Source organism: Trichoplusia ni, chromosome 3 (genome assembly GCF_003590095.1).
Source record: "Trichoplusia ni isolate ovarian cell line Hi5 chromosome 3, tn1, whole genome shotgun sequence".
NCBI lineage: Eukaryota > Metazoa > Arthropoda > Insecta > Lepidoptera > Noctuidae > Trichoplusia > Trichoplusia ni.
In genome coordinates, this window is record NC_039480.1 from 15,332,982 (window position 1) to 15,395,967 (window position 62,986).

A 62,986-nucleotide genomic window follows, 5' to 3' on the forward strand; every position below is an offset into this window, starting at 1 on the left:
GTAATCACAAGAATACTTTACATTTATGCGTTTTGGAAATACACGAACCAACTTTACGATTTCTAGGTAGGAACGTTAAATGCGTAATGGATGTTTAATACATGCAAAATCCATTAAAAGAGAATTCGAGTGACGAAATATGTTTTATCGCGGGTACATTGGCCAGGGTTCCGGTCGCCATTATCTGATGTTGGGCAAAATGGCCGCGCTTCCGTCCGCCAGCACCTTGAGGCGCTTCCAGTGAAATTGTATGGAAGGTGCAACGTTATCATGTTCATTTACACACCTTATACGAGTATGTGTGAGTATCGTTTTAAGAAATCGGTTTACAGCTAACGTTTAATTTTATGTTTGCGGCGAATCTAAAAGGATTATGGAGGTAAGAATAAAAAAGCTTAAGCTGTTATTAGGATACAGTATCTATCAGGTAACCCTATTGATGAAGCTTCGCTGTCTGTCCGTCACCAGACTATATCCCTTGGTTGGGCCGTGATAGCAAGACATTTGATATTTTTCTGATGATCTAGCTTGTTGCCGTTAAAATAACAAATACTAAAAGTGGTTTCTTAGGTTTACGCGAATGTTAGACATTGAAATGTTCATTTCAAATACTAAAAGTTTAAGCAATGTTATTTCGGTCATACTCGTACCTAGATTTGTTGTTCGCAAGTGGATCTCGCATAAGTACCTGCTATGTCTTGGGCGCGCGTTGCTAAACTTCAACCGGAAAATATCATCATCTAATCAAGTATTATTTATTTTGTTCGTCGCATCGCTCATAACTACACCATATTAAAAACTAGCTTTTGCCCGCGAGTTCGTTCCCGTGGGTAGAAGATATATGTGATGGTTTATAGCCTAAAGCCTTCCTCGATGAATGGTCTATTCAACACAAAAATATTTTTTCAATTTGGATCAGTAGTTCCTGAGATTAGCGCGTTCAAACAAACAAACAAACTCTTCAGCTTTATATATTAGTATAGATGTTTTTTCACATTTTCCATTGTACTTATCTTCGCTCCTATTAGTCGCAGCGTGATAGTTTATAGCCTAAAGCCTTCCTCGATGAATGGTCTATTCAACACAAAAATATTTTTTCAATTTGGATCAGTAGTTCCTGAGATTAGCGCGTTCAAACAAACAAACAAACTCTTCAGCTTTATATATTAGTATAGATATGAGTGCTTGGAAAAAGGGTAGTACTGATACATTCAATCATAATTACTAAGAAATACACAAAGTTCCCTAATTCTGCAATGCTTGGCGGTTTCCGAGAGTTTCTATCAGTGTCGTTTGAAAGCAGGCCAAGGAGACTGTGATACTGGGAACCCTGGCAGCACTTACAAACTGAGAGTAATTGGATTTCCTGATAGAGCCCCGAACACTTGCTTTCCTGGTAACGAGAAAACACAAATCTAGCCTTGTTAGTGTTGAGATGGTGCTGTAGTATGACTGCACTAATCTGGGGTTGGAAGAAATACACTAAGTATTAGTTAGTACGAGTATTAGTGGTACTAGGTACCTATGGAAATATGGAATATTTTCCCAATGACGACGTTCACAGTAATTTTATTGTTTCACACTATTCTAGTAAATTGCGTGTCCGTACGGTCTTTGACCTGTTTCGGCGAATCCTCAATTTTTCCCTATTATCTACGGCAATAACCAATGTAAGTAGAGCTTCGTTTTATTTGATTAATAATATTGTCATAGGTCAAGATAGAGCGGGGTTTTTTGTAGATGCGGGTAACGTTTTCATGGAATGCCGAGCCGTGGGGTCGCTTGCCTTCCACGAATGTCGCCCTCATACAATGTCACTGTTTATTTTTAGTATATTTCTAAAAATGTGTCATGTTACTCTCATGTGGTAATCAATCTTACCTTGTGGTTACATTTGGTCTATTCTTATGTAAACGAACATTTTGTTTCGTGTTACTTCAAAAACAACGACATTACCTCTAACGAATTTTGAACATGCAATACTTACAAGTGGTTATAGTAACTCATAGTTGCGTACTGGAGACCTGAGGCCCAATCCGCTATTTACAATGGCCGATGAATTAATGGAAATCGTATGAAATTTGATACTAATTTAATCGACTGAAATTCTCCTAAGCATTTTACCAGCACAATCATTCGAAACTCATTGTGTTGTTGACCATGAGTGTTCCCGCATATTGAATTGTTCTTATTTTTACATGGCCATTAAACATGTCATTGAACAGGAGGCCAAGAAAAAACAATAGAGACTTTCAGACGGTTTTATTACAAAAACAGCACAATATCACGGCAGTAGTTCAGTGGCAGTTGAAGCAAGGTCCGGTGGGGCAACAGCAACATCCCTGCACGCAGGGCTGGCAGCAGCAGCGACACATTGGCGGGTCACAGCCCCCCGGACACCGCGCAAACGTTCCCAAGTTGAAATCCCTATAGCACCCGTATTGGTAAGGCATTGTAGATTATTCAATTAAATATTAAGCTGTCTTCAAATATTTTTTTACGTTTTAATTCTATTTTGTAGATTTTTTTGTAGGTTTTTTCGCCGCAGCAGATTCAGGACTGTGAATTTTTGACAGGTGCTATTCATATTAGGTTTTTTTGCGCGAGTTTTTTGAACTTCATTTTGCAGCCGGTACGATGGATTTGGCTGTTGTCGAATAGGTTATTTGTAGATAAAATATCGTAAAAAAATTGTATAAAGTTATTTTTATAATGATACATCCACTACTAATTTAATTCTTGTTTTTTTTTGTCTAAAAATTGGTGGTATAGTATTTTTCCTTTAAGTAATAAAACCTTATTGTAATTAAACAATAAAAGAAAAAAACAATCTAAAATTTGAAATTCGAACACTACACACGTCAACGGCCTCAAACAACAGCATTCATTGGAAATAGTCCGAATGAGGCGCAACGTGGACAAAAATTTCTAATTTTTTAAAAATATTTCGTCTAAATCCAAAAATTGATTATTTCGGCGGATTTGTGCCATGCCCGTATACTACGGTGGGTTCGTCGGCGGCCCTCAGGGCGGCGGCTACTGCTTATACTCGAACTGCTGCCACCCGTCGATTGGAGGATGTGGACCTGCATGTCCGCTTCCCGGACCCTGTTGCGGCCTCTCATGCTGATCAGGTAAATTTTAATATTTTCGCTAGGCAGGTAGGTAAGTAAATACTCAGTTCAGAAAAATGTCATCGTGCTATTTTTAAGAGAAAAGTGGTTCCACAAGATATCTCGTGTAAAAATACATGATCAAGGACCAAAGCTTGAGTCAAGGACCATTCAGCGATGTAATTTACATGAAGAACCTTTTTTACTTTTCTTATTGATTTTTCCATTGTTTTGTGATGTTGCAGGTGTTTTCTCCACCCTGGCCATGCGAGAGTTGCATCCTGAGTGAGAACCTGTACATGGCCGTGTCGCTGCTGGTGTTCATACTGCTGTCGACCGTTGGCCTGATCGGCTTCCTCACACCGTGACGTCAAATCTTTAGTTACTGTTGTTAAATAAAATGTGGAAACTGAGCATTTTGTTTTAATTGTTGGGGACATCTAATCGGGACTATGCAAGGGGTATTGAGGCAGTAAGGCGATTCTCACACTGCCCCCCGCATGATGCAGCATAGCGCGTGGATGCGTGTTCTTCCGTTGCTTTGTATCTCCGTTTGTAAGGAAAACACGCATAGTCTCACACAGAAAATGCATCCACGCGCGTTAATGCGGATGATGCAGATGATGCACATCTACAGCGCGTTCATGCGGATGATGCAGATGATGCACATCTACACTTCCACAGGAACGCGCGTAGATGCGTCGACACGCAATATGCAGCATGACAGCATACGGGACAGTGTGAAAATTGCCTCAGCGCCGACCGTCTGCGTAACAGGAAAACCAGCCTAACCAAGAAGGTGCATATCTCCGAATGCGTCTTCAGTGGTGACAAACCATGTGGTATGGTCGCATCTAACCCTTGAGCTACTATTGCGAGAGATTCTGCTAAAGGTCTTCACACACAGCAGCTATAATGTATATTAATGTACATTACAGCCCGGGATGTATAGCTTTATATTATCTTAATGTATCACACACACAACAGGTAATTTAATGTATCTTTCATTTCATTGGCATACGCCCCGATTGACACATTGATTTTCGAAGAGAGATATACGGTAATGAATTGAGATGTATTAAGATGTATCGAAATATAAATGTATATTTTCGTATCGCTCTGTACTTTAAGATTCGAAGATGTAAAAATATATATTATAGCTGTCATGTGTGGTCTCCTGACGATTTCTCTGAAAAGATGTAATGAGATGTATCGTGCTATAATGTACATTTATAGCTGCGGTGTGTGAAGCGCTCAACGCATTGTCACGGGCGTTTGCAACGAGTCTGTATCGCTACACCCCACGCGTAAACCGCCATGTTTTTTGCTGAAGTGGAATCTAGTATTGGCGACAAGAAAATTAATTTTACGATTGGGAAATAAATTACAAAACGAATATTTTAATTGAAGCAATCACTGGCTTATGGGCCTGCTTCTGAATGATTTAAAGCTAATCATATTTTGCGTTCCGAATATATTGAACATTGATGGTAGTGTTATTTTGCTTTGGTCATTATGCTCTTAAGTAACAAATAACACGCTACGCATCCACGCACCATCTCTGGGTGGAAAAGGAAGCCTCAAACTGATACTTAAATTTACAGTGTAGCTGTGCAAATGTTTACAGGCTAGGTCCCCACTTCTGTATCGGTCTGCTGTTAACCGCGGGCCTCTCGTAAAGCCCCGGATACACTAGGGTACCCGGATACACTAGTACACAACATTTTGTCCCACAACATGACCCGCAACACTGAACATGTGCTCCATTTGTCCCCTAGTGTATCAGTGGCTTTATGGTAGAAACAGCAAGTACGCATACATTGCGTAGTAAGCATTAGCCTGCGCACCCGAGGAATACAAAAAGAAAAGCAAAAGCAAGAGTAATTTGTGACCTGAACGTATATTTATACAAAAATCCATACATAAAACACTGTTCTTGACTGCGGACGGCATAACCGCGACATAGAGGTATTCAGGAGCCGAGACCCACGCGAGTTGCTACTTGCTAGCAGAGGGAGGAACCTCAAGGGTTCTGGATCCCAGCAGCCAACACGCCAGCCGAGCAACAGACGTTGGAATCTCCTTTAGCTCGAGCAGGCTCAAGCATGGCGCCTGACGGAGACGAGGCTCGACGTCCGCTCGACATTCGACTCGCGGCCTCTCGGCAGCACGAGGAGCAGGGCTCTGAACGGAGCGACGGCACCGGAGGCTCTTCACGCTGTTTCAGCTCTAGCTCACGGCAACTCGGGCGGGCCGCGGCGACTACCGCGCGCCTAGCAGCATCCGCGGTAGCAGCAGCCGTAGCACGGGGAGCAGCACGGAGAACAGCACGAGTAGCAAGGCCCGCAGCAGGGGCTGCAGCAAGAGGGACCACAGCACGGGTAGCAAGGCATCTTTATGCTTTCTGCTCACCGAAGGAAAAAACCGTCGCAAACGAAATACTGAGGAGTAGGCGAGATTGATCTAGTAAATTCACTTTTTTTGGTATTTTTTAAAATAGTTTATTTTATGTTACTGTATGTTGAAGGTTTGAAGTATGATTACTGAGTGACCTTACAATGAATTTGATCAATAAGGTAAATTCGTACCGATTCAAATGGATACCAATTTGTTCTTTTTACAAATATTCTGGGAGTCATTTTCTTCTTTAAACGGCCTGCATTTGACACTTAGGTAGTGAAAAGAGGTTATTTCATAGATTTCGTTAAAAAAAGGTTGCAGTACCGTGTCGTACGGCATGTCAATAGAATCAGAAAGCATTCGTGATTGTAATTATATTATTTAAAAATCTTAAACAATCTAGCTTCAATCACCAGTAAGTTATCAATATCCACGTAATACTGTTTTGGCAATACATGAAGTGTATCTCAAACTTTTAAACTGAAATAAAATACCATAAAAACATCATAATAATTACCTAACGCTATTATTCCCTATCAAGAAGCGAAATAGACTTCAAATAATCAATACGTTTCTATTATAATTCATTACTGAAATCATTCCTTTGATACTTTTACTGACCGACGGGATTTCATATTACTGTAGCTAGAACTAAACTAAAAATATCCAAATAGTATTAATTCAATCTAATAGAAAGCTTTTCTAAATAAACAATAGTCAAATAGATTTTTGCAGTGAAAACAAATTCACGGAACGCACTCGACATCAAGTTGTAAACTGGTAACACACACAACCGATTCTTAGTAAAGGAATAATTGTTTTCGTTTCATATTAACTGATATTATTCGTGGTATGGAAAATATCGTGCACAAATGACTATCGCGAATTTTATTAAAGCATTTAAAAATTGTGTACTGAATTACAGAAGTCAACCAAGTATGACTGTGATAAAGATGATTACAAGGTTATTTTTGAATGTAGCCGCAGTGCGCTACTTCAAAGAGGCGCAATATCCCAGTATCCTGGAACTTTTTTCAAATGGAAATGATTTTCTTAATAAGTATATCCTATATATATATCCTAAATATATAAACTCAAAAAAGGTAAACAATTTTGCTCAAGTCAAAATCGGTCGAATTTCGGCATCGGTCAACTCAAAAAACTCTAAAAAAACAGTAGCTACTCTTCCTTCTCCATTTTAATTTAAGCCTGACGTAAAACAATGAGCATACATAATCAATTTCTAGCCAAAATCTGCGCTTATAATTGTTATAACGTAAATCTGAAAAAAACTGTTCAGCAAAGTTTCTGTGTAGATCCAAATCTATTGCCCGAATAGAAGTCTTAATAATATCCTAAACTATGGATAAGCAAGACTATATTAAAGCAAATACATATATACAATACAGGTATTAGATATTAACATTTACGTACATACACGACTACAAATAATTAGCACAGACACGAACATGCAATTATATTTGGCTAAGTAGGCAACAATGACATATTCATAGAAATATTATTATATCACGTTACAATGCGCTCGATTCCCCTAACTACATTACCAGAAATTACCGGGAAATGTGTTGCACGATATGGAAATAAACAGCACTATTATTATTACGGTCACTTGTATTAATATTTACTCAAAAATATTTATGCTGTCATACGCAGTTGTATTATATCTATGCAAGAACGTCGTACAGTGCAGCAAAATGTAGCTGTTCTAGATGACTATTCGCCGCAAGTATTAGCTGTGTATGACAGGCTTTTCGCTGTGAATAGATTGTCTCGCCGCGAGTACAATTCGCTGCGATTTGAATAGGATATTCGACTGAATCTAATAATGTAAATCTGTTTAGGCCGTCAATCAGTCAGATTTCAAAAAAATATTTAATTCGTATTTTTCTCTTAATCACCTCATTAAAAGTAAGATTGAAAGCACTTAAGATGATGAAATGTATACTATGGTAGTGACGCCAGAAACATCACTTCCTAATGAAAAGCGTACTGGTAAGTGACGTCCCACGACGTTTATTTCACTGTATCATCGTCATTTTTTTATTGCAAGATAAAAGAAAAAAAAATGTGTCCATTATTTTTTGGAAATCTGTCTAAACAGTTTTTTTTTGTCAAATACCCAATTGATCACGTTTAAAATTACTCTCGGGTGTCTCGGTGAATGGGTATTCATTGTGGGTGACAGGTATATTCCGTAACTCATTCTACGCTGGACGCGCCTTTGCTGCAACTGTCGAAATTTCTCGAGTAGAACACGCCGTTTATGACAGGCAGGCAGCAAATTATTGCTGCGAGTATTATTCTCGGTGAATACACTCGCAGCCTCGAGGTCTCTTTGTGTGTGACCAAAGCTTCAAGAATCATGCTGTTTCCATCATTGTCGAGTGAAATACATATAGATAATACGATATTCTGAAATAGCATTTTGCGATCGGACACAGCCCGTACTCTCTATGTCGAATGTCGAATTCACGCCGAATTCGGCGCAAAATACACACGAAGCATATTCGCAGCTAGTGTTCGATTGTGTGCCTGAGGCTTAAGTGCCGTTCTTGTACACGTCTGCCTATTCCAAAAATCGATAGAAGACTATATTCTTAGGAACAGTGACAAACGCAGCATGACATTTACTTATGTTAAAGCTTCAAACGTATTGGCATGATACAAATTTAATACAGTATTTTTTCCCGAATATTAGTACATACAGGCCCATAATAATCGGCACCTTAAAACGTTGTAAATATACTGTGCTACTACTAACTGTACTTGGACTAACCATTCAACTTCGTGATTTCCGAAGCTTGGCTACAATACATTCGGTTCTAAGGATTTTACTTAGCAACGTTCAATAAAGTACCTCTTAATTTCAATATTCCAACTTTTCTGATACCAACAAGGAGCTCTCGAGGTTTCAAGAAACCTCTTTCCTTATACCTGCAATCGAGTCTGGAGTTAGTAACAATCAAAATTAATTAATTATTTCTCGTAAGCTCGAACGTTGAATCGAAAATTCCTGGAAGAAATTTCTAATGCTAATATTTACGTAAAAGTTAGTTTTTGATGTCGACTTTTTATATTTTTAAAACACGTTACGTTCAATATTTGTATCCAGGTTTGAAATATTGAAACTAAAGACTTTAGTTGGTTGATAGCCTAATAGGTAATAACGTCATCCTCATCGTTATCATCATCCTCAGCCTTTGTCCCCCACTGCGGCCCCCCTCCCCCCCCCCCGTTTTCTCGTGCCTATTTTTACGGTTATGTGCCAGCCTCATCCAGACTCGACCCGAGACCTTAACTATGTCGTCGACCCATCTTGCTCCCGGACAACCGACGCTTCTTTTGCCTTGCCTTTTTTAAACGTCTTTTTCTTGTTTCCTATTTACTCCCGTTTTTATGCCCCCATTTCAACAAAACTATGTTATTATGGGAGTCATGCCAACTAACTCCACCCTCAGTTTTAATAACGTAGGAAGATAAACAGTCTACGGGATCCGAGAGTCAATCCCTATAGTATACCTATTTACAAAGAGCTGTCTCGTGTACCTGCTTGATTAGAACACAAACAGTGCCTATACACAGGCTCTGTGCATTGTCTAAACACTGCCTGCCTCACACAAGCTTAGTATTAATCTAACCATAAGTACGTACAGCAGTGTTATCGTGAGCAGGGGCTATCCATGACGTGAATAATACCTCTGTTTCAGTATCGCACCATAAACATTATAATAAATTATATGTAGGCACAAAATAGTTTACACAAGCGTTGTTACTTCCTCTTAATTAAAAATACACACTAGGTAACGAATGCCTAAATAATAATAAACTACAATAGTCTTATCGTTGAATTTCAACAAAACTTAAGTTATATTTTCCTCCAAAACATTTATCGTAATATTTAGATTACCATAATTAATACAGGTTACTTTGTAATGCATAATGATTATGTTAATCTGAATTGTTACAGCACTTTGATTAACGATGATAATTTCTCTTTATAAGTGGAAGAGAGATCTTTTACTTACCAACTGGCAATTTTAAGAAGAAAAAGCCTTCATTATGAATAACCTGTCAATAGCCTAAAAGATCGACGAAACAGAGTCCAATAAAATTCTGTTGCATCCCTTTTATGTTATGCAAACGTGAGTATAAAAAAATCACATACAAGTAAGTGAATATAATCTGTAGGCACATCTCATCGGATCGACCCCTCATCCGGCAAACAGCTGCTCAAAACCCCAGCCCGCGTCACACGACTCAATGGCTACCAAAAAGAGACTTTGGAATCAATTTAATTCCATATACTCTCTGAATAGCCTACATTCCATAATCCCGAGGAGGGGTCGGAAACGTGCTCGGACTTCGTGATGCGACGGCCAGTGAACAATACACAAAATGAAGGGTCAAATTAGTATCATTGTATTTATTGAGGCCGATAACGTCGTATTGTATAGCTACGTACATATACGACTGTTTTAATTGCGTAAAATTACATGGAAACCCAAGCAATGTTCTATAATGATTCCGATTAATCGCCACGCTTTCTGAGAACTGCTTAATTTGATTTCGTCTGGTTAGAGCGAACGTCCGGTCGCCATGCTTGTTCAATTTATTGCTTGAGTTTGTAATCAAATTGATTATTATTCGGTATTAGGTAAGTATATTTAACAATAATCGTCGATATGCCGTTAGCAAGGAGTAAATCGTGTCCATAGCGGAAAAATTGTTGATTAATTTCTCATTTTAGTTGAAGCGTTATCGGGTTTACCAGTTAGGACACATGCAGAGCCTAGAAACACAACTGTTCCCGATAAATGCCAATTACGTTCGTCCATGCCTCATAGGACTTATGTATTTCGGTGAAACGTTGATGTGAAACCCAACGCCTTGCCACCCATTCGGGGAACCTGCCATGATATAATTCTACAAGTCAATATAGCTCCGGGTTCAATGAAGGTGTCCTGTTCACATTTAGCAAAGGAATATCTACAGGATCTATTTTCAATCAACTTGAGGACGGTTTTCACTTCGTCTCTATTTTTTTTTCATGTTTGCTCAGATCTTCGGACTTGGACGGATCGATTTTATTTATTCTTTTTCATTTTATGTGAAATAGCCCCTGCGGTCCCGAAAAAAATCATCAAGTTTGGCTCATAGTTTTTTATTTGAAGTCGGTTGTATGTTTTTGTTGTTAAAACAATATTATAGAAGTAGCTATTAGCTATTGAAAGAATGGAAAAAATGCCGCCGCCACACATGCCCGTCATTGCAACTCCTGTAAGCCAGGATCTACAATGAAACCAAAGAAAAACCAGCGAAACACTTAAGTTCGTTGTATCCCAGGGGGAACAATTAACTTACTTGGAACCCGCAACGAAATTAATCAGAAATAGTAAAAAGGAGGAGTTTGAAAAAATATTCCACTTCCCGCCATAGCAAGCGGGAGACAAAGGAAGAAATAGCTAGTTGTAGCAAAGAAAAGAGATTGACAACTGAGTTAGGCTCAGTTATCAGGCACCACGGATATAAATTGCAATTTAATGGGTCCTATAATTTAGGAGCTGTTATTTTGATTCTAATAATAGGTATGGCAAAAACGTCTGAAAGCACGGAAATTTGCTCTGGTTGCAACGAGGTCCTCATAGTAAACAAATTATTGAAAGCATTAGTTTAGTTCATTAGTGTTAACTCCAAAAATAAATTATAAGGATAAAATAATAACTAGACGTGTTTTTCATTTGAATTCACGGAAAACCGTCTCGGTATGCAGCACTACCACTGTTTATGACTTCAGAAAAAATATTTAAACTATTTAAATTGTTATTTTCCGAGAATCGAAAATTAGAGGCACAATAATACTGTAACGGTGTATTAATGTGCTTATAAATCATTAGAAAAGATGTTTCAATTCGTTTGCTTTTGGCGACGATTCAAATGTACTTGTTGACGAAACGTTTGTGTCATCGTGCGATGATTTAAGACATACGATTGTATTCCTAGCGGCAGCCGGTATTGTACCCGTTTCTCATAATTAATTGTTGTTTCAGCTTGAAGCTTTCGGGATTAAGTGCGAGGTTAATTCTGAATTATTTTGTATTTCTTTGTTCTTTTCTGTCTTCAGTTAGTGTTTAATTTGTGACCTATCTTGTAAGTATTTAGGTATTTAAACATATTTAGAATTACCACGAAACCATACTGAGATTTCTGCCCATGAAGGTATGTACATGACAACTCTGTATACGTTGCTTAAATATATGAATATCTTCAAAATAACAAATATACTTAATGTTTAAAATAGAATCTATGAAATATGAAAGATGTTCTTCAATGCCCACCATATCGATGTTTTGTTTTTTTGCCAAATGTCGGGAAATGTTCCAGATATGTGAGCAGGATGTAGGTTGATCAAATAAGATGTTATAAAATCATGTGTAAGTACGCCCAGACTTCAAAATGTTCAAATCGAATTATTTGAATAATCCAAACATTAATCATTTAAAATAATTCGTGGGAAAATATATTAATATTTCTTTACAGTATCTTTAATTACCAATTATTTTGTTATTTCAACATAGAAAGTTAACATCCCTCATATTAACTTACCTAACAGACAACAGTCAGTAAAGCTATCATTCTGTCACATCTTAAAATGAAATTCGTTTGTCGACCATTGCGGGCGGACATGGCGCTTATTGGAACGCAGTTACTGTTGCCAAACGTCCGGATTAAACCGGACATATTTAGGCTTTTTGATTGCGTGTCCGGACAAACTAAACGGTGTCCGGCTTGCTCGCATTTTGTTAAACTGACATAGCATGGCAATTTAACAAGATTTATGGCAAACATAAAAAAGTTGATTTTATAAACTATTTTTGTCATAAACAGAAAATTTTCAACAATGTAGGATATTCTCCTCTAACAAAAGACAAACTTTATTAAAATAGCTCAATCCGGAGCTATAATGCCCCAGACAGACAAACAGATCCCTTTTGTGTGCCCGGAGTTAAAAACACGAAATATCAATATCGCTAAGTAATTCAACTTAACTATTCTATATTCTGTGCTTATCTGAAAAAGGTAACATACATATAAACTATTTACATATTATGTAGTCGACATTTTAGATCTTTCAAGTTTCTTCAAGAGAGCTTGTTATCCAGAGCACCGCTACAATGGGATATAGGTACTTACTTCCCAACGTAGTTCTCTGCAATCTTTAGCACTCACTGACTTTCAACACACAGGTACGTATCTAAAATCCTTCCCAGAACCTTTGTTACGAAGAATATGCTGGCGCTAGATACATTTATACTTGGAATATGAAATATGATAAACTTGTAGAATAGTTTTAAGAAACCAGAAGGTACCTCTTTATGTTCCTACGGTTGTGAAGGATCTGAAACGACTTTATTATCATCGGCATTGAATAATCCACTACTCGGTAAATGATTCCCTTTGTTTATGCCATTCTGTCTCTTGCCCTACGGGTCCATACCATTCCTGGGCCCCGATTCTGCTACTTACAATGGCCGATGAATGAATGTCAATCGGATTAAATTTGAAACTATTTTTTTTTTCTTTAGCTTTTTGCCAACACAATATTGGAGTCCTGAACAGTCTTGTTAGGTACTAGCTTTTCACCCGCGGCATCGCCCGCGTCGAGGTCGGTTATATCGCGTGTCCAAGAGACTCTTCAAAAGTCCGGGATAAAAACTATCCTATGTTCTTTCTCAAGGTCAACTCTATCCCTGTACGAAATTTCATTAAAATCAGTTCTGTGGTTTAGACGTGAAAGCGATACAGACAGACAAACAGTTACTTTCGCATTTATAATATTTGTAGGGATTGTCCACTAAACCCCTACCAACATGACACAGCAGGTACTGTTCTGTTTTAAATTACCTGATTAATAATTATTTATAAAACAAGTATTAAATAAATTTAATTAAAATAAACAAGTATCTGTAACAATGTAACTCGCATCGCTTTTCACTTTAATTATACAGGATGCGGTCGGCTCATGGAATTTACGCAACGCGGTGATTGTGGTTTCATTGGAACAGCGCCCCTCCACTAAATTCCCCTCATATTGCCGTTTCGATGAAATATAACATATAAGTTACTACGTAATACGATACGTTCATTCCTGCGATCATTAGTTAACCATCTAAAGAAAAAAATAGCTGCAGGTGTTGCAGGTGTGGAAAAGAGATGGCGTTCTATACCGTATATTGCGCTGTCACGCTCCCACAACCATTATACTATTATTTTAAGACGTGGTGTTAGACCCTAAAGTGCTTCGTTGGCAAACTTATTTAGGCCAGTAGAAAGAGAAGGCTGGATCCGATGGATCCAAGTTAAATAATTAGTTATTAAGGAGCTTTATTCAATTAAGTAGGTACTAATTGGCCGTTCTCAGTAAGAGTACGTAAGGATTTTTAAAAGCTTATGTATAATAAGGGAATACTCATTTCTTCATCCCGACTTAAATTTGCGATTAATTGAATTAATCAAAGAACTTGTAAGTATTAATCCCGAAATAATCATACAGAGGTCGCCAATCACGACATTCTGGCGTAAAAATTGCGAATTGCAAGTCGAAGTAGCAACTCTTAGGATTCCTTAGAAACAGGACGAAAACCATGCACATACAAATTATTCTAGGGAATAAAAAAAATAGAGCTATGAGAAAAAGATGTCGTCCTGTTCTCAGACTTACCCAACATGCACTCAACATTTCATAAGAATCGGTAACGCCGTTTCGGAGGAGTTCAATTTCGTACACCGTAACATGGGAATTTTATATATTAGATTGGAAACTCTAACGAACATTGAGTGATCGCACAAATGAACATTATCCTTTACGTGTTCGATCCTGCTTTTTGCGGTCTGAAACATTGCAGTAGGTAGGTACCGTAGTAATGATAGGTTATATCAGGAAACCCACAAACAACGTTACGTAGTTTTTGTAACTGGAAATATTTGTCGAGCTATTAACCATATTATGTGAATACCCTACAATATGCTAGCCTGCTAATGAATAGTCAGAACAATAATACCTAACAGAATTTATGTAGTTTTTAAATGTAAACAATAAGTACGAAAAATTGAATCATGTTAATGTATATCGTATATGGCCTGATAACATCTATAAAAGATGATTAAAGCTGCATCCGTTTCAGGTGGTTTGGCTTTGGCACTTGCGCTGATGGCTAACAAGGCCTATACGGGAGCGACATGTTAATGTAAATATAATTGTATTATTATTATTTATTTTGAAGGTTTACTCACGCGGTGTTTCGGGATTGTCTCTCTATTTTCGGGTGTTCTTTATCATTTACTTAAAAGAACAGTTAATTTGTAAAAACATCAACAAAACAACAGTTACTTAATCAATTTTAATTTATAAATTTTAAAAACATTATTAGTGTAAATTTCAACTTTCTACCTATCTCAGTTCATGAGATACAGTGTTGACAGACGTACAGTCATTTCTACATTGTTTTTCCGAAAAAACGAAATTGCCAAGCTAAGTACCTTTAGTATTAGGTAAGCATAAAAAACAGTTTTAAATAAAATAGGTATTGAATTTGCCTGTATAGAATAGAATTGTAGAATCGCCACTAGCAATCTTTAACGAATTCTGTGAAAATCCTAAAAGGTCTTATACTTGGAATTGCGTTTAATCTGCTGTGGATTCTAAAAGCATTGGATGTTGGAGATAAAATGTCTGAAACGTATTTTTCATTAAATTAAGTCTTTGTTGTTAATTGAAGCAGTGAGGAGGACCCCCTCCTAGTGTAAGTGTGGGCGTGAGCACTAAGCACCTACATACGTTTAGATAATAGCTAAACTATCCTACCTACCTGTGTTAATCCAGGTTATAAACTACCTGTGTTCAAATTAAATACAGTTGTGGTGTATTTGTAATAACATTTTTTATTCTAATCGACGGCTTATCATAAACAACGGCTAAGCAAATCCTAGCAAAGTAGATGACTAGTAAGTTTTCGAAGTTAGAATAGTACATAAGAACTAATTAGGTAATTAGTTAAAATTCCTCATTAAATTCGAGGTCCTTAACGCACTATCCTAATTAACAGCTTATGGAAGTTACAGGCCTTTATTGCAAAGCACTAAGGTTGATATTCGTATATCATGATTATACAAAACGATCTAATGTTAATACACGAAGAGTGTCCCAAGTTTCGAAGAAATAAAGCGTAAAGTAATTCATTTGAATGTGGACCGTAAACCTAGTTTCGAGCTAATCTAAGATACGCTGATGGAATACGACTTGTCTAGACTCTACGATAGGATAGACTTTGCATATGACACGGTACGGACTTTGGAGGCACTTAGAACTTTTAAAGCTTTGTGTAATTTTGATAAGATGTAGCTAGGTACAGCTACAGATACAGTTGATCATCTTTAGGGTACCTACAGGGTGAGAGTCCGTAATTAGTATTACTAAAAAAAATAAAGATAGAGATTACCCAACGTTTGTTACAGTCATGAATTTGACGGTGTGAACAAAAAAAATTGAGGATGACTCAAACTCTTTGCTAAAATTTATAAACAAAATACCGTTTTTATTGTAATTTCATTGTGAGAGAATCCCGTACGTTTTCTCTTTAAAACAGTTCTTATATTGTTACTAACAGCCTTTACTATCCAAATGAAAGGTATAGGCTTTGCATATATTTAATCCTAAATACCGACACAGGTTTTTAAATAAATGAAATATCAACTAAAGCTTTTGAATAAAAATATTTATTTAAAACGTAATAGATAATTAATAACATTAAGAGACTCTTCTCCGTTTCCTTCTAGAAGCTTCTTCGTCGCTGTCTTCTTCAATCTCCTCCTCATTATCGTTGTCATCGTCTACCGGCGGAATGATTTCTGTTGTAGCGTCATTAATATCCACGTCTGGAACAAAAAGAATAATTAATTAAGACCGTAGAATAAGCCGAAATTAAACTCGAAATTTAGGAAATCGCTTAAAGTCGCAGCAAATATAGCCGTTCTCCGTCAATAACCAGCCTTAGGCTCTATTATGCAGTTGAGTTTAAATCAGACTTGCTAACGCCATCTGTTGTAAACTAATAGAGTATGAATGACATCGTCATTATGAGAAAGTGTACAACTAAGACAATAGGTGGTGTTAGTATGGAGATGGTGTATTATTATTTTCTTTTAAGTTGTTTTGCTTCATATTAATAGAAAAAATCCACGTATCTTGTATTAGATATAATTGGAAAAGAACATAAATAATATAAAAATGTATTTATTGCGGCATCGGAACTGAACCAGCTGCAAATATTGAATAATAAGCCTTAAAAGCTTGAAGACTTTCAACACGGTACATATATTTCAATTTTATTTGAACTATCTTACGATCGAGTCTAACGAAAAGCTACGTAATTAAATCAAGCCGTTAGTCGTCTGGGGGTGCTAACAAGTTAATAAATAAAGTATACATTACCTTCTTCCCTAGTCTCGTCAGCTTGTTCTCGGGCGTTGAGGACTTCTTGTAACACCGGCGCTTTGATTCTGAAATCTCTTGCAGTTCCCAACGATAAGTACTGTTGGTAATTCAACTGTAAAACAATACAGAATTTATTACCTTTGGTTCATTTACTTTTTATATAGCAGGCGTTACTATTAGAAACGTCCGAAATCCTTGAAACCAGTGAGTTACTTTTAGTAAGAACTCACTTCCTTGTACGGATGAACCGCTTACCCAGCATGAGCAAAACTGACGTTACAACGACGCCACTACAAGTCAGCCATGGCTTCGAATACATAACAAGTTTATGAGCATGCAGAATGCAAGAATTCTCGTTAACTTATTTATGGTTTGCTCTCGCGTATTTATCGGGATTGCCTGACTGGATTTCCCCCTTAATCGTACCAATCCTTAAACATGAGCTGACTGCGGAGTAGTTTCGAGCAACCAAGCTCAAAACTTAAGTAACCTTAAACTTAAATAGGTGTTATGTAAAATTCTTACATTCCCCTTATTAGCCAGCAAGATGACTTGCTTGCTGAACGTCTCGGCCTCCAACACGAGTCGCGGTATTAGTTTAGTCTCCCGCAACACTTTGGTTGCGTTGTGCTGTTGTTGCGACGCCTCTAAGTATGTTATCAAGTTGTCTGTCACTGTCGATAGCTTCTTGCCGCTTAGTTTGAGAAGGCGCTCGAACCTGGGAACAGTACAATTTGCATGAGAATTTGCAAACCCCGCGACACAAGGATTAAATTCCTTAGGGCTGGAGACGATTGTAATAAAAACATGGATGCGGAAGAAGTGAAATTTCGTATCGTGGAAATGAATTCAACCCTTTCTCTTTCTACCCCCCCCCCCCCCAAGGAGTGTTGAACATTTTATCGCATCTTTGCTTACATATCCACCCCCCTAGTCTCGATAGCGTTAATAGTATAACGCAAACTTGTTAGGACCCGTATTAGAAGTTTTGCTTCAAGAATAAAGCTTCTGTATCACCTTTCCATTCGTCACGCTATACTTGCCCACCTCACTGTCTGCGCCAGTCCGACCTGTAGCTGCCTGGCGAGCGCGGCCAGCAGCGCGTACAGCCTGACGGCGGCGCCCAGCACTCGCTCGGAGCCTGCGCCCGCGCAGCAGCGCAGCTTGCAGCAGGACAGCGTCCACGACGTTAGCTGGCACAGCTGCACTACCAGGGACTTGTACAACTCCGTCAGTTCTGGGGACAAGGAACAAGTTTATTTTTGTAATCGACCTGTAAAGTTAAGTTTATATAGTATACTACCAGCAAACGTTATTTTGCCTAGTTGTATGTATTTTTAATGCCACATTATAAAAAAAAATAACAGACAATGTCTTCCAAAAATAAAATATATCTTTTTAGTGTGAGCAATCCTTAACACTTAGAGGTATGAAAAATGGATGTTAGTCGATGTCAGGCCTACTAGATACGCATATAAAATTTGGTAAAAAAAATCGGTTAAGCCGTTTCGGAGGAGTATGGTAGCTAACATCGTGACACGGGAATTTTATATATTAGAACATAATATATTATGTATTTAAAATCATAGGCTTTGACGACTTAAAAACTGATAGCAAGTAGTTTTTAAGTCACAGTTCATGCAAGTAATCACATATAGATGTACGCGTGCTACCTTTCTCGATCCTCAGCTGCGCGGAGTGCGCGGCGGGCCGGCTGGCGGCGGCCAGGTCCCGCGCGCGGCCCAGCAGCTGCTCGGCCGCGCGCCCGCGCCGCGCCAGCGCCCCGCACAGCGCGCCCAGCACGCCGTGCCCGCTGCGCGCCTCGATAGCGGGGAACGTGGCGGTGTCCTCGCCTGCTGATGTGTCTTCCTCCTAGAGACGTATCAATTGAAGATTAGGCACACCAAGTCGTTGTAAATGTTTACAGGGTCGTAAAACCGTCCACAAAAAGGTTTAAAAATACCTTGCTAGTTATTGTATCTAATTGGAAGGTATTCAGTTCAGTAACAATTATAGTTACCAGCACGGATCTTGAGCGCTGACCTTCATCTGAAGTGATTTTTTGGTTTCCTTTTGCGGTATAAGTGGGGCGCGGGGCGAACTAAAGTGCAGTGATTGGCCCGCAGCGCATTGCGTCATAGCCGTCACTCGTGATTGGTTGAAATTCGTTCTTTGCTGAAGTTGCATGCACTTCAAGACGACGAGTACGCACAAATGATTAGCGTTTTATTTTTGGATACGCAAAGCGATCCCACTTTTCCACCAAGCGCTCAAGATCCGTGCCGGTAACTATACCTACGTTAAATTGTTAACAGCAAAAGCAAAGCATAAAACCACAACACAAAGCTAAATGTATTCTACGGGGATCAATTTAGGGTTCAAATTGAATCCCATTAGTCGTAACACAAGCTCACGAGAATTTGACGAAAATTTTGCCTAGAGTCAGAGATTATTTCTCCTCACCACAAATCAAAATGTATTCTCCAGCAATACCATAAAGTTCATTTTAACTTACATCAATCCTGCCGAGAGCACACGACAGTTTCGCAAGTAGTTCGTCTAGAAGTGGCGCTTCTTGTTGCTCGCTGCAGAATGCAGTCAGTAGCGGACCTATTAGCGAGAGACAGTCTTGCTTGCTAGTGCGGATGTAGTCTTCGAACTTCACTAGTATCTGTGATATTGGCGAAGTAAATTGTAAATAAAACAGATAGTAGAAAACTGGAAGGATCGTATTTAGGTAATTAATCATCAAGAAAGGAAATGAGAGGATTAGAGCGTAATTCTACCAGAACCAGTAAAAGGGAAATACATTTTTTACTATTTTTTTTCTATAACACAGGATTTTTCAGAAACTGTTTTTAGCGCACATCTGTGTTGAAGTTAACCGACAAAAACCGGCAATACGCGCCGCGGATTGGTTCCTCGCGCAGGACAAGCGTCTGTATGACCCACGAACTATTTTTAATTCTCTAGCATCATTCCATAAAATACACAGCCGACAACAGTCTTTATTACACAATACATAAAGTCCACTTACGCTAGTCTTCTGCGGGCACGTAGCGATGGGCGTTTCTAGCAACAGTGTCGCTATCTGTATGAGTACCGCCAGCTGTTTCTTAACGATCAGATCTCTTTCGTCCGGCACGCTCTCGTCCTCTATGTGTAGGAGTGCACTGTGGATCGATTCTAAGATGGTTGCTATGCATTCTGGTCCGGTTGGCGCTCTGCCTTCAGCTACGGGGAAAGAAAAGAAAGGTATATAAGATTTCAAGGTCGTTATAGTGTTTTACGATAAATCAGTTTTTATTAAGATTATATACATATATCTTCAGAAAACGATGTTTTGGAGGAATCCTTCAGCGAAATCATAATGAGAAATATACATTTCGCGATATTAATGTTTTGTGCATAAGCAACATGTGGCCCTAAGCAATATTTAGCACTTAATTTCCCTTAATCTCTGATGTTTACTCACTGACAGTAACAAGACAGGTAGACAACACTGCATCCATCTTCAACGAATACTTAGGTGAGAACATTAATGTCAGACAGGTCTTGAAAACTTCCAAACAACTAAGAGTCGTTTGATCGTCGAAATCACACATATCTTGAAACCTGTAACAACAAAATATAATTGTACTAGCTGTTGCCCGCGACTTCGTCTGCGTGGTTAGAAGATATAAGTTATGACTTTTTCTTCGCTCCTATTGGTCGCAGCGTGATGATATATAGCCTAAAACCTCTCTCGATGAATGGTCTATTCAACACAAAAATATTTTTTCAATTTGAACCAGTAGTTCCTGAGATTAGCGCGTTCAAACAAACAAACTCTTCAGCTTTATATATTAGTATAAGTATATTAGTATATAGATGCCAACGATATCTTCGCTACGTTTCATCGATTTTTAATTTCTCGCGCGGAGATTTTAATATTACGATAACTCATTACCTATTCACTTTTTTGGTGTAGTGTAAAAGGCAATTTTGTTCTATATTACATGTATAATATATCTAACTTATTTATTTGGATAAGGATTAATACTGTATTGTTAAAAATAGGTTCGTAAATAACCCATAATTTTACTGTATTAAGAAAACACATAAAAATGGTTATTGTGGGTTATCCTTGGAAGATAGACATATACCACCGCGGACTTTTTTGTAGATTTATTAAAGAGGTACAAACCCGCCATACATAGTTTTGTTGTAACTCAAAAGGTTTTGGCAGCGTTCTCGAGGAAAGCTCTCGAATGGCTTAATTTTTTCCGACATGTTTAACTAATATCGTTGTAATATTGTCAGTTTACACAAAACCTATAAACTTATTATACACTAAAACCTTCCTCAAGAATTGCTCTATCTATTGTTGAAAACCGCATCAAAATCCGTTGCGTAGTTTTAAAGATTTAAGCGTTCATAGGGACATACAACATGATGACAGAAAAAGTGACTTTGTTTTATACTATGTAGTGATACTGACGGATAGAAGATAAAGCAGACAGACTAACAGTCAGATGACCCTGCAGCAGAAAAGTCTAAAAACCAGTCTTACTATCGGATAACATGTTGCCCAGTTAACTGTGTTAAGGAAGTCAGATAGGAAGACGATCCTTATAAAACAACTAATACTTACCTGCATCTGGTTTGACTGGAAGCCAAACCCAACATAGTTGGTAAAGGCTAGGATGATGATGAGACTAGGCAAAAGTGAAACTCTGTTTGTATATATAGCGTGGCGCTACAATGGTGACGTCATTTATGTTAATATTTTCATATTTTTGCCCCTTTAGGTAACTAAGCGGCACGAAGTTTTTCAGTCAGTTATTAATATATATCTTAAATTTTTGTACATACTGCTTACCTACAAACACATCTATTGTAGATAACCGCAGCTATGCCGACGACGTGCGTGGCTACTGCCTTCTTGTCGAGGCGGTCCCCGAGCAACACGGACTGCACGTTCTTCAGCGACCAGATGTGGAAGTCGCGGCGACCGCGGATATGGTTGCGCTGATCCAGGGAGCTCCAGGGGACGAATTCACTGGGCAACGAACAATTTGTTATTGCAATATACAAAGGATGAAGAAGTCTTCCCGTGACCATGATACCTGCAAAGGTGTCGAAACGCCTATTTTCGATTTCATTTGTACTACTTTTTCCATAGAAAACTCTCAAATTTTTTAATCCGACGTAAAAAGTCAAAGTTTTAGAGGACAGATACGACTTTCTGGCAGTTTCCACAGCAGCTCAAAGCTAAAGAATAACTCCTTTAAGCACATATGTATATGTTTTATTTACCTGTACAACAACTCAACGATTCTCAAACAGAACTTCAGGTCCCACAGGCAAGGCAGTTGTTTAAACGGTCCCGCCTTATCTTTGACTAGATTACCCAGTTTGACTGGAGCTTTCCCTTTCTCCTTCTGCGACTTTTGCGTTTTTTGCGACTTTTGCGACTTTACCGTCTCTCGTGTCTCATTAAGAGTCTTATTGCCTTTCTTGCTTGATTTTGGTAACACCTAAAAAATACTGCCTGAAGTAATAATAATAATTCTATGGAAACTAAAGCTGTAATTAAGATTTCGACATTTTGCAAGTTGGATTGAATACTAGCTTTAGCTGTCATTTAGGCCAGGATATTGATGACTGCAATTTAAATGGGCCAATATTATTTTTCTTAGGAGAGGTAGAAAGAAGATATTCAGGTCAGAACAGCATTCAACGGTTCTTAACTAATCTTTAGCCTTTATAACTTGAAACAGGAAATCAATATAATTTTTTTATTTCAGGTAGACCGTTTTACAGGCACTTTCAAAACGTTACACTATAGACTCCAGGTGCACGGTAAACAGGTAAAAAAAACTGTATGCGACGTGAACTACCTTCGTCTGTTCCAACAGTTCATTGCACGCTTTAAACAGCTTGTGAACGATGTTGGCTGCGTTCGTACTGTTCTGGTTCCACTGCATTATCTGGTGAGCGATGAGAGCTTCGTAACACTGCAGTATCTGTTGCACCTTCAGACACTTAGCTTTCGATTCAGGCGTCAAGTCTGATAGGCCAGGATCCTCCTGTAATATATTACGCTTTTGGTAGATGTAACGAAAAATCGTGGTCTTATTTGTTAGTCATTTTGAGGATGGATATCCAAATATATATATATACGTCCTATTAATAAACAAACATAAAAACACCCAAAGCTTCATTTAAGAAATGATTTCATCCGCCATAAGTCGTGTCACGATTCATTGAACAAAATCAAATTACATATTTGTTAATGACCTGCCAGTCGATTTACCAACTAATCTCGGTAGCTTAGTGGCCGTATTTTCTGGAGTAACAGGTTAAGTTCCTGTCTGGTGATTGAATTATTTAATTGAATTTAATTGCAAATGTTGTCGGGTCCAGCATAAACAAGATAAAATTAAACAAGACCAGATCCAATGACACAAAAAAGGTTAAGCCCAACAGGGTTTTAAACAAAAAACGTGAATCATTTTACACTGACCATATCAATATTCCCAAAACTATCACTTCCACACAACTTCGTCATGATAGCAGAGAGCTTGTTCTTCAAGAAGGCGTGTCCGGACTCCGCGGGCTGGCTGGACAGGATGTCTTCGAGATCCTCCTCCTCCGTAGCTTGGAGGAACTGAGCGACTGAGTACAGGAGGCGGGCTATCGGTTCCTGGTGATTTAAATATACATACATAATCTCAAACACTTCAGGCAGGTCTACTGGTCTGCTGGTAGATATTTCTTTAGAAATAAGCAGCACCCTGGTACAGCATATTTTTTTAACGATGTGTTTTTTTTTAATTATTTTGTGTGTATTCTATAAATTAATAGAGTGAATAAGAAAAAAAAGAAGCTACTTTATTTTTACACACATTATTTTTTTGGTTGTTATTGCTTTGCAAAAAAATACGGCTTAAACTACGGTACATGAGGCAATAAAACTCTTTTTTCTCCAAGCGGCTACATAAACACACAAATGAAAGTTCATGCGTAAGTCAAGTGGTTGCAGATAGAGTTGAAGGGTAAAAAAAACGCGCTTATAGCAAGTGTATTAGACATAAATATTAAAACAATGAGACATTGAAAACTGGTAAGATAGTAAAGTGAAATAAGAAATGAATACTTACAACTAATATGGCGCCAGCACCACTCATCTGCACACACTTATTGAAGAGTAAAGTGGCAACCCCATCCCCGTCGGGTAAATACTTGCTCAAATGCTCATACAGAAGTTCCAGGATCGATTCATGTAAAGACGGTTTGTCTTTTGCGCAGTCGTATATTTCTAGAAAATAATTATTTAATTTCTTCAAATATTGTGCAAAAAATGTCAGAAGTAGGTACCAACTATTCCAAAAATACAAACCCTAAAAATTATAAAATCGTTATTATATGAGCGACAAAAACTACATCTGAGCATAAACTGGATAAATAAAGGAGGTTGGGTCCCCTAATGAAGGAAAAAAAAACGGTAATGATGAAGTCTTATCTTAACTTACGTGTATAAAGCAGTTGTTTGACGAGCGCGTCTTGCACGAGACACCGCCGCAGTATGGACACTACTTCCATACACATCGCTTCGTTACGAACTCGCGATGTTACCCTGCGATAAAAAAAACGTCTTGAGGGCATGAAACTGCATCAAAGAACGAATCACTCATGACGGCTATGACGCGATGCGCTACGGGCCAATCACTACACTTTAGTCCGCCCCGCGTCTCACTTCATACCGCAAAAGGGACTCAAAAAATCACTTCTGCGCAGGTGAAGGTCAGCTTGCCGGTAACTATACTTAGTAGCCTAATTAGAATAAATGAGTTTTGATTTTGATGTTGACTCACACATTCCCCTGTTGCGTGGCATGCAGGTCCACGGTGAGCTGCGTGAGGTAGGAGTGCGCGCTGAACTGGTCGCTGTGGGACTGGTCGGTGTGGCTGGCGCCGGGCGCGCCGCTCACGCGCACGTGGCGCAGCAGCGACAGCAAGCCCGACAGCGCCACGCAGCGGTGCTGGGAGTCTCTGCGGGGGCGAGAACATCTTAACAAACACATTTTTTGTCGAAAAGGGTTGAGGAATTATTGAGATGAATAGCAAAAGCGTCCTGTATTCAGCAAAAAGTAAAGGCTGAAGCGTATACTAGCTCCCGCTGGAAGATAAAGCGATGTTTAAGGTTAAAAATAAGGGGTAAAACGAAAATTGTATCAATCAACTTTCAATATTCAGCCAGTATCAACAGCGCGCACTGAGGGTTCATAGCAATAAAAATTGACACAAAAAATAAAAATCGCTATTTTTGTTCTTGTAATAGAAGCAACACATCATCTGTCGAAATTTCATCGTTCTAGCTTAGATAGTTCATAAGATAGACCTTAAGTAATAAGTTATAGGGATCAGTTTAAGCGTAAAAAATAATCTGTATATAAAAATACATTTGTTACCTAGAATACAATCCCTTCCTGCACACCATGACCAGTGTATCTCTAGTCCTAGTACTGAAGTTAAGCAGCGGGTGTACGGCGTCGAGTACCGCCGCGGCCGCCGAGTAGTCCGCGCCGGACGCCTGGCAGCCCTCCACTATGGAGCTTAGGGCTGAGCAACGCTCTACTGACACCGGGGTCAACTTGCATAGTATGTATAAGCAGTCTGGTGGGAAAAGGAGATGTGGTTGGTAGCGATTTCTTTGTTAACTTTCAAGATTATTAGGATAAATTAATGTAAAAAGTGCTTGAAGGTTTCAAACTAATAACATACTTTCAACTTCAAGGAGGATTCTTCTGCTTTTTTTAATGTTTGTTACCTTGGAACTTCGGACTGGACGAACCATTTTTTTTATTTTTCGTTTAATGTGAAAAAGCTGTCACTTTTCCCCAATTTTGACAAAAAAGTTACTGTTGTTTATAAGGTTTTTTAAACAATATTATAAACAGTTTTTTTTTCGTTATTTCTTCATTCATGATATAGATTCAAATTTTATTCATATTTACTTACCAAATAGTGTCTCAAAATCATTTTTTGTCTGTTTTTCAATAAGTTTCCGAAAGAAAAGAGGTTACTAGAACCAAAACATACCTGCATACTGTTTCTGTGACGCATCTCCACACAGTTTATCCGCGAGCTGGCTCAGTATGTGTCCCGCTGTCTCGGGCTGGGCCTTGCACAGCCGGACTAGTATCAGCTTACCGTGCGACCAGCAAGTAGGGGCCACTGGCTTCAGTCGATTCACCGAGAGTAATAAGAATGCTAGGTTGATTAGACCCACCACTGTTAGCTGTCTGTGGTTGGCACTGGAATATAAAACGGTAAAGGTTAAATTCTTGTAATGCCCGCTACAGATCCGAAGCGAAGGTAAGTTGCTTTAGTTTAGTGACATAGATTAGCAGATTATCATCAAAGTTGGAATACAAGGGAGAGCTTGCTTGATTTTGTTCCTTCCTTTTTACATTAAAAACTTTCTGTTATACTATGATCAGTAATCCTTTGTCGATCGATCTCTGGATTAGAATAGTTTGCCCTTTGAACATTGAAAAAACGGCACTGCAATCAATTTTGCACCCTACATGCTGTGCATAAAGTTTAATTTTAACATGTTTTTCTTCTTGTATAGTTTTATTATTATTCCGTCCAGAGGGTGGATTTGGCGGCTATCTTTCCGATAACTGTCTAAAGCCACTACGGGTATGCGACCCCGGACTGCTCGAGCTACTAGAGTCACAATCCTGTCCTTTCCGTGACTTTAGTGTCCCTGACCCTATCCCTGCTATCCCTCCCATCCTTTCCATCTCCTCAAGCATTCCAATCCTTTCCCCACAGAGACGGTCAACTCGAAATAAACCCGGTGGTGGTGGAGCCGAAAGCACCTGCAGCGAATCCGACTCCGCACGTAACGACTCGTCGTTCCTGTGGATCCAGTCGGAGACGCCGAGAGAGTGGTGTAGGTCTTGGGAAAGCCTGCACTATCTTAATTGCATCCCAGGCGATGCAGCATCCGTGGAGAGGTCACTTCACCCACTACAGCTATGCTGTGTGGAAAACAACACGGGGAGTGGCAGTGACCGGTTATAAGTCCAAGCAGATAGACGTAAGCGCGGACGCCAGGGGTCACTCTCGACAGTGGGAGGGTCCATCGAAGGCCCATTGACTAGTTACCGCCCGCTTCAAGCCGGGCAGCCCCCGGCCAGTAAGGTACTTGTCCGTCTCGGTGCTGGCCTGTTTCCCTTGGGTGTGGGAAGCACTAGTATAACTAGAGTGTCGGTGCCGTTAACGATTTCACCTGCGGCAAAAAGAAATCACAATAATAAAAAAACTCCGAAACGTGAATCCATGCGCTTTGGTACATGGAATGTCCGTACTATGAGGACAGGCTTCCCGGACACCTCTGGAAGCTCTGATTGCACTCAACATCTGCGCAAAACTGCGGTAATAGACGCAGAACTTTGGAGACTCAACATAGCTGTAGCAGCTCTTCAAGAAACCAGATTACCTGATGAAGGTTCGTTACGTGAGACCAACTACACGTTCTACTGGAAAGGAAAGAAATCTTCAGAAAGTCGCCAACATGGAGTAGGATTTGCTGTAAGGAATGACCTACTCAGTGCAATAGACGATCCTCGAGGAGTGTCGGAACGCATTATGACGTGTCGTTTAAGCACAAGCAGCGGCTTTGTCACCTTAATATCCGCTTATGCACCGATTTTAAAATCTTCTCCCGAATCCAAAGACCTTTTTTACGACCAATTATGTGAAACTCTAAGTAGGGTTCGGTCAGGGGATCGCCTAATTATCCTGGGGGATTTTAATGCACGTGTGGGTCAATCGCATGCATCCTGGCCAGATTGCATGGGTAGTCACGGTGTAGGGACATTAAATGAGAACGGACAACGTCTCTTAGAATTCTGTTCGCAGAATCTGCTCTGTGTAACCAATACTTACTTTAAAGGAAAGTTTATGCACAAAGTGTCCTGGAAACATCCTCGCTCAAAACACTGGCATCAGTTGGACACTATATTGACTAGAAAGAAGAACTTGGGGGACATTCTGCACACTCGAACATTCCATAGCGCAGATTGTGATACCGACCACTCACTCGTCGTCACCACGGCATCTTTTTGCCCCAAAAAGATACATTCGTCGCGATCTATAGGTCGTAAAAAATTGAAAGTACCAACGGCAACATCCAAAGATGAGATAGCTTCTTACCAGCAGCTAATTAAAGAAGAATCAGCTTCTTGGGATCCTGACATGTCAGCCAGCGACGAATGGGTTAAAATAAAATCTATTCTCACGGAAACTGCGGCAAAAGCTTTCGGCTACAAACCTACATCAAAATATGACTGGTTCCAAGAAAATATCGACCATCTTCAACCATTTCTGGATGTAAAACGTCAGGCGTCACTGAACTATCGACAGAATCCGACAAGTACGACACGCGGCGAATTGTCTAAAGCCAAAGCAGACCTCCAACGCAATGTGCGCTTTTGTGCCAATTCTTACTGGTTGGAACTTTGTAAAAGTATTCAGAGTCATGCTTCAACTGGCAACTTTTCTGGTGTATACTCGGGTATTAAGAAAGCGCTGGGTCCTTTACCAAACAAAACAGCTCCCCTAAAGGAGGCTGACGGCTCTTGCATCTTAGATGCGGATCGGCAGCTTCATAGATGGGTAGAGCACTACTCAAATCTCTACTCTCAACCCATTGGTGTAGAGCATGAAGCAGTTCAAATGTTCCCCGAGTTACCTGTTTGCACCGAGCTCGACGCTGTACCTACAGTTGAGCACTTTATTACCGCTATCAACCAGCTAAAGCGTGGTAAAAGTCCGGGAAGTGACGGTGTTCTAGCTGAAATTATCAAGGTGCGTTGTGTGGCCCCAATACTCTATAACTTTTTTTGTAAAATGCTGGAATGAAGAATACATCCCTCAGGATATGCGCGATGCAAACATCATCACATTGTACAAAGGAAAGGGTGACCGCGGCAACTGCAACTCATACCGCGGAATTTCCTTACTCAGTATAGCTGGCAAACTACTTGGTCGTATGATCCTTTCCAAGTTACAATTGCTAGCTGATCGAGTATATCCTGAATCTCAGTGTGGCTTCCGCGCACAAAGATCTACCACAGACATGATATTTACATTCCGGCAACTTCAGGAAAAGTGTAGGGAACAGAGAACACCTCTGCTAACAGCCTTTGTTGACCTAAACAAGGCATTCGATACTGTGAGCAGGGAGGGGCTATACGCTGTACTGCAGAGGATTGGCTGTCCACCGAAGCTGTTAAACCTAATAAGGCTTTTCCATGAAGACATGAAAGCCTCTGTTGTTTATAAGGGCATTACATCCGACCCGTTTGACATGAGAAGAGGGGTCCGGCAGGGTTGTGTACTAGCACCAACACTGTTCGGTATATTTTTCTCTGTACTCCTCAAAGTTGCGTTCGGAGATAATCAACAAGGCATACACCTTCACACCAGGGTGGATGGTAAGCTCTTCAATATTTCGCTCCTTAAATCCAAAAAACATCGCCAGGATATTATCGTTGACAGCTTACTGTTTGCGGATGATGCAGCATTTGTTGCTTCAAGCCCATCGCAACTTCAGGAAATGCTGGATAAGTTTAATAAAGCTTGTAAGCAATTCTCTATGTCAATCAACGAAAGAAAGACGGTAATTATGACGCAGGGGATTACTGAGATACCCACAATCTCATTGGATGGTTCACCACTGGAGGTTGTTGAAAATTTCTGCTACCTGGGATCCACAGTCACAAATAACCTTTGCTTGGACGCCGAAATAAACAGCCGCATAGGCAAGGCCTCTACGATGTTCGGCAAACTGAGCGCAAGAGTTTGGCACAACACATATCTAACAGTTAAGACTAAGATTATTATCTACCAGACATGCATCTTGTCCATACTCTTGTATGGCGCGGAGACCTGGACATCGTATGCTAAACAGGAGCGGAGATTAAACAACTTCCATATGCGTTGTCTCCGGCGCATATTGGATATTTCTTGGAAGGATCGAGTAACAAACGAGAAGGTGCTTAGTATCTCGTGCATACCTAGCATAACCGCACTCCTTAAACAAAGAAGATTGCGCTGGCTAGGGCATGTGCAACGGATGGAGCCTTCTCGTTTGCCAAGACAAACTCTCCTCGGTCAAATATTAGATGCCAAGCGACCAGTTGGGCGGCCATTGTTGCGATTTAAAGATAGCGTTAAACGCGACATGGTATCGTTTAAAATCGACCCGAACATCTGGGAAAAAGTCTCTGATGACCGTGATAGTTGGAGGAAAAAATTATCTGATGGACTGGTCGCGCATGACAGTGCCTGGTTCGATCTGCTCTCCAAAAAACGCGATCTACGTCACCAACGAATGGCACAACCTCCAACATCACCAGGAACTCAATTTGTCTGCGGACGTTGCGACCGGCGATGTCGCTCCCGTATAGGCCTTGTTAGCCATCAGCGCAAGTGCCAAAGCCAAACCACCTGAAACGGATGCAGCTTTAATCATCTTTTATAGATGTTATCAGGCCATCACAAAAAAGTTTTATTATTATTATTGCTTACCTTTCAGTAGTAATAAGTTTGAGCACGCTGACCACGTTGACATCAGGTGGTATCACAGAGCGTACCCACGCTGACTCTCGTGATCTCAAGTCATCCATAGCGCGCTGCTCTATCGCCGATCTTATTACCTGTGTAATGTTGGATATTGTAAGACTTGCTGTTTTTTTTTTACGGATGAAGTAATTTTGGCTTAAGTCTGTGATTTTTTACAATATGGTAAATTACTGAAATAATCTAATAAGTCCTTTAGGTTTGAAAAGTATTTTTCCCAAATCAATAAATCTTGACGATGATTAATCATATCAAAGGCTATGAAGAGTGGTGACGTATGGAAATGGGGGCTGACTAAAGTGACGAAAATACAAGTGACATCACGCTTGATTTGAGCATACTGTAATCAACTTTTTTTTGTTTACGCAAAAAGAAAAACTTGTTAGCGATATTTTTTGTAAGATGGAAAATAAGTAGGTATTTCTAGACAAACCCATTCCAGGCATCGTTATGTGCCAAAAACCTTAAATAATAAGCACTTATAAAATTAATGAAATTGCATAAACGCATAATAAGACAACGCCCAAAACTGCGAATTAAACGACTTGAGTCATAATCACATGAAACTTACATCTAAACACACAGATCTGAAGTCAGCGCCCTTATCCGACATGGCGAGCGCCAGGTCTATGATGAAGGGCGCCCGCAGCAGCTGCGTGCGCGGCCACAGCCTCACGTGCCGGCGGACCTGCGCGGGGTCGGCCGCGCCGCGCGACGTGTGGAACAGGCACGTCGACAGGCAGCGGCTTAGCTCTGCCGAGCTGTGCGGGACTGGGGCAGGAACAGTGCAGTGTAGTATTTATGTACACACAAAGTTACAAAATATGATGTCCAAGGGTGCTGTATGTTTCAAGACAACTTTTAAATTAACTAGGCGACTGAAGGTTCGCTGAACGTGCATCTCATGAACGGTGATAGCTAGACAGTTTAATTTCACAAACTGTTAAAAATTTTGCTAAATTAAAAATAAAGAACGCGTGTTGTGGTCATAAATATGTTAGTGAGTGTAAAAAATGCTTTTCTTTCTTTTAGCTTTTAATTTTTAATTTTTTAAAGGTTTTTAATTTTCTTTAGCTTTTTTGTACGGAACCCTCAGTGAGTCTGAATCGAACGTGTCCGGTTTTATTCTTACAAGATACAGGGCATACAAACCTTAGTGTAAGTATAAAAAAAAAATATACGTGTGGAAGTAGAACGAAATATTATAATAATAGCCATAAAGTATTAAATAAGTATGCTTTTAGGCTGCATATTTACTAGCTATAGATATCGTTATGTACCTATATCATCAATATCGATGGTGGTTGACTCGGAGTCTTGCGGCGGCGGCTCCAGCTTGCTGTACAGCCGAGTGCTGAAGTAGAAGCTCAGGTAAGACAGTACTGTGTCCAAATTGTACGTCTTGCATAGTCTGCAACATTAGAGGCTAATCAGTATAATCACAATATTTTGGTTTGAAAAGGTTTTAACCTCCCAGACAAAGGCCAAGGCGTAAGAATATTTATCGTACTTCTAGCAATTTAAATACTCCACTCCCAACCATAATTTTGCACAGGCCCTAAGATCAGCGCGGCTGTAGTGGGATGGGTATAAACTCACAATGTGGGTAAATGACAGTCAAGTTCAGGTCAAATATCACACTGATATATGTGTATGACCTCTTTACTTATTTTGTGTTTTAAAACGACATTGTAAAGGTATCTTTCAAATCTTTTCTTTTTTAGATAAGATTTATAGGAAAATCTTAAAACGAATTAATATAAACTTACTTTAACAACTGATGGACTAGAGGAGGCAGTGTGTCGGGTGGGGTATCTATTATATATGAACATATCTTGTTGACCACCTGCCTGTGGTCATTCTTAGATAACTGCATGTCCCTGTAAACAAGTACAAATAAAATCATATGATTTGAGTCAATTCATGAATAGTTAGTTCATTATTTATTTATGATATATATTCATAATGTAACAATGAAGAAATATTGTACTTCTGTTTTTCTGCTTGCTGTGAAGCTGCTTCCATCATTCCACACACTTCAAAACAATTGAATGTCTCATGGTGTCGTGATCAAAGTACAAAACACTTATTAAACTAAATAGCAGCTTATAAACTTACTTGAACATAGCAGCAAGCTGTACAAGCTGCCCCTCTTTCCAGCGACACTGACACAGCGTGTGGACACACTGCTCCTTGTACTCCGTACTACTTAGCTCGGAGCCACAGTGTTTGATGGTGTCTTGTGATGTAATCGCATTCATGCATTCCGGAAGCACGTCGCGCCAACTGGGAATTTTGAAATTAAGAACCAAATTTAAAACCTATTCAGAGGCAGATAAAATATTATGAGATTTTTTTGGATATTGTGTGTGGCATGTATCCTAATCTCACCAACCAATTTTTTTTTTTAATCATCAATCATGTATTTCCTTGTAGTTGATAAACTTTTCCCCTTTATAAGTATATAATTATCATCTCTACATCACAGGATGGCATCCTTGGTTAGCAAACGAAAATTTTAAGATTAATTATTAGAAAATTATATAACCATAATAGTCATGAGCGTCTAAAGGGTATAACCACTACTTAATAATACTAACATCATATTAACATCGCTATCATCCACAATTGACTGTATGCTATCATTGCACCATCGCACTAAGTCCTCTACAGGCAGCCTCGGTAGCTCCAGACACAGCCTGCTGGTCACATCACTGCAGTGAGTAAGAGACGTATTCTCTTTCCGCATGGTTTGGAGGACAATCTCCACGATCTGGAAATGTATAAATAGAACGTAAGCACTATGTAATATTTTTATTTGCTTTTCATTAGATTATTTACAATTTTACAGAGTTAAATATTTACAAGTTCAAATATCAATCAATCAAAAAATTCATCGGCATCGCTGCCGGCTGAGAGTGTGCCCAAAAGGCTGGCAAAGTACTATGTTGACGTTATGAACATAGGACATCTTGTCATATTCTATGTACACTTTACAGGGTTTTTCTTATTGAGATGGTTTTAACAGAAGTACATTTTAGTAGGAAATAAATGTATTAAAAAAAATCTTTTTGTGTTAAGTTAGTGGGATTTAATTTTCAAAGGTTGTGTATTGGTTGTGTACCTTAACTTTGACTTTCGCCGCTGTTCCATTTTCGGGAAATCCATTTAAAATACAGTCTAAGACGTCACAGCCATCACTATTTAAAATACGCCGCGGTAAGAACTTTAATATCTGAAACAATTTCAATAAACATGTTAAAACTTGTTTGACAACAATTTAGATTCAAATTTTTCAGCAATCACCTGTTCTGTTTTAAGTTTACAAAATTCACGTAGTTCTTCACGTTTACTGTGTACATGCCCAAGCTCTTTTAATTTGTTAAACACTTTACTTGGATCCATTATCTGATAATCGTCTGATGAAATATTTTGTTTACAATTATATGTACACCCGCCAAAATAAACCCATCACAGAAAACAACAGATTATCAAGTGACAAGTACTTTTCGGCAGTTTTCGGTCTTAAAGTTGCCAACTGTCCTGCTATATTTTGAAGTTTAAATGCTGCATTTCAAAGAAAAAAAAAACATTTTGCTCTTTATTTTTCTTTACCCTTTAATTTAATTTGACCTAACAAGAAAACAGCTATAATAATTTTCTCCATTGCAGAAAGTGACGGGTGACCGTGAGGCGTGAAGAAAAATAGCAACACCATTTCGCGTTCCAGTACTTTTTTTGGTGAATACCATATCTTAACCACTTTTGAGTAATCAATGAAGTTCTTTATTTTTATTATACTAAAGAAAGATTGCAACGCACAGTTAATGTAGGTAATATTAGGCTTTATTTTAAAATTTAAATAATATTTTCAGCTTGTGATGTAAAAAACGACATTCGTAATGGTGTAACCCCCACCATTTGCTAACGAGTAACGTCTTTTTGATTGATGACGTCATCAGTTTATGTTTAGCGAGTGAGCAGTTACGAAATTCACGAAAACCATTTCCACGCTCACGTTTGTGTACAATTTATGTACGGCCTTTACATATTTATAAATTGTAACATATCAAACATTAAAAAATCTTACGACGTTTATATTCAGAGCATCCATGTGTAGTGTATCTGAAAGTCAACGAGACGTTCGTTACGTTACTTTTGGCGGCATCGCATGAAGCCACAGAAATAGATTTCCTTGTGCAATATCGGTGTATATTGAAATTTGGTGAACTTAATTAATTTTTGACGATACCTCGCGAAGTCTTTCGTCATATCGTTTGGTGAGACCGAGGTGTAATGATGGTGTAAAAGAAGTAGTAACATCAAGTCAGTATCTCTGACAAAACATGGAGAACCCGACGGTTAGCGGATTGAGGTCAAGGTCTCGTTCGAAGACACCCTTCCTGCGGTCGAGCTGCGACCGTGAGAACTGCGTGGAGGGCGAGGATCACCAGCACACGCACAAGTCTGGACGCAAGACTCCAGTGAAGAGAAGTACTCCAGTCAAGTAAGTCAGCCTTTATACTTACAATACCAATACTGAAATTCCTAAAATATGCTCAATAATAGTCGTCCTTCAGAATTTATTTGATTAAAATTCGTTATCTAGCGAAATCCATTTCCTTGATTATAACTGTCAAAGATAAAGTCCAGACAGCTATGCTTGCAACCAAATGTAGCAAAAAGTACTAATATGTCTTCATTTAAATATTATCACCAACAAAGTGCATAGTTCATTGCCAAATTCTTTGAATCAATACCTATTTAACATGTGCTAAACTAAAACTGTCAGTTATTAGCACTTCAAAGTGAAGTTTCTTATCTAAGTGTATTATAAAAAGCTTATTATTATTAGATATTGTCTTATCAGAGTTCAGGATAAATTATTTACTCATATCACAACAATTTATAATGTCCTCAACAACATGTGTTTCATTCATAAAGTTATACATAATGTTTTCTTCCATACTACTGATACTACAAAAAAAGTATAAATACAAAAGAGTTTTAATTCAACTACAATAAAGTTTACAACTCAGAATTATCATGCAAGTTTGACCTTACATTGCAGGACACTTGTAAACCTTAAGATATCAAAAAAATTTACACCTACAAAAATTTATTAGTCAAATACTTTCCAAGGTTTAAGGGCAGAGTACCTATGGAGGACAGATTTTGTTTACTATGATGTCACATGCATTTAACTGACATCACAAAGCCTTCAAATGTAACCTTGTCACAGAATGGACAACATAGATTCTTGGAACTTTGGTCATAGTATTGTATAGCATGTTGAGTAAATTGCTATATATGGCTCTATGACTATTCATTGAATTTATTTGCAGCTATATGTATCATTATTTGTTATACATAGCTTCTATTAGAAACAACTTAGCTTGGATTTGAATGTTACAAGGAGGTAATTCAGTTTAAACTTAAAGATTTTTTTCTGGTTTTTTTAATACTGGATGTTTTGTAAATTATTTTACAGCCAAAAATGTAAAGAAACAATAAGATAGTGAAATAAAATGAACTTTAAATAAATTTGCATCATTAATTGTCCCGCTTTCCTCTGATATGTAAAGAAATTACTTTACCTTGCCTGAAGGAAATGAGTCACTAGATAACAGACCTCACCCTGTGATAACATATGCAACAAGTTCTCACATTCCATTACAAACATTTGATCAAACATTTAACTCCAATGTTTTTATATAAATTAACACTGAGGAATAGTGTTTAGTTGACATTACATGATAGGCAATATGCCAAATATTTGTTGCATAGTACAGAAGCCAACATGAATCAAGGTTGATTAAATGTTTGTGTATCTGTAACCTAAAGTTTAGCGACTCTGGCATATTAGCAAAAGGGTACTAATTTTATTGCTTTGTTTATTTATTTAAGTGTAAACAAATACTATAATGTTTCAATTATTAGCTTTGCTGATATCAATGTTAATTAAATTGTAGAGTCATTAGGATTGTTTACAATTTACATACAATAGAAAATTATCTGTTGTAGATTAATATAAAATCATTACTCTGGCAATTGATCACTTACTAAACAACCTTAATATTTCAAATTTAATTATATTACACCTATGAATTCTTAATAAATTTAAAAACATGTCATATGGCTCGGTAAAGGTTCCTTCATCGCGAGATAATACTTTTTCGAACTGCGTCGCCAAGTCACGTACATAACAAGGGTTTTACACGTATTTCGCCTCAGCTAAAAAAGCTAAGCAATATAAATTACTTGAACGTCATACAATCAATCACAATATTCTATATCAGTACTATCTCCAACAGGCAACTAAACCAAACTTCAAGCAAGGTGACTACAGAGACTATAGCGGAAGACGATGAGCCGTCGACCCCTGCGCACCGCACGCGACAGTCCACGAGGAATGCCGCAGAAAACCTGGTCAAGACCTCCGACTACTCGTCAGACGAAAACCTGGACCGTCTGAAGGGGCATAGGAAGGAGATATTCCAGGTAATGGATTCTGATTCTACTAAAGAGTTTTTTATTAATAGTGATGTAAAGCATGTTAATAAATGATTTAACTGTGTGCTTACGCGTATTTTTCGCGATTACCCGAATAGTTTCGGACCCAACTGGAGTCCTTGTGGGCTTGGGCGGTCGCGAGTCGATACCCGTATCGGTCGAATCCCGATAATTAGGTATCATTTAGAAAAAGTAAAGGATATGTTACAAAAACGATTGACGTGAATTGATGTGGATAACAAATAGATACAAGTTGGAACCCTGAATATATATTACTTCATTCAAATGTATAAAAACTTATTGTGCTAAAACATTTAAGTCCACCTGTTCTATAAATAAAATGGAAAACGAAACAAAGTAAATCTGAATTTTCAATAAGTCTATTTGCAAATCAATGTTCCTGTAACAAATTGTCGTGTTGAGAACAAGCACAGGGCGCTGTCTGCTAGCTCATGTCTCGCCCGTTAGTGCTCTAACACGATCGAGATACCGTAACAACAGCCAGACTGACCGAATATATTGGCTGAACCGATTTATAACTGGACAATACGATAGTAAATGTAAAACCTTGACTTTGAGTCACATTCAATAGCATTTTTCATGCGATTTCGTAATGGATCACTACAAGTCCGCCATCGAATAGTCAGTCTAAATAAACTTTGAGCTGGTTTTATGTTCCCTATGGCAGATAATCGTGAAAGTATTTGTTGGAGGCATTTGCCCAGCAAAGGGACTGAGTCCGCTAAATTAAAGTAGAACTTAGTTTCATAAAACCTTAGACTCGGAATACTGACGCCGTTGCTTCTTTACTTTTTCATTAAAGTGGAAATAAAGAACGTTTATTATAAAAACTAAAAAGTTTCAGGTGATTTCATTGTCAATAACGATCATAAATATAAACATTAACTCGTGTTTAGAGTGCATTTTAATGTGCCTGTGATGGGCAGTTTCGACTCGCTTTTGTGTATACATTTTATCATCTGTCTCGTAAACGCCTATGTCGGTTAAGAGGACAGATTCCAATCGAGATAGTTATTATGGTTCATAATGGATTGGAACTTGATTTGATTACGTAACTTGATGTTCTGTAACCGTTAAGCGATAACTCAATGTGTTTCCTATTCTAGCTCTTCAATACTAGCGGAAATATTTAAACGAATTATGTTAATATGGAATGTGAAAAAAAAACTAAGCGCTTTTTTGCCTTTGGCAATTTTATCAATGTCGTTTTATATACGATGCATATTGCTGGCAGGAATACTAGTCGATTTTTATAAGTAAAAAACGACAAAAAAATGTAAGACAAATACTAATAATAGTTATTTAAAAAAAAATATTATAGTTCAATAGTAACAATAGCAAAACCACACTCTTTATTTTTAATATTTGTCGTTATAGCGGCAACAGACAGATGATGTATTTATCATCTGTCAAATATCCAACTGCTAAACGGAGCTAGAAGGACGTTTTTTTCTCTTGAGAACGAAACCCTAAAAAGTATTCCGCATTCATGGTATTGTAGTCGCCCTAGATTCCCTACAATGCGGTTACACTCTCGGCTACTAAGGCTCTTGATCGCGAATGTTCCGCACTCATCGATGCTAATAATTCAGAGTACAATGTGTGTTTAGTTTAATTAATACGTCTGGCCATCTGCACTTTATTGCAATCAGATCGTTTTGCATACGAAGTAAGGATTGTTTGCCATGTGTTTCCGTATATGGGCCTTCATTGAAGGATATCAACTTGAAGATATAAATTTGAGGATGTTCTTGATAAAATCCACTGTCAAACTGAGTCTAAATAGCCGATTTTGGAGCTACGATGCTGCCGATAAATTCCTACTCTATATCTAGCCTGAAAACTAAAAAAATGTTATTCTGGGATATAGAAAAACCCTGAATACTTAAAGTACCAAGCATGCAGCAAGATAATAATCCGACCATAAAAGCAAGGTCTAGCGTACGCTCGCTAATAGAACCAAAATACCTCATTTCCATAACCTTGTGCTAATTTCGTGTTTCGATGGTTTTCAAATATTTTTCTTAGATATATGCGTAGGTAATAGTACCGAGTTGCACCATTTATCAAATGATCTGTTAAGCTGAGTCCCTATGAAATTAGGTTAACATCAAACGGATATTTTGTAAGCTTTGTCAGTTTTACGGAAGGTCCCAACTACGATCACTAGACACTAGGTGTACTAGACAGTAGTACACTAGACAGTAGGTATATTAAAAAAATGAGTCTGATCTTCAAGTAGTAGAAAACAAACAAGTGTTGTCATAAGAATTTTAACTGGAGGAGGCTACAACCGCAATGGTCAATTCGTAGGCCGTAGAATAAATACGATGTAACGCTGTGCGTGATTTGTTTATTGAGACATTTTTCCAAAGAGTCACTTTGTCATTTTGTATATCACAGATACATATATTCTATATGTCAAAACACTAATTTTCAATGGGAGGTTACGAGAGTTGTCCCAAGCTTCCTCCAAACCATTCAGACTAGAATTTATTTTAATTTAGAATAAAAAAAGTCACGAAAAAAAATTCAGTTACAAAACCACTCAGTAATTTGAAGTAAAGAAAAGTACTGACATTATGTTTACTCTTGACATTTTCATCCTGCGTCGAAACTAAATGTTATCTGCCCAAATTGCAGTTTGAATGAAAAGTAGAGCGTCCACGTCACGCCCTAAGTAAACATCGGTAATTATTATTCCAAGGTCTCGTGGTATTTATGGGAGCACAAGTAGCATTTGGTTGTAGTCTTTCGCCATGTCCGTGTTTCAAGCATTTCGCGCAATTCCCGCCAATGTGTTTTTCAAGCCGTTTTATCCGTGCGATGATGTTAAATGAACAGCAAGCAAATATTTCTTATGCTTTAAGAGCATTAACCTTCTTAAAGCAATATATGGGGACTATAATTAAATATAGTTAATTTTTAAAGCAGTTCTCTTATTTACTTTCAAGATAAGCCTCATTCCATCTACTTAGTTCGTTGACCCCGCATCAAGATTAGCTGAACTTGCCCGTCTATCTTAATTGAAAAGCAATTATATTAGGAACATAAATAACAATCAAGCAATTGAGCTTAAAAGACGCCCACATGTTGTAATAGACGTTTTCCTTGCTTATGTTCCACACATTTAAAATAGTTTCCGCTGTACTCTTAGAATAATGTTAATTTATTCTATTGTCACAGTTGACGGTCGTCACAACCTGAATTGATACACATTAAAATGCAGTCGCATGGAAGTCTAGAACAATGTGATAACGCTGGTGTACAGAGCTATTGAATCTAAAATATTTTCTTCGTACATAAGCCCTGCTCGGCCACCCAAGCAGCGTTCAATCACATTTCAAGTTAGCGGCTTTGGACTTGAAATACATAATGAATATGACCGTTAGATAAACACCCACATTTTGCGACACAACATTTTGTTATTGACTGAGCTTAGTAACGCAATGCGCTCCTTGGCCGCCGGTCCTCGCTACCGTTAAGCACTAGAAACAGGAAAACATAGTTATTATCCTTCCAAATATAACTGAAATCAAACTTCCCCCGCGTGGTTTATTTTTGTATTGCCCATACTTTGCGTATGGGGATTATTATTTGAAGCCATCTGGCGCCTTCCAGTCGCTTAGTGAAGAGACTACAGTGCATTTGTTTCATAGTGAAGATAGATAATTACTTATTTCGGATCTGATTCTACGATTAGTGACCTAGTTACGGATCTGGTGCTTGATTTAAATATATTCAAGGATTAGGTGGAGGGAGGCGCGCTGGTATGAAGTTGCTATGGTGACTCGGTGAGTTAAATTACGCAATAGAAGTGTATCAATCGAAATGTAGATAGTCCGAGTTCTGTGTGCGTTGAAGATGTTTTCTCGGACGTTCAAGGTCGGTTACTGATTAGCTTGTACGAGTGATGTAGTGCATGAATAAATTATCTTACGTTACGTCTCGATGTTTAAAATCACGTACGAATGCTTTAGGTTCTATATATTATGGTAATATTGTGATGCAGTTACCCGCGCATGTGCAGCGTCTGTGTGGTAGCTGATATTGATCGACTCCAAACATTCGACTCTTGTTCTTAGTCATAACACTATTTACCTGCTGCGAATATTGAGTGCTCTATCAAGCTGTGGACTTTCAAACTGTTGCTTCCATACATTGAGACGTTTGTCTAAGGCACACAGCAAGACAGTTTTCCTCTTCGACCTGTTGGAAACGTTCATGGTATTATCAAATGTTTTACGTAGCAATTGTTACATTAGTTATTCTGTTCTCTCCTCCGCTAATTGTTGTTACTTCCGCGCATGCTTATATGGTTCTCAAACCGCTTGGAATTTTTTGGGGCTTCTAGAACTGCGTTTTGTTTTTACATTTACTTGTGTTGTTGGGGAGATGGCGTCAAATAAGATACCTTTATATTTGAGGATAAGTTATTAAATGGTGTTAGCAACCAGCAACGCTACCTTTCCTTATATTAAATGCGAATTTTCCTGATACTATCAATGTTATTTCCCCTCTATGTTTATTTTTAGTTTCATTAGCTCTAGTTGGTATGTTAGATCGTGTTTATATGATAAGTCCGCCAATTTAATAGCCCCGCGATCAATGTCAAAGCCCTGATGATTCATGTTGTGAAGTGGCTGCACCAAGCCGCTACGCTTGGAGAACCACGAAAGTTCTTTAACTTGTAAACTTTTTGCTTTAACATGACCAGTGATGTCATGATGGCTGTTGGGCAGTTTTTGTGATGTACGTGATAGATTCTGTCATCGTTAACGCGTAAAAAGTTATTTGTTATGACTGAGCGTCTTGTAGGCCTGGTTCCTTAGGAACTTGCTTGCTAATTGAAACTTTTTCAAATATGACCTCTGCGAACGTTAATTAGATAGTGAATTTAAAAGTTATTAATAATTTTCAATTTTATTCGAAGAAATGTGATTGTTTTGTATATGGTAAACCATGGGGATCCAGCATTGACCTGTGTAAGAGGGGTCCCTGACCCTATGTTACTATGCACGTGTTTATTACATTTTTTTTAGGAAGCCTTATAACCTCGCGTTTTTTAGACTACACGTAGGAAGTTCTAAATTAAATTACCAGTTTCGTGTCAGTAAGTGACTAATGTTTTACAGTTTGTTGCTATTGTGTATTACTCTTATATGGATTTAGGTTATAGCAATCAAACACATCAACAGTAAATTTGCTGTTAAGACACTAAAATTATTCTTGGAAATGCAAAGTTACGTTGATTGTTATTTGAATTGTACGTTTAAAGATAAATCCGCTAGCAAGTTTTTAATAATATAATATATCTTTTCTATAACTGCAATTTTTTAATATATATTTTTAGGCTTTTACGTTCTCATATAAAAAGGCAATAAAATTAATAACCACATTGGCTCACTTTAGGGTTATAAGTTTTTGGCTAGGCAGAGTTATAGTCATGGCCCACCTCTAGGGAGGAAGCGGATAAAATCAGACTCATCCTAAATAACCGTTCCTTCCTAACCGTTGAGTAACGTCGTCCGAATTTGGCCGAAGCCTGGCAATGCATAGTAATTCCTCATACTTGATATACAGCTAAAGCAACGTAAATACTTAAACTTAATACACATTTCAAGCCCCTCACTAAATTCTTCATCCGTACACAAGACAGGTGCATTTCCCGCTGCTTAATTGAAACAGGAACCAGACGCGCAGGACGAGAGCTCATAAAAGGAAATGTCGCGAGAAATTACTGTTAACACTCTCGTATAGAAAACGGATGTTGAATTTGTCGTGTTTTGTCTGTTGACGATACAAGTTGATAAGTAACAACAATACATTAGGTACTTTGAGGACTTTATCTTCAAATAAGTCAAGAAACATTCATTTTTCGAAAGAACAGGCAGGTTAACAAACCGATGCGAAAATACATTGCGATTGTGTTTTTGTAGTGCTGTTTTATGGTCTCGTCTTGCACTTCATATTTCATATTATTTAGGAAGGTTCCAAGCCTTGCCATACAATTAATCAGGTATTTTTTTTCTAACCAGGAGACTCGTGATAGTTTCTCAAAATTATAACACAAACACAGTTTATAAAACTAGATCCAAAAATTCTCTTTTTTTACTACCACACTGTGTCCCTCATCTGGGCAAATGCCTTCCTCAAATCCTTCCGCGATTCTCTTGTGCTACCTCAAACCAGTTATCCTATCAAATCGTCCCACCACCGCTTCTTTGGCAGATCACGGTGACTGTCAACCAACGTTTAATTCAATTAATATGTATTAGTCCAGTTTCTAACCATGTTTATTTTGTCAACAGAACGAGATCAACAGTCAATATGAACGCGTGTCGACGAGCTCGCAGCGCTACACATCGCTGTCTGACGTCACACTAAGCCCTATTTACACGTCACGGAATGTGACTCACGACCGGTAAGTGTAACTTGTGTGAGCACGCAACAATAGATTACGAAATACAATCTCAATGCATTGACCTAATCGTGAACATATTAGTGTATATTAAGGCAGAACTAAATGTATACGCACTCAAGTATTGTTGTGCTGAGATGCTGTGCTATGATACTCTTTCAAATCAACCTTCTTGCCAAGTTAAATTCTGAGACGTTATTTTTGGGTAAAAATGTATCATGGCTTCTGGACAAAACCTGTACAAAATTTTTAAGCTTAGAGGGCTATCTCTTGGGAAGCTAGATAGATCACAATAGAACTTCTGAATTAAGCGCTCTTTATAGCTCCCAGACATTCATAGAAATTCATCTTCCTAGCCTGTTTCGATCCAATAATAGGTTTCTCAATTACCGAATAGCACCTGCTCTTCGACATTTCAGCGTTCATGAGTCAGAATTAAATAATAAGGTAAAAAATGCGGCCAAAAGTTGTTGCTTTCTTCATATTCCCATGAGAGCAGAATTCTTAAACTCAGTACTTGAAATTATGCAATAACATTTGTTTTGGTTGTGAACTTGAATGAACGTACGACAGGCATTTGTAAATGTAAGTCAACCTGCTTGAAGGGGACTCTTTACAAGGGCCTACTTGTCTCCATTGATGCAGAGAACAAAAGGGTTTGTGCACTCAATGCGTACTACGGTGCTAACTTCTTAAATGAATGAAACATGCGTTTGCACATTTGAATGAGTTGAGATTGGTCGAAAACATTGAATATAATGAATACCAAAGTTAGGCTCTTAAAATATTGTAGGATTAAAATGATATAATGCACTGATTAACAAGTAGCCATATGCCTAATTAAGAGATAAGGTTATTAGATAATTTACTGGCAATGGTTTGCAGGCAATATCGAATTATTTTGTGTCTGTCTTAAAACGGACTTTATATGGGATTATAAAAATTAAAATGCCGTTTATTACTTGGCCTATTGATGTCAGACAGGGCAAAGACCGCCCTCTACTCTTAAAATTTTCTTCAATATAAAGCTAGGTAACATCCCGCCCTCGGTAGCTTGGTTGAATTTGCAGTTTATGTCCTGCCTGAGGTTTTTCATTGTATTATTGCATTTAACAATACTAAGAAGTAAGATTCAAAAGAATTTATTGAAGAGTAACAACCAGCGATTTGTTAAATGCAAATATAGTAACTCTGAGATTATTATCGCCTTAAATTCTTTACAATGTCACTAGGCTCATCTTTCAGCGTTTCAAGTACATATTTGACATAATTCTGTCAAGGTTACTCACTCACTTTCAGTGCATTTACATACAAATACTGTTCACTGAAAAATAAGCTGACATTGATAACAAAACTGATATCGTTTGCGTTTACAACTCTTATCGTACTTGTACGTATGTTAAATAATGAAGTAGGATTTTGAAAATTATGTACTAAACTCCGAAATTAATGAACTTGCATATCATATTTTGTCACCATTATTATTACTGTTTTGATACGCCTTCTAATTAGCCTTGTGCCAGTTTTGTTTTGGGTCGGATTCCAGACTTACCTGATTCAGCTAAATCCAGTGTTTTGCATGGCTTGCATGTTTAACTGACGTCAACAAACCTTTTGGGGTAAAGTGCAGTGGACGGGTGGTTAGCACACGTAAAATATATGGGTATAATAGCATCACCAAAAATAGTATTTGTTCTGGCGAGCGATAGAGAAAGGTTTTTACGTATGACGAATAATTTATTGGCTTATAAGATAGTAACATCGTCATGACGATGATTTATAAATAAATTTATATTCGACAATCCAGTTCCATAAACCGTTTTTCCGCACCGTAAAAATAGGTGTTTGAATCATTACAAAGAGGACAAGGAGAATGATAATAACGTCTAATATAAGTGAATAAAAAGTCGGAGTACTGCTCAAGACTATTTCTTATCAATTTACTTAAAAACTTGCTCACAAGATAACACACTACTTTACAATGCTGCATATATAATTCAAAATTCTTGTTAATTTCAACACCTACCAACTTGGCCGGTTATGTAGATATTTCCCAACTTGTTTGGTTTCCCCGCTTCCGACAGTCGCGTGCACTCTTATCTCTAAACAAACGAACCTCTATAAACAAGCCACCACATGGCACTTATAGTACCCCCTGTGGTTCATTTTGGGGTTACAATAAGCTCGTAATGGTTATAATTTCCTGTTATTGTAAAGAGAAAGCGTTTTAGCAGTTATGCATGCATTCGTATGCATATAACAAATGTTCTTTAAAATATTAGGTGATGGTGCGTAGACAATAAGGGATCGCCACAGTCTCGCAGAAGTCATGTAGCATATGATGAAGTCTTTAACATGGGCCGAAGTAAAATTGTTACTGATCACACTAATATCATAAATGCGAAAGTGTGTGAGGATGTTTTCTATAGTGAGTGTGTGTTAGTTACCTCTTCAACCGATGAAATTTGGTATGGAAGTACCTGACACCTTTGATTAACACAATTTGACTTAAACATCTGAATCGTAAAGAACCTGTTAATCAAATCTTAAAAAATGAATATCATTAAAAAATCAATAATTGGTGATAGCCAGTAGACTACACATTCTATACTGCCCCAGTAACAAGTAAGATACCCGTCCGCACGTTCCTTATACGTTGTTACTCACACCTGTGCTCGGAGCTAACACCTGCTTGTAGGCTATACAAATATTTACAATGCAATTTGTCAGCTCGAGTGTAGTGCCAAGTTCAAGCACTTTTGTTTAACACAATACAGCTATACTACGTTTGCCTCTTCCGTTTAAATGTTGTCATATACATATAAGTATCAGGTTTAAAAATAGGGGCAATACGGAGAAATGTTTTGATTATAATGATAATAAATAATCATTTATTAAAGAAGAAATTATCGAGAAAAAACTAAATACTACAAGTTTGTAAGTGTAGTAAAATATACAACTTTTACTCAATGCCATCTAGTCTTAACCTAAGCAAAGCTTGTATTATGAGTACTGCATATTTGATATACCTACTTAATTCTAAATACATACACTAAAAGAGATATAAAGATAAACTAAACCCAGACACATCACAAATGATTGTGCGTCACGATCTCTATATAACAGTCAGGATCACTAACCACTGGACTAACAGGACAGTTATACCATGTAGTACATGATACCAAGAACTAGGTACAACTGTTTGACATTTGCATACATTTAGCACTTAACCTTAACGCTTATCGGCGCTGTCGGAATTTCATTACGCTTTGAGGTAAGCAAACACAAATAGGCATTACATTTACCCCAGTACCACGTAGGTGTCGGTAAATCTGAATCATAAATGTGTCAAGTGCAACATTTGAACAGTAGAGGTGCGATTAAAATTGAAAACATGAATGTTGTTGGCAACAAATAAAAAAAATGAAATAAGAAAATCATTTTCTCGGGTGCAACATTTTATTTTCATGGTCAATGTCTGTTTGACACTAAAAAAAACATAGTCCTGTAAAGCAGTCAAATCGCCTTAGTATGGGCTGTTTAAAAAAAAAATCTTTAATAAATAAAAGCTCCACGCGATAGAAGTCCAATACAATGGGTTTATCATTTTTTTATCTGAATCGGTAAGAGCTTGACTGGTTTAGATAAACCTTTTTTAAATATACTAAATCGAAAGGCTCATAAAATCCAACAAAAACAAGAAGTCCTCGCTTTGTTTAAATATTAAGAAATAATTAACTAACGATAGTAATCAATGGTTGTATTATATCAACAATATAATCTCGAACGTAACAGTTGGTACAGTTGGCGTTGATCCAACATTTTTCTAAGCCACGCCGAAAAATTGAGCCTAGCATGAGACTGGTAGACAACACATGTCGTAATTTATGTATTTATTTATTGAATGTTATATGTCGTTAATTATGATGTAACTTTTTATTTATTTATTATATGTATAATTAAGAAAATTGACATGTTTTTCGGGCACGGCTGTCATAAATTTCTTATACGGAAGTCGAACTAACATTTAGTTTTCTTAGCAGTAGTCCACCGAAATTTATTATTTATTTACGAATATTCTCTAACCCGAGAACACAAAGTGCAATACTTAAACATAAATTAATTAATTTTATATATTACCATACATGCTGACTTTATTTTAGTAGAGCAAAACCATTCGGATACAGGGTGACATTTTCTTTACAAAAATAACAACCCTTGCTATTTTTGTTCTTAAAAAAACATCCATACCATCTTATTCTCAATTCAAATACTCAACACGAGGCACAGCCCCGTAACCAATACCGTTTCACAATGAACTCATAGGCTACCTTCACAACGCTCTAACCAATACCGGTCCACAATGAACTCATAGGCTACCTTCAATAATACCACCGTATACTTTCAGCAGCTCATCCCGCATCGGCAGCCCGACGTACAGCGCGTGCTCCACCGACAGCTCCTTCGCTGAGCAGGCGCTCGCGGACACCAGTCTGCTGCTTGAGATCAACCCGGACAGCGAACATCTGCCTTCGAGACTCTATAAGATGGCGAGGGAGTATTGGAAGTAAGTATCAAGTGAACGCGAGAAAAGAGGTAGAAATTGTATTGATTTCCCCAGCAAATGTAGGGTACAAATCAATTAATACCCATCACAAGAGTAACATCAAAATGACCTTTCTTTAGCCTGAAAGATATTTCCCAGGAAATATAAGCGAAGTCCATAATATATTACATGCTTAAGTAAACACGAAAATTAAGGGACATTTATCATGCGTGCTAAAGTTCTCGCAGGACTTCTCAGTTGAGCTACTGAATGTTTTAATTTATATAACAAGATCAAGACGATGGATGACAACGAAAATACTTGTTTACGAAACCCTTAGCAAAATACTTTTCCGATTTTGAAAATACATAACTGTGAAATGGAAAAAAATAATTAACTGAAACTCTTGTATTATATTAGTTTTGTCCTTCATGACTAAGACAGCTGCATAAAATTTTCACGTGACTATTATTATGCACATGACTAGAAATAGCTGAGTTAATGCAAACATATATTACCTACTGAATCTTATGTAACCTGTGTTCTACAACGCGGCTATAGACAGACAAAACAATCATCTAAGGAAGAATCTTACCAAGTTTTAACAAAAATACTTTAAATAAAGGACGACCGAAGTCTATGGTATCATTGTAGGTTAATTAGTTTCTGATGAAAGTTAAATAGTTAATGCTTGATCAGAAATTATCATAATTACGTGTAGATTAAAGAAAATAACATGCGATAAATATGCATTGATATCTTAATCAGCCTCTAATTAAAATTCAAAATGAAATTTCATTACCTGCTTACGATTGTTATCAAAACTATTCGACTTTAAACTATTTATAGCCAAGCAACACAGCAACGCACTTAAATAGCGTGTACATAAAAAATATAATTACATACGTCATGAAGTAGAGCAAAAAGCTTTGCATTGAGCATGAAAGCTATTTAAGTAACGTCGAGTTAAGGATAATAATGCTTAGGGAAATAAACCTTACTGCCATGAAATTAAAGTAGCTTTTAATTTAATATATGTATGTTGCGCTACGTATCTTTTTTATTTACCCGGATAAAAAGTCTTATGCGATCTGTTGCTCTAGAAGGATATCAGACAATGCTGCAGAGGTATTACCTAACTCTCAAAATAAGTGTAATAAGTTCCGAAATTTCTCCATTAAAATTACATTAGCAGGTACTAAGACAAAATATATTTTCACAGTTATGTCAAGAAAAATATTTGCGCTTCTGCTATCGGCTTCTGTTTTTTTTTCTGGCTAATATATAAATAGATAAATAAATAGTATTCTATCTATCAAGCACAGCCCCTAGAAACTAAAATAAACACACCGTTTTTTACTTTGTTTATTTTACACATCCTAATTTTATACTATTCGTAAGCGAAACTTTGTACGCACTAGATTTGTTTTATTTTAAAAATTGCATCGATAAATACTCGGTACTTAGAACTCAAGATTAGTCATTGGTCGGACTACTCAGAACACTAATAAACATGACGTGTGCCGAAGAGATTAAAAAAGTATTTATTTTCATTCTAATTCGATTTTTAATTTTACATCAGTTCGTTCCGTCTTCGCGGTAAGGACATTAAATATATCAAAACTTACTAATAAGTTAACGTATTCATATAGAATAAGTTTGCCAATGACCTTTCATCATATACATTATAATATTTAATTATCTAATTATAAAATTCTCAACAAGGTATCTGCATGTTGAAGCAGTGTACCTTTAAAAAGCACCGAGCCTTTTCTCATGGAGTTAAAAAAATAGAACCCCGTGAATGAAAAGAGAAACAGGTAATAATAATAATACCAGCCCATATACGGGCATGCAGGCCTTTTCCCGTATAGGGATTAATAAACACACGTCCTTAACAAGCCATTTCATAATACTTTTAATTTCTACACATCTCTTTCAAACTTAAGTTCTAAGTTGCCGCCAAATTTATTTTGACACATGTCATTTTGTCTTTGACCTCTATTAAAATACGCGTTATGTCCATATGAATGCTACACGACATAAACGCTGGTATCTGGAACACAATTTACGTCATTCATTTTTTTCTCTTGATGCGGGTACGTTAATTAGATTCAAACGTTTAAACAGTCAACTGTCAAAACCATGCTTGTTAGACCAGCTGGCTGGAAGAATTAATGTTTTTTTTTCTTGCATGTTTATTGACTTTTTATTATATTTGTGACTAAAATGGCTAAAGTTGTGACTTATATGGAAGTGGAGACGGTGGAAGAAACTTTGACGTTATGGTACGCTTTTCGTTTATTTTAATACTTTCTTGACGGACTATTTATTATATTATTTAGTAGTTTTATAATTATAACTTCGCTTTTATACTTATTCGGAGTAAAGGTCTACTGTGACGCACCCTTATGACTTCTTAGCTCCAATTAATTCAAGGTTATCAAAGCATCTTTCAACTCAGAAAAAAAAAAACATTACTCATCACTTTGAATACAATAGCTTATTTTTAACCAGTTCCTTGAGATTTGCGCAACCACAGATTGATCTACGCTTAATTATCTACACATAAACATAATCACTACAGTCCTTAGTCCGCATGACGTGTCCTGAGGCTAAACACGCGAACACTAGAGTACTAGGCGGTGACAATAAAATTAGATATTATGTTCTATATTTGCGCCGCGGCAGGCGAACGCAAATGCCAGGCGATGCCAAGCGCCTGCAGTACTCCACACTAACATGTGCATTCTAAATACAAAAAACTTGTAGAATATAATCAAGTGAATATTGTGACTTAGTGACAGTTGTTGTGTAAATAATAACTCGGTCATGTATGAAGGTTTAAGGTGTACGGAAATCGTCAGGTATTCGGATCAATTTTGTGTTCGATCGTTAATAAGTTGCTACGTCCATTTTGTATTATATTTTACGGTTATTGAGCAGTTCACACTGCCATAAGGTTTTATTTACATGCCGAGTGTTGATGTTCGTTGATTTATTATTTGTGAATGCTTGTTCTAAATTTGTTTTATGGACAACAGAACCGGTCGATATAGGACAGGTTAACACTTCCTAGTTCTATATTGCTGAGCGATTATGCATCTTAATTATGGAATGTGACAAACAATTATGGAGAATACAAGTTTATGTTTAATCAATCATTTTAAATTGAACAAAGAACCTACAAAGAAGGTGTCCCTACCAATATTATAAAGGTGTCGATCGCTTTCACGCGAAAAATACTTAACTGATCATCTTGAAACTTCATACACAAAGTCTTGGAGGGATTAGAAGATAGATAATTTACTCGACTTGATAAAAAAACAGGATTACGCTTAACGTACAGTGAGAGGAGCCGCGGGCGACCGCTAGTTTCGATACATATTTCTGATGACTCTATATAGGATAGCGTTAATATACTTGATCTGATAACATAACACTAAAAGAAAACTGGAATAAAGAACGCGTCCTTAAGCAAAAATAAACAAAATACAGACCATGTTTAAATAATGTAAATAGACATTGTAGTCTACACATCTCTTACCAAGAAGGTGTTATTCAGTACATTAACTATTATTGTGCCGGCCGTGTGTATTGTTGATTCTTATCAGGGCTTTTGTGATATCCCCGTTTTGTACTGAATAAGTTGGCAGATTTCATCTTGCTTGTTCATGGAGTGAAGTGTAATGTGACTTTACATGTTTTAACAGAATTTTGTGCATTATTTCGAATCTTTGAGGTACATTTCGATGTTAATTAAGTCATTTCACAAGTTCTGAGAAGTGATCACAAGTTTGACGATCTATAGTATCTAGTTTTTAGGATGTAAACTAGAGAAGTTTGTGTTTCTACTAATGAATTACACCTACCTTCTCTACAAAATCCTACCAAGTTCCATATTACGCTAATTTAATTGCAAACGATCTATTCCACAATAACTCAGTCATTATTATTCCATACTATCCACTCTCCATCTTAAAAACCATTATTCATAATTGCAGGCAATTGGCTGTGTAACTACGATTATTGTATTCTCCAACTGCAGCTATGTGTAACTATTAATATTCCCCAGCTATAGTCAAGTAAGGCGAGACTAGTATAAATTTCTAACTCCTTTCTTTCTCATCCACAGCAAATATCCTAAAACGGACTACACATACTCTCCCCTGTCCCGGGACCGCGTCGAGCTCGCACCCGGGCAGGTCGCGATGCCGAACATGTCGCGCCGCTCTCTGTCCCAGTTCCGCGTGCAGGGCCCCAACACCAGCGTGGACGAGTTAGACCGCCTGTCCGCCACCACCTCGTGGACGTCTAGCTCGCTGCGGCAACGGTATCAGGTAAGGCAAACTTCGACGTATATTAAGAGCTTCAGAGTTAATGATTTATCACCTCAGTTGGTGATGTTTTAGTAAATTTGAGTGCTGTCACATATCCTTGCCAGAGATGCAGAAGTGTCTGCTTAACTCCGGCCTGATGAGTAAAACGGCATCGGGGAGTTTTGAACCATTTTATTCAGCAAAAACTACAAGTCAATAACACTTTTTCTTCTTTCCCTCATTTTCATTCGACCTGAAACTATACTTCTCTACCCGCAGGCCATAGACAGTTCGGATGATGAAACAGCGTACACCCACGGCAACGGCGGGAGCCTGCCGGTGGAGCAGCACTGGTGGATCACGCGCCTGCTGCTCACCATCATTACCACCATCACCACCAGCACCAGGAACACCTACCGAAGAATCGTGGGGCCCTCCCACCGCTATCCCTACACTGACCGCAGACCTGCTAAAGGTACTACGAAATTGATATTAATGTATAAGTAGGTGTTTCAGAACACTATTAAATTTGGATAGGCCTACTTCATCTTAAAACCTCCACCAGTAGTCTAGCTAATTGCTTGGTAAGACAATTGATTGGTTAGAGAACATAAGCTTATAAGAATTCAATTAGTCAACAAATATAATCAAACAAGCTTTTTGATTGGTCCTTCGTTTCAAACAATTAAGTTGCGAAATCACTTGCTAGCACTCAATATGCCAGCAGTATTTTGACCTACCTTTCCCATAAGTTTAAATGCTATTGCACATTATGGACTGCACTATGTCCAACATTGAACAGCGATAGACGAAGTTGAAGAATATCAAACTTAGTCGTAAGTCCTAACTAATATTAATATTATGTCCTACAGCGAGCCTACTGACCAGGAGCGCAGCAATGGCGGCAGTTCCATTCGTCTGGCTGTACACGCTTATCCAGACAACTGTTACTACTACCGTTACGACGATCACAGAAACCGTTAGTATATAACACATCGTTTTTTAAATGCATTTATAACTTAGAAAAAAAAGATAAGAAAATTATCAAAAATCTTTCATCCGCAGTATTATCTGACTTCTACATATGCATAATTCTTATTTCGTGATCCTTAGAAAAAACATTACTTAGCGAAATCCTAAATTGATTTTTGACATTCCCAGTTCACACCAAACCCAGCGAGTGAACAGAAGAAGTACATAGCTCAGAGCTACAAAGAGAAAGAGAAGATCGTTGCTAAGCGACGCTGGTGGCCGTGGTTCCTGCTGCTGATGTTGCCCTGCGCCGCCTTCGGATGTAAGTAACATTTATTTCACGTTACTCTTTTACAAAAAAAAAGAACGCTACTCAATTTAAACAGTTTGACAGACACACAATCACACGTACACACATAGCCGTATTGAAGGACGACGCATAACAAAAAGTCGACCTTGTGTGTAATGATTCATTGTAAATGTCAAGCGGAATGCGGAGACAAATGGACAGCTTTCTGTACTTCTTTAGACAACTTTGAGGACATTTTAAATTAGCCACGCTGAATTTACTTACAAAATATCGTTGTCCCTGTCTCACACGTTGTACTTGTATGCTTTGATCTCACTCCAACCTAAGTTATTTTGCGCATCGTGTAAAAAGCAGTCTTACTAATATCCGTATACAGCTTGAGTTGCGGTTAGAATAATATGTCGGTAATCCCTATAGGAGTTATCGTCTAAATTACAGGTTTACGCTGTGTATATAATCACATTTCATACTAAGCACATGATAAAACAATTGATATCTGTTAAACTTTAAATTAATTGTTGAAATTAACTGTGATTCAGCTAGACTCATGCGAGTCATGTTAAATAAACAGAGTCAGTCAAAAATTGAAAGTTATGAGACATACGTGTCTCTTATTGAATGTACTGACTTCAGCAAATCCGTTTGACATTGAAAATGTAGAACAGTGTACGTGACAATGAAAATGCGGAACAGTAGTTTTTGCATTTGCATATGTTACGTAAGATGAACAGCATTAGTGAATACAATCACATGAAAGAAAACACTCGGTTTCAGATAGTTCTTTCCCATATATTATTTTATGTTTGTTATCTAGATCGATGTATAAAATTTATAGTTTATTGAATTACCTGCAATTTATACTCAACCATGTATATTACAAAAACTAATTCGATTTATTTTTACTCGAATTGTTACAAGACGCGTCATTCAATGTAATAAAGCGAAATATCAATAGGTAAATATATTAATTCCTTACAGCGCACTACACATACGAAAACTGGGAGCGCCTGGCTATGCCAAACTTTACCAATTTCCATCTAGACTTGTCCGAGTTCTCAGTCAAGCAGCTGCCGAAGATAACACTCCCAGAGATCACCGTGCCCAGTCTAGACATGTTGCCGAACATAAACATGTCTGAGGTTAACAAAAGAATGCCGGATTTCAGAGCTATACTACCGAAACTTGTTTACACCTATGATTACACCATTGATAGAGCCTCTGATACCTTCGACTACGCCAAGCAGCAGCTCCAGTCGTATTTCAACAAGTGGAGACTATGATTAAGGCGTCACTGCGCAAAAGAATCAACACCTTTCGAATTCTTTTACGTATGTTTGAGATTCGGTGCCCTTGGGACATTACTCCGTAGTTTGTTCGTAGAACATGAATTGAATATAACCGCGATGGTGTTGCGTTTATCATTGTTCTAAATATTGTATGTTATCCGTTCACTGTAAGGATTCATTATAATATTTTAACGGATAAGAGTATCAATCAATATTTCCCGCCTGCTCAGGATCCAACAAAACCCGTAGTCATGAGCTGACGTTGTGCCAGCCACAACTACGGCTCAGTAAAATATTTAATTCATACATTTACATTTAAGATTTAAATGCATTTTAGTAGAAGTACACATAGTTAACTGTCAGATGCAAAATCAATTGTCTTTCTCATCCTTTGATGTCTATTATTGCTGAGAGGATCAACGTAATGTTGCTCGCTAATTCTGTAATGTTTCAGTGTAGTTTTCCAATAGTTTCCCTTTGCTATGACATTAGATAAACGTCTCCCTGGTGCTACATTTTTCCCAGATTCTTAAAAGCATTTCAAACATTTGGAGATTTTGAACCATATTCATTTTACTTTAACCGTTTACTGCAAGAACAGGCTATTGTATAGCCAGCAAAACGATTTAAATTTACCATTAATACTAGACTGGATGCGACTTCGATCCTCGCATAAAATCAATTTTATTCTAAGCACCTCTGTGGATTGACCCTTCAACATCCTTGAAACAAAATCACGTATCTTTATACGTTTTAAGAAATATACCATAATGCAGCCATGATGACTTTTATCTAACGTTAAAACAACCACAGTTAATGTTATATTGTGTGTATATGATAATTATGAATACGCAATTCGTAATGTTTTATAGTAATAGTACTCTAAGAGTGTACTTAATCGTAACGTAAACTCCCGTTGTATTAGGGTGCTCAATATAGAGCTGAGTTCAAATCTCAGACGTCATATCGATGTTATTTCAAATTCAAGGTAATATACGTTAACTATGTGATTTTAAAACAGTTTACAACTGTTTCGCAAAAGGTGTTTATCTATTTAGATTTAGCACTAAGTTATTTATAGATTAGATTTAAGATTTACTTAATAATAATAATGATTAACAACAATGTGCTTTCAATAAGTCTTATTTTGCATTGTGTATTGATGTAATAGAATATTGTAATATTAATATTCACAAATTTATCTCTCTATTTTTCTCTTTCTTTATAAATCTTTTTATTTATAGAGACAGAGAATGTGTTTCAGTACCTGAAAGTTTGCTACTTAGTATCCATTCAAACTAGTATATATTGATACCTGTATCGAGTTTCAAGTGTGATTAATTTATTACATTTAAGTAAATAACTTGTTCCCATGTGATTTTATTCTTCTGCAAGAATGTATAATTATTAATTATTTTAAATGCAAAAATATTACTTGTTTTCATTCCGCAATGCAGATTTTTATTAAAAATATAGGTTTATTATTTATTTTAATATTGCTGAGATAGATCTCTTCTTAAAAAGTTATATACTTACCCGTTCAAAAGTGTCTACTGGTTAGATTTGTGACTGTAAAACTTTCAATTCACCGGCCGGTTTTTGAGTCACGTCAACCGCACGCTGACCGTCACCGTCATCGCACAAGGGAGCATCTCTGCTGAGCTCTCAGCACGATTCAAAACAACTACCTTCAACTAGATAGATATACAACTACATATTGATACATTAGCTCCTTCAGCGTAAAACCAGCGAGAGAGAGAGAGAGATCAAGTCTCAGCAGTATGTTAGAGATTTAAGTAGCACGCAGACATCGACGTACCTAAATTAACATGACGTGGCCATACATTGGAGTTTTATTTAGTTATTAAGCTTAATATATTGTCGACTGACTGAGGTTTGATTTGGTACAAATATTAACAAATTATTTTAACACAATTTCCAAATTTGTAAAATTAAAAAGACTAACACCTAGTCATAATTCTTTATTTAAATGTTATCGCCTAAAATGTATTAGTATGTTTAAGTATTCAGAAATGTTTACGGTAAACGTTTTTCCTCCAAATTTCGATGTGGATGAAGGAATTATTTATTTAAATATTTGGTGTTCAAGAGATAAATTTAGTTTTTAATTGTTTTTGTCAAAAGTTTAATTTGTTTTCTTTTGAATATTTTAACATTGCTATTTTCTTCTTATATAGTTTATATGAGCACTTTCTTGCTTATATTTTATACCTATTTGCATTGAATGCAAATATGGCCTGCAATATTATTTTAAACAGGTATGCTTATGATAGTAAATACCTGTACATTTCCCACCAGAGACACTTGATCAGTCATTAGTTTTGTTACTTAAGCACAAATATTTATTTGTCACAACCTGCTTGTCGCTTTACATATATTGTGATTTATTTTAATTTGTATTATTTAAGCAAATTTTTTTAATTGGGTTTCAATGAATGGTGTAATAATAATTCTAAAAATTGTGTTCTACTAATTGGATTATTGATGTAATTATATGATACATAATCTTTAAATTTGTTATTATTTATACCCACATAATTCTTCCCTGTGTTTATTATATACGTTTATGAGTCGGGGAAGGATAGAGGCCAAATCACCTAAGTGGACGTACTCGATGGACGCTACACTTTTAGGTGAGTTCAATACCTATAATATTAAGTAACTATAATAATACTCTGTCCTTCCCTGTCTGTCTCTATATTCAATTCATTATCAAGTGTTTTATGTGGGAAGGACAGAGGAAATGCGTACAAAACTAATATTGATTTATCATCCGCAGGGTACAACTATGCTGATCAGATTCTGCCTCGAGACGAGATCGTGGTGGATGACTACAAGCCTCCGCAGATCGTCCAAGACCCAGACTTGTCAAAACGTATGGCGGCACTAGAAGGCTGGGCTGTCAACGTAGACAATCGCTTGAAGTACTTTGATAACAAACTCTCAAAATTCGACAACTTTGAAGCTCAAATCGAACAATACTCGCTCAAACACTTACAACAGAACTTAATCCAAGTGTTTACGACGAACGAGAATTCCGAAGCCCTCTCTGCGAAGTTAAAACAGTACTTTGATAAAGAATACATATCTAAGGAACAAATGCAGGCCATGAGTCAAGAGATTCACGAGCGACTTATCAGTACTTGGAAACCAGATATGGACGAGGATAGGATACGTCAGCTGGTGCAGGAGTACCTGTCCGTGTTCGAGAGACGACAGATGGAGGTTATAGTGGAGAGGGTGAGGGAGTATATGAAGAATGCGGAGGTTCAGAGTGTACATAGCGGGATGGACATAGAGGCGGTGAAGCGAGTGGTCGCCGGCATGCTGAATGTCTACGACGCTGATAAGACTGGCCTCGTTGATTACGCTTTGGAATCTGCAGGTGTGTATTCTTTTATTGTTCTACTAATGTGTGATTGAGGATAGTATTTTTTGTTGTAGATTAAAAAAAATGGTTTGTTGATTCGTGCATACCTTTTCGACGGTTCATAACAGCGATAGATGATGGTAGTTTATCTAAGTCGGATGTCAAATATAAATTTAATATAAAACAGATTGAAATAAATTTAGAATCCGTAAAAAACATTTGTTAAAGCGTCATAGTAATAGATACTAAGAATGTATACATCATTGGTTATGTCTGAAGAACAACTTTTAAATCCCCCACAGGTGGGCAAGTGATCTCGACCAAGTGCACGGAGCTGTACCAGATCAAGACGAAGCAGTACAGCATCCTGGGCCTGCCCGTGTGGTGGGTGTACACGTCCCCGCGATACGCGCTCACGCCGGGCGCCATGCCCGCCGAGTGCTGGGCTTTCCAGGGCTTCCCGGGGTACCTAGGTTAGTACACCTTAACATTTTAACTTTGTAAAAAACCCAAGATCAATTTTGTAAGCGTTAGCAAAAGCCTAAATTGTAAGTCCCGCTGGTTTGAGCTGGGTTTTGTATTCAGCACACGCGCTTTTACAACTGGTGTTTGGCAAAACTCAGAACAAATGAATAGCGTCAAGACAGACATATTCTTGATTGATTCCTCTGCTATCTGGAAGAGGGGAACGTACGTATAAGTACACAACTACTACTAACAACACAATTTACTCTGTGTAAATAATATCAAGACTAGTGTACGAAGGGAAACATTAATCTTAAATAAATGTAGGAAAGCAAAGATAAAAACAATATAGAAACAGTTCTGCTCGCTATATTTTAGATTTTCAGGTCAAATGTAACCGTTAGAAATTATCATTGACATGTGATTTGTTTCTAGTGATACGCACGTACGCGATAATAGAAGTGACGGGCTTCTCAATGGAGCACATGTCACGTCTGCTGGCCGTCGAGGGCAAGATCGAGTCTGCGCCGAAGAACTTCTCAGTATACGTACGTATATGCTTACTCACTTTTATGCTATTGATCATAAAGAGTTATAGAAGAAGCAGTACAAATAGCAAGCACCATCCCTTTCACAAGCTGGGCCTCCTTTTCTTTTTTTATAGCGGTATATTTATTTTTTTAAAGAACAGAAAATATATTAAAAAATATTAAATTCCAGGGCCTCCACGGCGAGATGGACACCGACCCGCATCTGTTCGGTAACTATCAATACGATGCAAACAGCACCGCCATACAGTACTTCCCAGTTCAGTATCCTAAGACGACAGACATCGGAGGCGTGGCCTACCCGGTCGCCTACGACACGGTGGAGCTGCGGGTGGAGAGTAACCACGGCAACCCCACCTACACCTGCGTGTACAGGTTCCGGGTGCACGGCAACCCGCTCTCCGACATCCGCCGCGCCACCGAGGACAGCATCAAGGACAGCGAGACGTAGCACACACTCACACTATTCCTAAAACAACTCAGGTGCCACGGAATGGAACTCTGTGACAGTCAATATCGTCCAAACAAATTGTGTTCAAATGAGGATAGTAATCATTCCTAGGCTTATTCAGTGTAGTGTAAAGTGGCCTTATCTATATAAATTTCTTAATATTTATAGTACAAAAACTGTTGACTTTGTTAAGGATGTACTAAGTAAGTTATGGACGACCGTGTGCTTCGACCAGTGACGTTTTCATTATCTCTGATACCGCACAATGCCCGCAATACGCTTAGTTGTTCTGAATACTTTTTAACTGTATTTATATGTAGTTTGTTAGTTTACTTTTAAGTTTTTAATTAAGGTTTTGATTTTATAACTAGATATATCATTTTAATTGTTGATTTGGAAACGGTGTGATCTAACACTAGTATACTGAATTTGATTTAGGTATCTATTGTAAAATACTACGCTAATAAAATATGACCTTTTCATATTAACTCAAAGCCTAACTAAACTTAATCAGTAGGTAAAACAATGAACTGTTGCAATTATCTTTAAATATGATTAAGGCGTAGTATAAAACTAGGATATATTTATTTGGTAGCTACTAGTATTAACCCTAGAAAGATAGTCTGCGTAAAATTGACGCATGCATTCTTGAAATATTGCTCTCTCTTTCTAAATAGCGCGAATCCGTCGCTGTGCGTTTAGGACATCTCAGTCGCCGCTTGGAGCTCCCGTGAGGCGTGCTTGTCAATGCGGTAAGTGTCACTGATTTTGAACTATAACGACCGCGTGAGTCAAAATGACGCATGATTATCTTTTACGTGACTTTTAAGATTTAACTCATACGATAATTATATTGTTATTTCATGTTCTACTTACGTGATAACTTATTATATATATATTTTCTTGTTATAGATATCGTGACTAATATATAATAAAATGGGTAGTTCTTTAGACGATGAGCATATCCTCTCTGCTCTTCTGCAAAGCGATGACGAGCTTGTTGGTGAGGATTCTGACAGTGAAATATCAGATCACGTAAGTGAAGATGACGTCCAGAGCGATACAGAAGAAGCGTTTATAGATGAGGTACATGAAGTGCAGCCAACGTCAAGCGGTAGTGAAATATTAGACGAACAAAATGTTATTGAACAACCAGGTTCTTCATTGGCTTCTAACAAAATCTTGACCTTGCCACAGAGGACTATTAGAGGTAAGAATAAACATTGTTGGTCAACTTCAAAGTCCACGAGGCGTAGCCGAGTCTCTGCACTGAACATTGTCAGATCTCAAAGAGGTCCGACGCGTATGTGCCGCAATATATATGACCCACTTTTATGCTTCAAACTATTTTTTACTGATGAGATAATTTCGGAAATTGTAAAATGGACAAATGCTGAGATATCATTGAAACGTCGGGAATCTATGACAGGTGCTACATTTCGTGACACGAATGAAGATGAAATCTATGCTTTCTTTGGTATTCTGGTAATGACAGCAGTGAGAAAAGATAACCACATGTCCACAGATGACCTCTTTGATCGATCTTTGTCAATGGTGTACGTCTCTGTAATGAGTCGTGATCGTTTTGATTTTTTGATACGATGTCTTAGAATGGATGACAAAAGTATACGGCCCACACTTCGAGAAAACGATGTATTTACTCCTGTTAGAAAAATATGGGATCTCTTTATCCATCAGTGCATACAAAATTACACTCCAGGGGCTCATTTGACCATAGATGAACAGTTACTTGGTTTTAGAGGACGGTGTCCGTTTAGGATGTATATCCCAAACAAGCCAAGTAAGTATGGAATAAAAATCCTCATGATGTGTGACAGTGGTACAAAGTATATGATAAATGGAATGCCTTATTTGGGAAGAGGAACACAGACCAACGGAGTACCACTCGGTGAATACTACGTGAAGGAGTTATCAAAGCCTGTGCACGGTAGTTGTCGTAATATTACGTGTGACAATTGGTTCACCTCAATCCCTTTGGCAAAAAACTTACTACAAGAACCGTATAAGTTAACCATTGTGGGAACCGTGCGATCAAACAAACGCGAGATACCGGAAGTACTGAAAAACAGTCGCTCCAGGCCAGTGGAACATCGATGTTTTGTTTTGACGGACCCCTTACTCTCGTCTCATATAAACCGAAGCCAGCTAAGATGGTATACTTATTATCATCTTGTGATGAGGATGCTTCTATCAACGAAAGTACCGGTAAACCGCAAATGGTTATGTATTATAATCAAACTAAAGGCGGAGTGGACACGCTAGACCAAATGTGTTCTGTGATGACCTGCAGTAGGAAGACGAATAGGTGGCCTATGGCATTATTGTACGGAATGATAAACATTGCCTGCATAAATTCTTTTATTATATACAGCCATAATGTCAGTAGCAAGGGAGAAAAGGTTCAAAGTCGCAAAAAATTTATGAGAAACCTTTACATGAGCCTGACGTCATCGTTTATGCGTAAGCGTTTAGAAGCTCCTACTTTGAAGAGATATTTGCGCGATAATATCTCTAATATTTTGCCAAATGAAGTGCCTGGTACATCAGATGACAGTACTGAAGAGCCAGTAACGAAAAAAACGTACTTACTGTACTTACTGCCCCTCTAAAATAAGGCGAAAGGCAAATGCATCGTGCAAAAAATGCAAAAAAGTTATTTGTCGAGAGCATAATATTGATATGTGCCAAAGTTGTTTCTGACTGACTAATAAGTATAATTTGTTTCTATTATGTATAAGTTAAGCTAATTACTTATTTTATAATACAACATGACTGTTTTTAAAGTACAAAATAAGTTTATTTTTGTAAAAGAGAGAATGTTTAAAAGTTTGTTACTTTATAGAAGAAATTTTGAGTTTTGTTTTTTTTAATAAATAAATAAACATAAATAAATAGTTTGTTGAATTTATTATTAGTATGTAAGTGTAAATATAATAAAACTTAATATCTATTCAAATTAATAAATAAACCTCGATATACAGACCGATAAAACACATGCGTCAATTTTACGCATGATTATCTTTAACGTACGTCACAATATGATTATCTTTCTAG

At 37.7% G+C, this 62,986-nt stretch overlaps 2 protein-coding genes and 1 long non-coding RNA gene across 4 annotated transcripts; 2 read left to right on the plus strand and 1 right to left on the minus strand.

Annotated features, from left to right (window-relative positions):
• Nucleotides 1-2,871: 2,871 nt before the first annotated feature.
• On the plus strand, nt 2,872-3,526 carry LOC113492094. Its single transcript, XR_003400476.1, has 2 exons — nt 2,872-3,134; nt 3,359-3,526. It is a non-coding gene; the product is annotated as an uncharacterized LOC113492094 (long non-coding RNA).
• A 12,759-nt stretch (nt 3,527-16,285) lies between these two features.
• LOC113492095 (Fanconi anemia group I protein homolog) lies at nt 16,286-34,228 on the minus strand. Its single transcript, XM_026869393.1, has 25 exons — nt 33,975-34,228; nt 33,793-33,903; nt 33,269-33,441; nt 32,787-32,954; nt 32,438-32,548; nt 31,949-32,079; nt 31,240-31,439; nt 30,618-30,745; nt 26,112-26,326; nt 25,481-25,685; nt 24,885-25,061; nt 24,543-24,646; nt 24,171-24,328; nt 23,534-23,713; nt 22,908-23,096; nt 22,324-22,544; nt 21,887-22,066; nt 20,501-20,640; nt 20,063-20,259; nt 19,541-19,696; nt 18,699-18,897; nt 18,073-18,262; nt 17,551-17,743; nt 17,023-17,137; nt 16,286-16,466 (listed from the first exon to the last, which is right to left on the minus strand). The coding sequence occupies exons 1-25, from the start codon at nt 34,071-34,073 to the stop codon at nt 16,339-16,341; spliced, it is 4,068 nt and encodes a 1,355-aa protein (XP_026725194.1). The 5' UTR covers nt 34,074-34,228; the 3' UTR covers nt 16,286-16,338.
• Nucleotides 34,229-34,495: 267 nt separating this feature from the next.
• Nucleotides 34,496-60,529, plus strand: LOC113492096. 2 transcript variants are annotated; one of them, XM_026869394.1, is made up of 12 exons: nt 34,496-35,175; nt 36,983-37,169; nt 43,514-43,626; nt 48,032-48,190; nt 52,305-52,509; nt 52,768-52,963; nt 53,361-53,467; nt 53,650-53,782; nt 57,857-58,462; nt 58,750-58,920; nt 59,348-59,460; nt 59,633-60,529. In XM_026869394.1, exons 1-12 carry the CDS (start codon nt 35,015-35,017, stop codon nt 59,909-59,911), a joined length of 2,430 nt encoding a protein of 809 aa, XP_026725195.1. In that variant the 5' UTR covers nt 34,496-35,014; the 3' UTR covers nt 59,912-60,529. The 2 variants fall into 2 exon arrangements, with proteins under 2 accessions (XP_026725195.1, XP_026725197.1); XM_026869396.1 differs by having other exon boundaries at nt 48,035-48,190.
• Nucleotides 60,530-62,986: the final 2,457 nt, after the last annotated feature.

Bases quoted from the DNA above. Each gene is read 5' to 3' on its own strand.
- LOC113492095 (XM_026869393.1), bottom strand. From the start codon at position 34,073: ATGGATCCAAGTAAAGTGTTTAACAAATTAAAAGAGCTTGGGCATGTA. The intron at 32,955-33,268 runs GTTAGTATTATT...CAAAATTCCCAG, and splicing joins GATAGCGATGTTAATATGAT to TTGGCGCGACGTGCTTCCGG. The intron at 20,641-21,886 runs GTAAGCAGTATG...TTGTTGTTACAG, and splicing joins TACAATAGATGTGTTTGTAG to GTTTCAAGATATGTGTGATT.
- LOC113492096 (XM_026869394.1), top strand. From the start codon at position 35,015: ATGGAGAACCCGACGGTTAGCGGATTGAGGTCAAGGTCTCGTTCGAAG. The intron at 52,964-53,360 runs GTACTACGAAAT...TATGTCCTACAG, and splicing joins TGACCGCAGACCTGCTAAAG to CGAGCCTACTGACCAGGAGC. The intron at 53,783-57,856 runs GTAAGTAACATT...TATCATCCGCAG, and splicing joins GCCCTGCGCCGCCTTCGGAT to GGTACAACTATGCTGATCAG.